The sequence below is a fragment of the Anabrus simplex genome, chromosome 8 (assembly GCF_040414725.1).
Source record: "Anabrus simplex isolate iqAnaSimp1 chromosome 8, ASM4041472v1, whole genome shotgun sequence".
NCBI classification, from domain to species: Eukaryota; Metazoa; Arthropoda; class Insecta; order Orthoptera; family Tettigoniidae; genus Anabrus; species Anabrus simplex.
The window spans coordinates 84,003,438-84,075,526 of NC_090272.1; positions in this window are offsets into that span (position 1 = coordinate 84,003,438).

Sequence of the window (72,089 nt, forward strand, 5' to 3'; positions counted from 1 at the left end):
TGCTGCGAACATTTCTTTTTGCTACTCGCAATGGGTTGCATTTTTTGGCAAATGCCCTGTACCACTGAAGCTGGGCTCCAGGCAAATTCACTTTTTGTCTCGACATATTTATACTATCTATACTAACAATATTAAATATTCTGTTAAACATGCCAAGCGTCAGAATGCAATAACTGTGCTGTGACAATACGCAGTACGGTTTCTCTCGTTTACAGCAGAGCGAGGTTATTATTATTGTTATTATTATTATTATTATTATTTTACAATTGGCTTTATATTGCACCGACACAGACAGGTCTTATGGCGACGATGGGATCGGAAAGGGCTATGAGTGGGAAAGAAGCGGCCGTGGCCCTAATTAAGGTACAGTCCGAGCTTTTGCCTGGTGAGAAAATGGGAAACCACGGAAAACCATCTTCAAGGCTGTCAACAGTGGAGTTCGAAGCCACTATCTCCCGAATGCAAGTTCACAGCTGCGCGCCCCTAACTGCACAGTCAACTCCCTTGGTTTGAGAGAGTATACGAGACCCCAACTGAATCCGAGGAAGAGGTCGGATGCTCGCAGCTGCGTACTCTCTAGTCTAGGAGTCCGCAAACCACTCGGTTCATTCGCACTCGCTCAGTCTACCCTCATACGGCTTACCGTATGTCGGTCGACCTTGAGTGGTTTTGCTAGCAGCATGTAGTCTGAGGAAAGGACGCTGACGCGCCTACGGGCAGTATCAAAAAAGCTACGACGAGAAAACTTGAAATGAGCTAGAAAAGGCGAGTTGCTACCTATAAAATGGTGGACACGTGTGAATGTTATAATGAAATACGCACTGAGCTTTACGCTGGAAGTAATTTAATAACAAACTTAAATTACGGTCAACACTGTGAGATCAACTACAGTAGTTACGTTAGTGGACATGGAACATAACTCTGTACAGTCTATCACATAATCACCACCAACTTTCACCAATATCTTTTACGTTTTCTTTTTCTTTTTTCTTTTTCTTTTCTTTTTTGCCAGACAGAATGAATCAAGAGAGCGTCGTTTACTCTCCTGGGTTAAGCGAGCTACTTTTGTCACTAATTAGGATAGGGGCTGAACTGAGATTTCTTTCACTTGCAGGCTGGAGGCTGAAATAGACAATATTTTCTTCGCTAGCAGAGCACGTATTGGATATTCTGTGTTGTTACTTCTCCACCATGCAAGAGGGGCGTCGTCAGAAAGGTGATCTTTTAACAAATAAACCATTATTATTCGAAGATCCCATACGCAATGCCATACCGAAACAAAAAAACCCACTTCATCTTCATTGTCGGCGAATATACAAGTAAAGGCTTACACTGTCCGTAACCTCGGCACTTGATGGTGTAGAATGGTTAGCTGAACGCCCGGTCGCCTTTGTCCCCAGGAATTAACCTGGTAGTCATTTCTGGTGTAGGCTGTGTAAACCTCACGGCCATGTGCACCTTCGGAAGTAGAAATCTCGTTTTTAATATTTTATGACTTCCTGATGGGGATTCGAACCCACATCCTTCCGGGCGAACCGAGCACGCCTTTACCGCCTCGGACAGGCAGCCCCTACAAGTGTAGTAGTAGATGAGTATTCAGAACTCAGGCATCCCAGAGTAGAGAATACTTCCTCTCTTCCTTCTGGACTCAAAAGTTTAAGTTTCCGAAACGCGGGCTACTGGAAGGTACCGGAACTGATATTGTGCACCTCGGTAATCCGTATCTTTCCTGCCAGGAAATCGAGAGAACGTTCTTCAAGCGTCAGAATCTCATCGGTATCTTAATTTGTTGGCCTACAATGCGAGTTCAATTTGTGGAAGAAGCACGAGGTTTTATGTTAGATATTTTGCGAACTTCAGTAGTTGCACATTGGTGGTAACATTCAGTACGCCTGGACATACTTCGTAGATAGTATGTTAGCTACTCAATCGAATTGAACCTAGAACGAATTTAGCACAACGTAGAGGCTGTTCCAAGTTGTTTCAACCTCCTGTTTCAATGTGACCTCTAAAAAGTCCATATAGCCCGTTTTCTTCATGGAGCGTGATACGCGTTTGGTAGCGTCGGTGGTCGTCATTAATTTCTCTTGGAAACATGCTTAAACACTACGTTTAAAGAGTGAGCGACGAACGCATAATGGTGGCATAGCGCAAAAAGCCCTTTGGTCGTTTATCAGTCACGAAGCTTATTTTATTCCTATGTTCAAGATTTATTCCCAGCTCCGACAGCTTCTCTTCTGTCTCCTCGCGTATGTGTTTTTGTCTTGTCAGGAAACATAGTAGTAACAAGAACGCAATTTTTAGGCTTCCCGTCTTCATCAGTAAAGTGAACAGTAATAGTAAGGTAAGGGCGTATTCTGCCCGAAGGCAGGTACGACCCTCCGCAGAGGTGTGCCTGAGCCGGAGTTTACGTACGGTAGGGTGGCCAGCTCCTTTTCGCCCCTCCATTCCCTTACCTCCCACCAACAGCGCGTGGCAATCCATCCAAATCTTGACCAAACCAAATGTTGCTTCACTTCGGAGATCTCACGGGTCCCGGTGTTTCAACACGGCTACGGCCGTACAGATCTGTCCACATGTCTCATAGCTCATATGTCCGCGGCTTGCACTTATGTTTCGTGAAACTGTTGTAGGGTGGGCAAGAATATCGCCCGACGTTATTCGTTCAAAGTCTGCAACAACATGAACAAGTTCTACACGGAGATCTCGGGTCCCGAGACCATCGTAAAGGGGCGAAGAACTGTTACTCACACTGCACTCCAGTGTGATGTTTTCCTTGGTATCATCAGATACATAATTCGATAGCTCCCTGTGAAAAAGTGGTAGAGAGGTGTCTGTCTCCGGATCCCAAGATAGCGGGTTCAAACCGGCGGAGGTTGTCGGATTTCTGAAGAGCGTAAAAAAAGTCCATTCGACAATCCATGTCGTACGATGTCGACATGTAAACGATCTCTGCTAACGGTGTTTACCGGACAAAATTCATTAAAATCTCATCCAGAGACGCCCAAGACGGCTCACTCTGCCATTTATAGGCCTAGAGCAGGGCCTCTCAAACGCCCAAAATCTCACGCGTGCAAACAGCGGTGCAGAGTTCCTGTGCACAGTGCATCGGTCCCGCTCGGCTCGGCTCGGACCAACGCTCCGTCTCTGGGCTACTCGGCTAAACTCAGCTCGGATTTGGAGCGCTACGGAGCAAGTGAGGAAGAGGGAGACAGGGGGAGCGAGCAAGACAGCCGTGTGGAAAGAGAGAGACAGCGGTATTGCTCCAAATCGAGGAGTTGGGGTCTGCATTCTGGTCAACCACGCGAAGTCGTCTTTTGCACTGTGCACAGTGCATGCACCAGGCGCATGCCTCTTTAGAGGCCCTGGCCTAGAGTAAAACGCAATGTCGGAACTGACGAACAAACAGCCAGATGGCGTCAAATTAAAATGCTTACAAGCGGTAGCTGCGGCCATATATTCGAATGACGCGCTGTTAGGTTGCATATTTTTCTTTGTTATGATCTTCGTCCATAGGACATTCGGCCATCAATAATGTGCAATGATAAACATTGTTACAGAAAATAGAAAGAAAAAGGGACAACAAGTTAAAAGACACATAAAATAACAGAAATGACCTACAACAGAGTAAAAAAGGAAGCAAAACACACTTGAAATAAAGACACTTGTTCTTTAGATTTTAACACCAGTTTTTGCCAAGTATATTGCATTTGCACTGTGCACACATAAGTCTCCAGTAGGTTGCCTTTTACACACGTTTGTTTTCGTATGCGAGGCAGTCAGTAAGGAAGCGCAGCGTATCCCACATGTTGACCATTCGTAGCAGTTACTAAGAAGAAGCTTTCACACACTTCACTCTTCATCCCTTCTTTCTTTTGTAATTCATATTCCTTCCTCTTAAGTGTTTCTTTCATCGTGTCTTTCGATTCCCGTTCCATGTTTGCAACTAATGTCACTGTGAATGTGAATCAGTCAGACCGAATGTAGTGCGTTCACACTCAGAATGTCTAGTACCATGCTGTCGGGCAGTTCACATAAGCTAGCGGGGTGGGGGGCGTGTTACATAACTACCTTCTCTCGACTAACAGCAAACGGGAAATGCACTTCATTCCTGACCTATTGGTTAATTAAAATATCTTTATTTTCTCTTGTATCATTCCTAGAAGTTCAACTTTTGATATACCACGTAGATAACCCGTCGTTCAAATAGCGCATGGCTACAATGGCCGGAGCAACCGAACATAACCACAGCAACGATAGGAGAATTCCTGCTTCTAACTTAAAGTGTGTTTTCTATGCTTTAATTCATAGCCATCTACATTACACTAATGTTGTATAGAGTTGCTGCACTCAAGTTCAAATAGCAGAGTTTCAAATTCTTCAAAATAAAGCACTCAGAGCCCCTTATAGTTTTCCAATCTTAATGTCTAGAAAAATAACATACTCAACAGGCATTCCTCCGGTTAGGTTGTCTATTGCATACTCTTTGGTAACACTTGCCTTCAAAATTAAACATAGTTTGGCTCAGGGAAAAATAAAACTCAAATTCATCAGTAATTTGTCTATTCATGATCATGCAACACGGCAATCTGGAAACTTGCATCTCCCTAGAATGAATACAGAGAAGTATGGAACTAGTGGTGTACGGTATAGGGCTATAATAGCATTTAATTCCATTCCAGACTCTATGAACGCTTGTCAGAATTTCAATATTGAAAAGAAATATTAAGAAACATTTGTGGACAAAATGTAATGTTCTTGGATTTAGTCTGTTTAAATGACCTTATTAACAGGTCTCATTTCGAGCTATATGGTTCTGTTTATATAAACTTTTAAACAATAACTGCATCCTTGAAATATGTTGTATTTTAGATTTAAATTATTATCAGCTCCGTATTATAAATAATTCAATTTATCTTTAATATTGTAACTGTGCCAGTTCTTCAATGTACTGCCCCAATACGAGCATTAGCTCATGGGAACTTTGAAACAAACAAACAAACAAACAAACAAACAAACAAACAAACAAACAAACAAACAAACAAACAAATGTACTCATTAGTAATGAGGGGGGGAGGTTCACAACGTGATTCCATGTCTTTATTTGGTAGAAGGCTTATTGTGAAAATAGCTTAAGTGGAACGAAACAGCGACACCTTCGAATCGTATGGCCTAGTGGTGACATTCTAAACTACACTGTGAGAGAATGACCCTTATTGAGAATAATGTCGCGATTGTCGTTTCTTCGCTTACAGACTATTAGATAAGATTTGTCTAGGGCACTTCAAATCAAATCAAAATCTCTTTACTTGCAAATGAGGTGTCTACCTCGGTGGCAAATGGTACACTAAAATACATTATTGTCAAGCACTAAATTTCAAATTAACAGGAGACGAATAAAATTTTCCTAGAATACAATATTATACAATTTACGCTAATAATGTTTTCTATTAAACACACACATCATCCTTAATAAATTTATATTGTTTACAAAATTCTACTTATAATATCTTACAAACATAGTCAACTCATATACAGTACGGTATGTGAAATTACTTCTAATAATACTATACAACTGGTATAAGATTAAAATTTACATAGCATTTATTTACATATTTATATTTTACCCATTTTGGAACCTAAGTAGCATAACGACCTGCTGCGTCTTAACCAGAGCCCCTTTTGCCACCACTTTTCAGAGTTCCTGAAGGGCCTTCACAGCTACCGTAGCGGTCCCAGGGCCCTCGAAGTCCCCACTGTACTTCACCCCTACAGGCAGTCCCCTACTTGGGCTGTCCAAACTCCTTAGACCAGGGGATGGAATTAATTTAATCACACACATTTATTATTTACAATATCCTGCACTGGTCGAATGCCCTCTAACATTTAATTTATTATCTCTGTTGTTGTTTATTCTCTTCTTGAATATCTGTACAGATTTTGGAAAAGGATCAAACACTACCCCTGGTAAACTGTTCCACTCCTTCACGCCCTTCCCAATGAAAGAAAATTTACCCCAATCGCTTCTGCTAAAATTCCTTCTAATTTTGTACTTGTGGTCAGTTCTACCAATATAATTATTTTCCAACCGAAGCCTCTCACGGATATCTCCCCATGCTTCTTCTCCTGTATAGGCTCTATATAATCCTATAAGTCTACTTTTCTCCCTTCTCTTACTTAAAGTTTCCCACCCAAGTTCCTTTAACATTTCTGATACACTACTCTTTCTCCTGAAATCCCCTGTTACAAACCTTGCTGCTTTCCTCTGCACACCATCTAGTTCTTTTATTAGGTATTCTTGGTGAGGATCCCAAACACTGTTTGCATATTCCAATAATGGACGAACCATACTTAAGTAACATTTTTCTTTTAATTCTTTGTTGCATCCTTTAAGTAGCCTCATTATGACATGTAACGATCTGTATGCTTTCCCAACAACGTCATCAACATGACCCTTCCAGTGCAAATTACTTTCAAATCTCACACCTAAGTATTTGCACTTGCCATCTTTTGGGATAACTACCTCATCCAAAGTATATTCAAATTCAGTTTTAAAGCTTCTGTTTGTAAAAGTTGTAACAGTTGATTTGGCTCCATTAATCTTCATATTATTTTCTTCAACCCATTCCTGGATACTGTCAAGGTCCCTTTGTAATTCTGAACAATCCTCAATGTTATTTATTTCCCTATAAACAATTATGTCATCTGCATACAATCTTATTTTCGATGTTATATTGTTCCCTAAGTCATTTGCGTATATTAAGAAAAGTAACGGACCGATTATACTACCCTGTGCAATTCCCTTCCAGACTTTCTCTTCCTGTGATATATTATTTCCTACTTTGACTTTCTGAACCCTTGAATTTAGAAATGTTCTTATCCAATGTATAACCCTTACGTCCAATCCTATTCCCTCCAATTTCTTTAATAATATTCCAATGCTCCACTCTATCAAAGGCTTTGGAAAGATCTATGGCTATGCAATCTAACTGGCCTCCTGAATCTAACTGATCTGATATGTCCTGCTGAAATCCCACCAGTTGTGCCTCGCAAGAAAATTTCTTTCTAAATCCATACTGGCTCCTCATGAACCAATTTTTATCATCACATATCCCTCTGATGTACTTTGCTATTAAACTCTCCAGTATTTTACAAACTATACTGGTCAGGCTGATTGGTCTGTAGTTCTCTGGTTTCCTTTTATCACCCTTTCCTTTATAAATTGGTATTATTATAGATTCCTTCCATTCCTTTGGTATCACACTATTATACTTAAGCTGTACGTAAGTTCACAAGCTGCAAATCAGATCCTCGTCAGGCGGAGGAACCAGATTTTGAAATACAAAGTGTGTGTCCACTTAAGTAAAATTGAGACTGCGCTGGGGCATGAGAACGAGCATCAGAAACTCATCAAAGTGCACTTTACGAAGCGCGCGTGACTAAGTTGTGGATTATCACACACACTGCGCTGGTCTTTTACACATAAAAATAAACAGATACTCACGAACATTACATTTACAAGTAGTCATTCTGCAACTAAGAAAATATAACGGAAACACGGCCTCAAATGACTTCAGAAATCAGGGAAAACGCAAACCCTACCCAAGATGAAGATTTAAAAACTGTATTAACATGACAAAGAATATCCAAAATCTTCTCACGCATTCCTGCAAGCAACTATCACCTTATCACATAATTAAATCTTTGGTACAGAAAACTGGTCAACTATGTTCCCATCAGCCAGTAAAGCGTGGTGAATGTTAACTTTTGGGGAAATTTACAATCGCAGGCATTTTAAATAACCTCTCATCCATTTACGTTCTAAAGGCTAAGCCTTATCTACGCAACATATTCCTATATCTGCTGCTCGTTTCAACTTCGTGTAACTTCCACAACCCATTCTGTTCTTAATGTCCATCAAATACGTTTTCTTAGTTCGACGTGTCCCTTAGTGGTGAGGCAATTGTGTTTAATGTGTCAAATAAATGTAATTTTCCTGCTTTTCAGTTTCTTTTAACAGCCTCTTCTAAATTTGTTTCTCTTTCAGTACAGTCCGTTGTCATTTTGCGCTGTGTGACGGGTGTTCAACATACAGCACGTAGGACGTCCAGAGACTAGAGCTGTGCAAAGAGACGGGCACCGCACAATATTTCGAAGTTCAGACCCGTTCAAAGCTTCCTACTCGAACACTCTGGTCAATGAGGGTTTGGAAGAATCAAACACGAAAAGACGCCTAACTTCACTGCACAAGTAAGTCTAATGAACTGTCTATACTGTCTAATCACAAGGAGCAGAATCGAGCAGGTCGCAAACTCAGTTCAAGTGACAACATATTTGTTGTACACCTTTCTTCCTTGCGTCGTTACTGCGTATAACACTCGTATCGCTCACACGCGAAGCGTAGCCAACGAGTCTGGTTCGAGTCTGACCAGACTCGTTCATTTATAAGTCTCTCCCCGTACAAACTAGCAGTGTATTAGAAGTGGAGAGGGATAATCCGAAGGAATGAGCTCACGAGGGGAACCCGCCGCCAAGTGTAACAATATGATTTCCCAGAAACTTCGCTCAGCGAAAGAGGGGCGAACACATGATTCGGCTTATCCGCAGAGATTCGACCGTTTGCGAGAAAATGACGGTAGAAGTTTCCGACGAAGACCGGTTTGAGAGCAGCAGTCGAAGAAAAAAAAACTCTTCGCCAGGGGAGAGATTTGAACACGGACCTCCGAACTGGTAGGATCTCCTCCATGACAAGTACGCTGTGGTATTCTGTGTTTGATGCTGATTTTTCGAGATGGCTCCCACGCCAGTCTTAACAAGCAGATTTAGCAACACACCTCGCTAAGCCCATTTGAATTCACCCGCGAAACGATTTGATTGGCTAACTTCAGCAGCTCATAAAATGACAACGGCACGAAATTTCGAATTATATTGTTTCAAATTATTTATCAGTATGACCAATTCCCTAACGCTCAAATACTCGGTTAACGTTGATTCCGACCACCTTGTATAGATTGTTATACTGTGAGTGATTTTATGGCCAGTAAAAATAGAAACATTTTGAAACAACGCTTGAACGTTACTCTCCTAGTTTCATAAGTGAAAAGGACAGGACTCACCCCCATCTACTCGCCCAACTTAGAAACAGCACAAGAACATCATCTTACCTGCAAAGAAAAAAAACAGACATTCAATTACTATCTCGTTGTTTCAAGATGATATACAAATTATCAAGTAATATCATGGATGCTACAGTACAGACTGAGATGAGGATACAACTTTCAATCAGCACGACGAAGGAATGACACGATCTGCGTGCGGCTGCTTCCCACGAAACACACTATTCTCGTGCAGCTCGCTTCATATGCAATATGTATTTTCTTTGAGAGGTAGGCCTATTGTACAAAGAATTTACAGTACGAAAGACTCCTTGAATGTAAACCTCATGTTAAGGGGATCGGGAAATAAGCATCAGTAAAAGAACGCAGTGAAGGATTAGAAATAATTTGTGACATTTCGTCCAAAACATATTTCACTGGTGGTTGTAGACTAAAGCTCATTCCACGTTAAGAAAACAGTATTGCTCTTATGACAATAAGATTGCCATATCGAACGGCTCTGCTCAACAGCATCACGGGAATAACCGTGGCATATATATGGGTGAAACTCAGTACTAAAGTTCAAAATAATAGAAGAAAGTAAACTGCAATTTTTTTTTTTTTTTTTTGAAATCTAAGGTACAGGGGTTGTAGGGCGGAGGGAGGGGGAGCTTATTTAGGTTTCTACAGCAACATGGGTGTACTGCACATACAACACCTCAGTATTGAAGTTCAAAGCAAACTGGGAGAAAATAGGTAATAGATAAATTTTATAGGCTCGGGGCGGGGGATGCAGTTAATTGCAGTTAATAAATTTGCCCAGGCAATGCCAGGTACTACTGTGCCGTCATATCGCTCCACGAAAAGAATGGTAAGAATTAAATGCGCTTGCGAACAAGTGATAAAAATGTGGCAAAAATAAAATGCGCTTAAGAAACAAAAGCTAAGTAACAAAACAAAACACAGATAAAAAGTATAGCGAATTTCTGTATCAGTACAAGTCATGCCGTGATGTATCGCTGCACACCACAGCATCAAAATCTTCAGCAACAACTGCTGTACAGGACAAGAATACACATACAAATAAATAGATCACTTCTCTTCAACAGTGACAAGCTGCCGGCGATTCACAGCGTAACGGGTTATGTCTTGCACGTACCACAGCAAATCGGAAGTAAAATGAAGGAAGGCAACAAAGCGATGGCTGTTCCCGCCATTGTGCTTCCTCCCTGAGAATGTATTTATGAAAGAGAGAATGTTAAGTAGTTATTTTAACAACTCACGAGCAAAAACATGCCCAACACATTTTATTTCTTTCATAATACAATATAAAGCACAGTATAATATTCCTTAATCACGAGAAATTGTGATTGCTTAAGAGGGGGTGTGTTCACTTCTTGTAGGTCCGTAAGAGCAAAACTGTTTTCTTAACATGGAATGAGCTAAGACGCTGAGACGATATGCTTGTATTATTACAAAATGGAATACTTTCACAATTCCCGGTTTTCTCCGTCAGTTTCAACTCTGGTTACCGTTAAAAAAAGAGAATTCGTTTTAAAAGTGTTGTGGTCGAGTTAGTGTGTGCTAATAGTAGCCCCCCGTGTGAGCCGGTCACAGTACATCCATCAAGTCAATGTCGCTAAGTTGCCCAGCTCATAATTACCGAGGTGCGCAGGAATCCTGTCCTGTCCTTAATAAATTCTCCCGGAATGGGATCAGGTCCGTGTTAATCACAGCTTCCAAGGTGACTAATGTTTTGCCAATACTTGGGATGGAGAAATTATGCAGCCGTGTCCAACAGCTCAGAGACAGCCATATATCTGACTTACCCTTCACAGCTAATGAACCACAGGATGCTGTCCCTGATTGTCGTCAGCAAGACAATTAACAACATTTTATTTATGTAAAGGCGCTTTCCTGAAATACCAATGGCAAAGCATGCGATGAAGCCTAACACAAATGTAATAGACTAATATAACTTGGAAACAATATTCATTAACCATGGGTAAATAATACAAATATCGAGCTCGAATTATTATTATTATTATTATTATTAATTGTAAGGTGTGGCTATGAAGTTACTTACATCCATTAGTATTAGTGTCATTATTATTTACGCAGTTGTGTACGAACTTTATTTGGTATAATCATGATCGCATTATTTGCGAGGTTATGTAATGAAACATCTGCTGTATATATATTAAATAATAGTTTATTTAATGTAAGAACACGTAACAGTATTGGCTATGATTTATTATTACCTTATATATGAGGTATAATTCAATGCAACATTGTGCAACACACCGTAGTAAGTCCAGAACTACGCAATGTGCGAATAGAATTGTGCAGGAAATTCCTTACATTGTAAATAGGCTACTGGAGACTCTCGAATTTACAAGAAAACATGTTATGTCATATTTTTATAGAAGCCTCGCCAGGCAACGTATGATAAAGAGGCAGTCTTGGGAGCAGAGTTGAGTTGTTTTAATGAGACTTGTGTGGAAGTCATGAACTCGTTTTGTGACATGCTAATGAGTAGTCTTCTTCTTATTCTTCGTAGTAGTGTTTTGTTTATGATGGCAGTTTATTAGTTTGTGTGTGTATAATGTGTAAGTAACTTGTAAATAAAACAGTGTATACAATTGACAACATTTTGTGTGCGTCTTTGTGGATACATCAAGCCTTCCAACAATAACGACAACTATTCAGAATGATGCAGATCAGATAAAGAAGGAGATAAATTAACACTGTCATCAGAAATATCCTCTCTCTGACTTTTTAATTTCATAAGTATTGGATGTTTTTTCAGAAACCTCAATCAATATAATTTCTTAATTTCACATATCACTAAGTTTTACAAAAGTTACAATATGTCTATTCCATTACATTATTTTAATTTATTATGCAGGCTGATTCTAAAGGTACCAGGAACTGAAGTAGCCCACAGAAGCGTCGAAATTCAACAACTTTCTGATACGAACGTACAGTCTAGGATGAAACATTTCTTTTTTTGCTACTCGTTTAACGTCGCACTAACACATCGAACGTTTTCGGTGACGTAAATATGGGATAGGGCAAGGATTGGGATGCTAGCGGCCGTGGACTTAGTTACGGTACAGCCCCAGCTAAACTCCATGTCAGGGTAAGTCTGGGAATGTCAGGAACGACAGAAAAGACAATTTATTTTGTAAACATTCAGTGCCCACTCTCTAACTTCACTCTGTGCACAAACGACTATCAAGTCATTCATTGATTGTCATCAGTTCTGAATTGTTTAGGAACGTAGAGCACTTTGGAAATTAATTAATTAATTAATCAATCGATTAAGTTACAAGATAGTGAAAGGAAGGCTGAAAGTGCTGAAATTGTCCGAAAATGTCAGGGAAACAGGGATCAAATTGAACTGTTGCGTGAAAAGAATGGACCAGGAATATGTAGGAAGGAGAATGCTGGAAATGCTGCCAACGAGAAAAAAGGAGAAGAGGGCGTCCCAGAAGACGATGGACAAGACATCAACCTGCGCGGACTTGTGTGGAGATGTTACACGACAGATCCACATACAAGGAGAAAATCTTCATCAGCAACCCTCTCACCGGGGCTAATTATGTTGAAAAGAAGAAGACTAATTTAAAAGTTTTATTGTTGAATCCCTTGATATAAGATTTACGTCTACATGGCAATACAGGGTAGGAGAAAATTAAAATAATATATAACCCATGTTTCTACAAAGGCTGTTTTGCCCTATATTCATAACACTACAAATGTAGATTTTCCTCCCTCAAAACAGAGACACCACGAGGCAAGCAAGCAAGCACCGGACTTGTTGGAATTGATTTCTATATTTGGTAGTGAATATGGCAACATGGCGTGGTCCAGGCAGTCAGGCAGGCAGATGTAGCAGCAGCAGCATTGTGTGGGAGTAAGGTGAGATCGTGAGCCACTAGCCAAGTACTGGCCATATTGTTCGTGTTATGTGGAGTCACGCTCCCTAATTCCAGCCGCCAGGGCTTCAGCAGACTGCATTCCGACCACTACGACACCCTCCTCAACTGTCTGCCTGCCTGCCAACACTCACTTGACCCAATATTCAGGTGAACAAATTAGATCGTATTCCTGAAATAGTACCGTTGCCACTTGCTTCATAAAGAATCTCGATGTTTCAATTCACGACGTTCTGTATTAAGAAATGTTTTTTTTTTTTAATTCCAGCAAAGACATTCTGTTGCTCATTGATTGCGATACGGGTTTCCTCGACAATATAGTTTGAATTTCTATACAGCAGGAAAGTACAAGGGCAGGGAAAGAGCTGTTACCACTTACCGTTCATGCAACTCCCCTACACCGGCGTTAATAAAACTGTAATCTCAACCAGAATATCTTGACAATGTCCCTGATATATTATTTGTATACGATAATAGCTGTTTCAATCCAGTCGAACCATGTGAAAAGCTAACTAACCCCATGGCACTACAGCCCTGAAGGGCCTTGGCCTAACAAGCGACCGCTGCTCAGCTCGAAGGTCTGCAGACTACGACGTGTCGTGTGGTCAGCACGACAAATCTCTCGGCTGTTATTCTTGGCTTTCTAGACCGGATGTGAAAAATTAAGACTTCAAATTCAATTTCGTTGAGTTCGCATAACATAAGATCTTGCAAGACACTTGGTTAAGAGAGCATAACAATTATAGGCACCTTTTGAGGCGATCACGAAATTTAAAATAATTCAGATTCTGCTTCGCTCTTTTTACCTAGAGAAAGCCGAAATACTGTATATTTGAAAGGTCACTGGATTTCGTTAGCATACTGTTAAGCCTTTCAGCGTTCAGTCTGCAAGCCTCTGTGAATTTACAAAACGTCGCCACAGTCCTCCATTTGCAACTAGTGCTGTGGCCTCGTTTAGCTGTATACCTCGTATCTTGAAATAGTTAGAAACCGAATCTAACCATCGTCCTCTTGGTCACCCTCTAGTCATCTTACCCTCCACAACTGAGTCTATTATTCTCCTCACATGAACCCACCACTGAAGCCCGTTTATGCGTACAGCTTCATCCATCGAGGTTATTCCTAAAGTTAGCCGTATCTCCTCATTCCGAGTACCCTCCTACCACTGTTCCCACTTATTTGTAACAGTAATCATTTTCGCTACTTGCGTGTCTGTTACTTCTAACTTATGAATAAGATATCCTGAGTTCACCCAGCTTTCACTTCCGTACAGCAAAGTTGGTATAAAAACAGACCGATGTAAGGATAGTTTCGTCCGGGAGCTGACTTCCTTCTTACAGAATACTGTTGATCGCAACTACGAGCTAACTGCATTATCTTTACTGCACCTTGATTCAATCTCACAATACTACCATCATGGGAGAACACACATCCTAAATACTTGAAATTATCTACCTGTTGCACTTGTGTATCCCCAATTTAACATTCAATTCTCTTGGATTTCTTACCAACTGAAATCAATTTAATCTTAGAAAGGCTAATTTTCATACCACACTCATTGCACCTCTTTTCAGGTTCCAAGATATTAGGCTGCAAGCTTTCGACACAATCTGCCATTAATTAGACTGCAAGCTTTCGACACAATCTGTCATTAAGACCAAGTCGTCAGCGTAGACAGACTGTTTACTACATTTCCACCTAACTGAATGTCTCCTGTCACTTTTCAGCAGATGATCCATGTAAACTATGAACAACACAAGTGAAATATTACAGCCTGGTCTAACGCCTGTAAGTACCTTGAACCAAGAACTCATCCTACCATAAGTTCTCAATGCAGCAATATGGACACCCCCCCCACACACACACACATACAAAATTGCGTCATAATGCATTCTCCTCATTTGTAGTTTCCTTGATGCAAAGCTTACTGTGCCCGTCATCCACAAAATAGAGAATATAATGGAAGATGTTCTGTGACCTATTTTTTACCCATTTAGAATCCTTTTACTGTCCGTTTGTTTGCAAAGAACCTCTAAACTCCGTGTCGTATAGAAATGAAGGTCACGTGCAACTACTGACCCCAAGATGAAAGAAACCGACAGTGAATGTTTGTTTATACTTGTTATCTCTCTAGATAGTAGACATGTTCAATAAAAAATCCGAAGTGACAATAGTTAGTTACAAAAGGAGTTTACTGGGCTCCTGAACGTTGCTAAGTGAAACTTCGCAGTTGGATCACAGAAATTGGCAGTTACCATTCTAAAAAGGTGTGGAATTAACATTTATGTCAATCACTCAGCAAAGTTTATCACCTGACAATTCAGAAAATGACATAGACACATTACGAAGGACAGGTTAACTCCTGAACAAGCAGAAATAAAGACTTCGTAAGCTGTTATGCTTGAATTTTATAGGTAAACTTTCTTTCAGGGAAGTTCTTAAACGACGAATGCATTAACTTGCATAATCCATGACAGTGATAAACAATGAGCACGTGAATATTATGTCCGTAGACTTCTGGCTAAGATAAAGGTGCACATGTAGTTTAAATAGAGGTACCTCTCACGAGGGGGCTATCTACCCGAGAGGGCAAAGATGTGCTCGGTTCATAAGTAAGGAAATCGAAATATTTAAAAAGGAAAGTTTCACTCCTAGGCTTCACTCAGCGCGCACGAGGAATGAGTACCGGTTTAATTCCTGCAGGCAAGGGGCGGCACAGAGTTAAACATTATTCCTTTCAGTGTCGATTACAGATTTTGGAAACCACCTCAACTCCTACAAAGGCCCTCATGGTCTGGATACGAACATGTTGGAAAATAATCAAGTTTACGTACTTTCAACTACAAGCAGAAATAAGCTATACCGTCAAGAAGTACGATATGCCAACGGAATGGCAAAGAACAGTTACTAAAACGTAACAGCTGAAAAAATAACCACCTCGGGAGTAGAAACTGAATCCCCTGGACTCCAGAAGAGATCGATTCCCACACAATGGTCAACACGAGAGCGATACACACAGCTCCAGAATTCACTATTAGTAATTAGCTCTGTGGACACGTTTAGTTCTACATTAATCTATATATTAAAGAAAATTATGAAAACTAAAGTCAGTCAGTCCGGCCATTCTATCCGGTCGATTTCTTTCATTTTTTTAAAACTGAAAGGTATTCATGCACAGATTTGTCATCAGTTACTATAAATCACTTAACTTCCGCCTTCCTCAAATTAATTGATTTTTCAATTTTTTGTCTCTTTGAAGCAATCTTAGGCTATCTTTGGTTCTAATTGAGATACGGAGTTTGTTTTGCCGCAAGAACACTCAGTGGATCAAGCTCTTTCATTTCAGCTCTTAAAAACCAAACCAAACCCCATGGCACTACAGCTTTTGAAGGGCCTTGGCCTACCAAGCGACCGCTGCTCAGCCCGAAGGCCTGCAGATTACGAGGTGTCGTGTGGTCAGCACGACGAATCCTCTCGGCCGTTATTCTTAGCTTTCTACGCCGGCATTTCAGCTCTTAACTATTCAAATTGGTTGATTCTGAGGAAAGTTATGAGTGCACATTCAATTTGACGTCTCATTTCTTCAACATTTTTTCTCATTGAAGCAATCATATCTTTCGTTGTAATTGAGGTGCGCAGTTCGTTTTGGTCTAAAAACACTCACTGGATCAAGCGCTGTCTTTTGAGGTAATAACTACTCAAATTGGCAGACTATGAGAAAAGTTATGAGTACATTTGTCTCCATGACGAAGATCTTTGAAGGATTTTTTAACGGTTTGGCGCGTAGTGTTTTCCCAAGGAACGTTTAATTCAATTTCTTTGTGCGGTGTATTTTCAAGTGTTTTGTTGACAAAATATTACATTCGATTACCACAGCAGATCATGAGCTTTATTTCATTAACTCGAAACTTTGTAAATACATCCGTGAGGATAGTAACGAACACCACCAACCATACGTTGTACATTGCGAGCGGAACCAGCGGGAAACTGCTAGTAACATATAAAATTCCACCCTGGAGATAAAAATACACATTGGTAACTATAATGCTTGACAATTTAATAAATAAATAAATAAATAAATAAATAAATAAATAAATAAATAAATAAATAAATAAATAAATAAATAAATAAATAAATAAATAAATAAATAAATAAATCTTTCTTTCTTCTGCTTCCACCACTTTCCCCACACCCTGGTCGGGTAGCGGGTGCGAACTGTGTCGCACAAGTGGACTTGGCCCTGTTATACGGAGAAATGCCTTAACCGACTCCAACCCTATGCGGAGGAATGTACATAAATAAATAAATAAATAAATAAATAAATAAATAAATAAATAAATAAATAAATAAATAAATAAATAAATAAATAAATAAATAAATAAATAAATAACATTTTGCTTATTGCCGTTCAGTTTGCATCATAATCCAAAACTGCTGAATATTTGACACAGGAAGAATATAATCTGCAAAACGACCTCCCAGTGTATGTTCTTTTAGAATGCCCTAATTATTTTGATATATGGTTTCAAGTTTCGAATTCTACGTATATTCTATACATGTGTACGTTTTTGCAGCGTGACCCCCTGTAGGTAAGGGCGGTAGAATAACATCCACGGAATCTCCTGCGTGTCTTAAGAGATGGCTAAAAGAGCCTCAGGGGCTCTTAACTTGGGAGCGTAGGTTGGCGACCACGGGGCTCTCAGCTAAGTCCTGGCATTACTTCCCCTTACTTGTGCCAGGCACCTCACTTTCGACTATCCTATTCGACCTCCCTTGTTCAACTCTTGTTCTTTTCCGACGCCAACGATACTAGAGCACTCGAGGCCAAGGGCGTCTTTCATTTTAACGCCCTTCGTGGCCCTTGTCTTTCTTTGGCAGATACCTTCATTTTTTGAAGTGTTGGATCCCTTTCATTTTACTCTCTGATTAGTGTTATATACACGATGGTTGCCTAGTTGTACTACCTCTTAAAACAATAAATTACCGGGCGAGTTGGCTGTGCGGTTAGGGGCGCGCAGCTGTGAGCTTGCATAGTGGGATAGTGGGTTCGAACCCCACTGCCGGCAGCCCTGAAAATGGTTTTCCGTGGTTTTCCATTTTCACACCAGGCAAATGCTAGAGCTGTACCTTAATTAAGGCCACGACCGCTTCCTTTCCACATCTAGGCCTTTCCTGTCCCATCGTCGCCATAAGATTTATCTGTGTCGGTGCGACGTAAAGCAAACAAAAAAAAACAGTAATCACCATCAACACCATTACCACCATCACTTACGCTGAGTGAAACGATACATAATGTCATACTCGCGGACGTTTCCTAAGGACCTTAGTTCGATCGCGCGTACGTCACAAGAAAATTCGCATAATGAATCAGGGTTTGGACATTCTTTCAAATGTTTTCTATGATTCATGTCTGGCTCCATGGCTAAGTGGTTAGCGTGATGGCCTTTGGTCACAGGGGTCCCGGGTTCGGTTCCCGGCAGGATCGGAAATTTCAACCTTAATTGGTTAATTTCGCTCGCATGGGGGCTGGGTGTATGCTCCGTATTCAGCATCATTTCATCATCACGACGCGCAGGTCGCCTACGGGTGTCAAATCAAAAGACCTGCATCTGGCGAGCCGAACTTGTCCTCGGACACTTCCCCCTGTGGGTGGGGGCGGTAGAATAACACCCACGGTATCCCCTGCCTGTCGTAAGAGGCGACTAAAAGGGGCCCCAGGGGCTCTGAACTTTGGAGCGTGGGTTGGCAACCACGGAGCCCTCAGCTGAGTCCTGGCATTGCTTCCACTTACTTGTGCCAGGCTCCTCACTTTCATCTATCCTATCTGACCTCCCTTGGTCAACTCTTGTTCTTTTCCGACCCCGACGCTATTAGGTTTGCGAGGGCTAGGGTGTCTTATTTTCACGCCCTTCGTGGCCCTTGCCTTTCTTTGGCCGATATCTTCAATTTTCGAAGTGCCGGATCCCTTCCATTTTTTTTCTCTGATTAGTGTTATATAGAGGATGGTTGCCTAGTTGTACTTCCTCTTAAAACAATAATCACCACCACCACCATTCTCTGACACTCCCGGCACTAAAAACCATACGCCATTTCATTTCATTTTTATTGATTCATGTCACTCTTCCATGAGAAACACGTCAACTTCCCTGGCCGGACACAAACTAAGTAGATGAACATGTTTTGGAAGACCGCTTTCAGTTCACGGCTAAACCAGCAGGCAAGTGATGACTAAAATCTGATCCATATCCGTAACGAAACTAGTTTCGTCTCTCCACGCACGCATGGATATTACCTTATGTTATCAGCGTGACTTCAGCATTTTACACACGGAACAAATATGTAAATTTCCAAACGTAGCTATTATCAAAAATATCTGCTCTTCAACACCGGGTCATTAGACTGGTTCCGGCGGGTTCTGAACGGGATTTAAGGCCAAAAAATATAACGACTGTAAAATTCAGACAGCAAATAACTATAATGATAACACCAAAATACCGTTTCTTGCATAGACTGTATAATTAAGTTGGAGTTATATTCACTCCAGATCTCATCAGACAATATCAACCGAGTTTCCGTTCAGTAACCAGATTGCAATATTAGTAACCAATCCTCTACAGGTAGGATATTTCGAGCAATGTGTATTCGACGAATAAAGAGAATTTACCGCAGAGAAAATAGCATATGAAGGAGAAATGTAAGGAAAACTTGACTGCTTCAAAAATATTCACAATTCGAAGTTCGTTTTCTTCTCCATGAGATAATCTTACTCGTTGAAACCATTTGCCAATTTCGAAAGAGAGCAAAGTGGAGGAAATTGATTTTTATAAGAACAAAACGATAGGATTATCAGTCCGTTTCATACTCAACATGGGAGGAGAGAGGACGAGTTCAATCCTTTCGATAACGACAAGAATGAAACTGTGCGAGACTTGAGGGTGCACATTTTGAACACGCGCTGTACCGACTTAGTTAGATACGTGTACCATAATCACTTTGCATGTTCTAATGGCGCATAATGATGCTCAGAGCATGTTTGTGATTTCAGTACTGTTTGTTTTGCCGCATACTACGTAACTTACACCTATTCGGCCTAGAAGTATCAACAACTCTTCTGGATGTGAATATGTTCCCTTTCGTAAAATTTCGACCCTGGATGAGCTCCACAATATTAATGAAAAGCCATTATTTATATCACCAGAATACTCCGACGGCAAACCGAATGACCTACAGCGAGTCACAATGAAACTCATACAACAGTAAACCATTTCTTTAAGCATTTACCAACAAATATATAATTTTTATTTCAAGCTGGTTTTAAACCTGTTCTAACCAATACATAATTTTCTACTCGAGTATTCAAAATTAACGTAAATATATTTCATCTTCAAAGAAAATTAAAAAGCTTTTCTCAAGCGTACACAAAAAGAGATCACAGTGAAACTTATACACCCTGTGGTACGCCCTTGAAGCTCGGAATAAGACACAATCACCTTCAAACTAATTATTTTGTTGGACATCCATTGGCTCGTCTAACATCTCTCAAACGGGCAGGCATGGATCGTAACCATTTTTCGCAGTATGATGGCCTTATTATCTCTGACTATGGAGGTGTTTCCAGCATCTTTGGACAGTTATACAGGAGCCACATTCTTAATTTTTTTTCATTTTTCGCTTAAGCAGATTTCCGGTAATCTTTGTTGGAAATCTTGTTTCCTTATTGCCACTTGTAAGTGTTGCCACAAGTTCTCTCTAACACTCAAATCTGGTGATTGAGGAGGTGTTCTCAGCACCTTTGGACAGTCATACAGGAGCCACATTCTCACTATGTTAGTTTTTTCCTTGAGGTCGTTATCCTGATAATATTTGTATTGGTCATGTATTTCAAGTTTTGAGCAGTATCAGGCAAAATGTTTTACAGTATGTTCAAATATATATTTGTATCCATTATACCATCAATGAAATTCAAATTTCCTACCCCACTAGCTGTCATACGCCCCCAGACATTAACATGTCTTCCACCGTATTTAACACTTCGACGCATATTGGTAGATTTGAGCTCTTCATTCGGTTTCTTCCAGACAGTAACTTTCCCATCTGATCCAAAGAGGTTGAATTTGCTTTCATCAATAAATGTTACCGTTTTCCAGAAGTCAAAATCTTTTCCCATGCGCTCTCTAACAAACTGTATACTCCTCTTCGTGTTCAGTGTGTTGACCAATGTTATTTTCCTACTTACTCTTCCATGCTTATTACTTTCTCTGATACCGGGCGAGTTGGCCGTGCGCGTAGAGGCGCGCGGCTGTGAGCTTGCATCCGGGAGATAGTAGGTTCGAATCCCACTATCGGCAGCCCTGAAGATGGTTTTCCGTGGTTTCCCATTTTCGCACCAGGCAAATGCTGGGGCTGTACCTTAATTAAGGCCACGGCCACTTCCTTCCCATTCCTAGGCCTTTCCTATCCCATCGTCGCCATAAGACCTATCTATGTCGGTGCGACATAAAGCAAAAAAAAAAAAAAACCCCGCCTTTTATACCTGCCTATAACACATTGCAAAGTTGAATGGTATCTGTTTACAATTAATGGTTTTCTTGTTTTATAATGAAAAATCTTCTCTCTCTCTCTCTCTCTCTGCCGGCTCATTTATTACACTACAACGTGTCTTTACTTCGCAACGCTTGACAATAGACTGATCTTATCTCCTGCGTTTCGTATTGCACTTGACAGTCAAAACTACAGCATTTATACCTGTCCATCGAGGCCTCTGAGAGTTTCCTTTTGACCCCGAGCCACAGCACAATACCAAAGAATCAGAGATACTTGTGTTCATTTATGGCTAAGATAACTAACAAGTAGTGACATAATAATTCAATATAATGCACACACACACACACACACATATATATATATATCATTCAAGATATACACGTTACACTACACACAAAAATGTGACAAATAAAGTTACCAACTCTGTTCATAACAAAACAAAATAGATTAGGATCTTGTATGAGTTTCATTGGGACCCACTGTATCCAGGTGCAGGTAACGTATTAAGAGAAGTAAGCTAGGGAAGTTAAGTCCCTTTAAACACCGCATGTCATCATGCAGAGCGAGAGATTAGTAAATTGACCCTCCTTACATCTAGGTTAATTGAACGATGACGTCACGCTCGTAACAAGCGAAATCCTCAAGGACACAATTCACGCTTTTGAAGAACAGAATAATATTAAAAAGAAAGAATATTTATCTACTGTGTGTGTCTATATATATAGGCCTACTGGAGTGTAATGTCGTCAGAATGACGGCTTCGTTAGTTGTATTGCTTGGCTTTCTTGACTCGATCCGCTGTCCTTCATGTAATAATTTCATGTACAACCTCCCTGGTAAACTCCCGTTCCCTTCCGGTCACGACGGTATTATCAGGTTCGCGAGGCCTAAGGAGTCCTCTTTACAAGCCCTTTCCGGCCACACCTTTCTTCTGACTGAAGTTCAATAAATAATAACGAATGTTATTGGCTTTACGTCCCACTAACTACTTTTACGGTTTTTAGAGACGCCGAGGTGCCAGAATTTAGTCTCGCAGGAGTTCTTTTACGTGCCAGTAAATCTACCGACATGACGCTGACGTATTTGAGCACCTTCAAACACCACCGAGCTGAGTCAGGATCGAACCTGCCGAGTTGGAGTCAGAAAGCCAGTGCCTCAACTGTATGAGCCACCCAGCCGGCGATTGAATTCCAGACGGGATACTTATCCGTATGTACTTCCCCTTAAAAGCAATAATTACCAGGACGAACAAAGGATATTTCACTAGAGTATAAATTGTAACAAAACATTTTAGTGCAGTGATTCTCATTGTGCCGTTCGTCATTGGACAGTGAAAAAAAAAAAAGGTGGTGGTGATGGGGGAAGAAGGCCGTGAAGAAGTCATAAGCAATGATATGTAAATTCTAAATTGAACTCCGTGATTTATATAGGCTACAAGATTGAAGCAGAAAGGGCCCGCCAAGACGACTGCTGTCCAGTCTGATGGCTGTCAGATACTGAAGCGATATGTGATCATCACGACTTCGTCAGCTCTATTGTTTGGTTTTCATGACCAGACCCGCAATCGTTCATATCGGACTATACTTCTAAGTTGACATACGAAGCTGAATGAACACCGCTTCAGCCCTCAGTCCAGGGTTAAAATCGAAATCAAGAGCCTCTAGGTATAAGGTAGACAACGGTATCTCTACACCGCCAGCTCGTAATGGACTAAAGAAGTTAAAGAAAATGCAAAATCTGCGGAGAAAGTGAAAATAGAATAAGCACTATTTATACCAGCGTACACGGGCAAGAAGGCAGGAATAAGGAAGGACACGTCAAGAGGACGAAAAGGGGGAAGGAAAAATGTGGATGGGAGACGTTCTAAACCAACAAAAACAATCTTGTGTAATTCACCATGCATAAATTATACTTATCTGTGAATATATATGTAAGCACTGTGTATTAGTTCAGTACTGTGAATGCAAAATCTCATTCACTGTGTGCCGAAAGGCAAGAAATAAAACTACTACTACCACCGAGCGAGTGGCTGTGCGATTTGGGTCACGTAGCTGTCAGTTTGCATTCGTACCCCAGCCCTGAAGATGGTTTTCCGTTGTTTCCCATTTTTACACCAGGCTGTACCTTAATTTAAGGCCACGGTCACTTTCTTCGTACTCCTAGCCCTTTTCTAGCCTATCGACGCCATAAGACCTATCTGTAACGGTGCGATGTAAAGCAAATTAGAAAAACAACTACACCCTGCTACTAATTTAACTATAACCAGTCTTAAGAGAAACTAGATAGCTGGAATTCTGCGCTAAAGGTTCTTTTAACATGCTAGTAAACACATCGACACGTTATTTCTAATTTAAGCACAATTAGTACGAACCGACTCTAGCGGGAATCGAACTCGCAACCTTGATCATACAAAGGTGGGTGTCGAACCAGCTGCGCTAAACTACGTAGCACCGGGCGAGTTGGCCGTGCGATTAGGGGCGCGCAGCTGTGAGCTTGCATCCGGCAGATAGTGGGTTCGAACCCCACTATCGGCAGCCCTGAAGACGGTTTTCCGTGGTTTCCCATTTTCACACCAGGCAAATGCTGGGGCTGTACCTTAATTAAGACCACGACCGCTTCCTTCCCACTCCTAGCCCATCGTCGCCGTAAGACCTATCTGTGTCGCTGCGACGTAAAGCCACTAGCAAAAATAAATAAATAAATAAATAAATAAATAAATAAATAAATAAATAAATAAACTACGCAGCCGATTATAATAGTTCCCTGCTTTCATTAGGTAACTACAATACATAGTATTCAGACCAAATTTTGTGTAACCGGGCGAGTTGGACGTGCGGTTAGGGGCGTGCAGCTGTGAGCTTGCATCCGGGAGATCGTGGGTTCGAACCCCACTGTCGGCAGCCCCGAAGATGGTTTTCCGTGGTTTCCCCATTTTCACACCAGGCAAATGCTGGGGCTGTACCTTAATTAAGGCCACGGCCGCTTCCTTCCCATTCCTAGGCCTCTCCTGTCCCATCGTCGCCATAAGACCTATATGTGTCGGTGCGACGTAAAGCAATTAGAACAAATTTTGTGTAAATCTAGCATTTCTTTTTCCGGCTTATTACGCCTCATTTATTTCCCTTCGGTAACTGCCGGTCAGTGGATTTATACATTTTCTTCTGTTCGTGGCAGCAAGATCTACTCTGCGCTCCTGTCAGTTGTTCGCCATGTACTTTCTCCTGATATTTATGTCCACTTTACTGAGATTTCATACAGTCTAGACAAAGTAGTTCTAATCCAGCTCAATGAACTCTCCAACGAACTTCCAGCGACTCCCACGAATATCTGCTGCAGACATTTTAATTTTAACAAGATAAAACATTTCGACCTACCAGCTAAATTCTGACAATATGAACAGATTGGCGTGGTTTGCAATTGAGCTTTCGACCAGAACAGAATGCTAAAAATAAATCCACGGTCGCTGAAGATGACATGGTCGCAGCGTGATAAAAGCTGCCTGCTATTAATGGGGTGAAAGAATGACTGTCGCTTTGGGAGAGAAGAGAGCACGTGGACGAAGCAAGCTTGACATTACGCAATTGTCACCCGAATATCAAGAACAAGTGTCAGCGATCAGGAATGAAGTGCCTGTTATGAGAGCAACGACATCAATATAAAAAGATCTTCTTACTCAGTGCTGAGGAAGGTGAAGCGCCAGTTGCATGTTTCCGCCATGTTGCTGGACGTATAGCATTAAACGTAACTTGTCAATACAGTACTTACAACGATAATGGCATATTTTACCTAGAATGTAACACTGAGCAATACATCACTTAATACGCTTGTATTGTTTGACAAGTAAATACAATTGAAGGGGTCGGTACAAAAACGGAAAGACTCCGCTTTCTGGTCAAATTCATTTATTGATGGTTTCCTAGAGCAGGGCCTCTCAGGGTGCATGCGCGTGGTGCATGCACTGTGCACGGTGCAAAAGACGACTTCGCTTGGTTGACCAGAGTGCAGACCCCCCACCCCTCTCTCCCTACACCTGTCTCCCCGTTCGGCCTGTCTCCGCGTTCCTCACCTTCACTGCTGTTTCTCCCCCACTGCGAAATGTTTACGTGTGGTGAGCGGAGACGCTCAGTTGTATGGGACAAGGTTACCAGTGTTATTAAAAAAATTAAAAAAGTGAATTAGAAATTCACATACATGTTTGAGAGGAATGTAAACATAATTTTAAAAAAATGCAGAACCCGTAACCAAAATGAAAATGCTACAGTACTGGAACAATACTCATTTGTGGATATAGAATGCTCTTCTTCAAGCTGTTTCAACTTCCTTAATTCTTTCTCTCTGACGTCTCCTATGATTTCACAATAATTTTCCGAATGTAGTCTGCTGTAGTGTCCTTCAATAGATGATTTTCTTACGCACGTAATTATCGTCCCACAGATTAAGCATTTGGCGTCATCGTCACGACAAACAAACAAAAAAAATACGAAAGTTCCCAGTTCGATTGAAATGGACTTTCGGAAGTCTTTGCTTTCTTCGAAACAGGTTGCTCCATTATTATGTTGTTGTCGTGCGCTTGTCTATTTCACTGATAAACACGTCGTCTTCCACCAAACGCTTCGTCGCTCTCGGCACACTACACCATCCGAGTCAAGCCGAGTTGAGGCGAAGCGTACCGATGCACAGTGCACAGAGCCTATGCACCTCGCTCTGCACGCGTGAGAGTTTGGGCGTTTGAGAGGCCCTGTCCTAGAGTGTTAAATCGCCAGATCTTTCGGCAAAGTACGGTGTCGCTCCGACCATTACTTACTGCCTTACCGTGCGGAGGGAGCTCATTCCCTATTTAATTTTGTGCAAACAGAATTTGGCTCCCGGAGCTACCTCGTTTTGTTACAAGCAAAGTTCCAAGTTATCTTGCAAATCTCAGAGATATCCCAAGTTGGCGAACAAATGAAGAGTGAAAATGGAAAAGGGTGAAAATACCACAATGGTGAATTGTCTTGACTTGCTCGCAATTGGCTGAAAGGACACTACGGCGTACCACTGTGAACGCTGGAAGTCTGGAGACGCACAATGTGAAGCACCATTGTGAAGGCTTGAAGTAAAGAGACGCACAATATGATCTTCCAGCCTTCACTATGTTACGCCGTATGGTCCTTTCAGCCAATTCCGAGCGAAAAAAAGAATTCACCAGTGTGGCACGTTAACCCCTTTTTCTAGCTTCACTCTTCAAATATTCGTCGCCAATTGAACTTCCTTTCTACAGTACCCTTAGTTCTAGAAGACAAAAATGATGAGTGTGAGTGAAGAACCATTTTAGGTGCGACTTACCAGTTTTGGTATATTAATAAGCCTTTGACTATTGTATATGATGAGAATTAACTATGCTAAATTCTTACTGTTTCTTTCCCTTTGTTGTAGTTCATAGCGTTAGTAGAATAAACAGTGTATTCAGCGAATATCGACTATAGTCTAGCCCATTTCAGTGCTAAAAACGGGACAGCTCCAACTTTTGTTCACATTCTAACCATACAAATGTGTGACTGAGTTTATATGCAAGTGGAGCCACCCTGTGTTTGCATCGGACACTTCAGCTGACCTTTTCAACGGGTGAACTGTCCATTCGTATATATTACATACATACAACTGCATTATAGGCTATTGTGCCTTTCAGTGGTCATCTGCGAATTTACCAAGCTCCATAAAAAACCTAGGCTATTTGCATCTAGCTCTGTGGCCTTGTTTAGTTCCAAACCCCTTATGATTAGACTAAAAGATTATTTGTTAATCAAGTCTCTTTCAGTTAGATGCTAGTCATGTGTTTCAAAGCCTTCTGGGTAAAAAAAACAGTAAGACATGCGACGCAATATGTCAACATACCATTGGCTTTCTTTTATAATATGACTAATAAAACAAACACTCTCATTTGACAAATGCAAAGACTACCTAAACAGAACTACTGTGTCTAAACTGTGTGTTGTCTAAACCTTATGATACCTGTAGCTAATCTTACACCGGTAACACTGATATAACTTTACTGTTCAATACCATCGTTTTCTACCGGAGTTGTTAACATCCACATGCGACGCAATATTTTAACATATCATTGGATTTATTTTATATTATGACTAACAAAAAAACCCACTTTCATTCGGCAACGGCACAGACTAAGTAGAAATACCGTCTCTCAAACCAAACTAACAGATTTTGGGCGTCGAGATTTTCAAGAAGCAAATGTGTAGTCTGTTCTAAGAACTCTGGCTGAGAGAGCGGCTGCTACGCCTTGGACAAGAAGGCAAGTGGTGATGAATAACAATAAACAGCGTACTGACTCCGGGTAGACTTGTCAGTTTCTTCAAGGAATGGTGGCAGTTGTATTAAGCGACAAAATCAACATGATTATCAAATCCTCTTACCATAAATGGAAGGAGAACGAGAATGAATTCTTAACCCTCGAAGAATGAGGGCACTTGTTAAAGAAATGGCCATGGAGAGATCTGTGACGTTAAAGTTATTTAAAAAATAAAAATCTCGCCTTTAAGGCACAATTCTCACATTAAAAAGTACTTAAAAAGCGACAGCAGCCCAACAGATACTAGATTATCCAATTATCTCAGAATCGGAGCTGCGGCTGGGAGTGACTAAGCTGATATAAATAGCTGCGCAGGAGGAAGGAGACACTTGAGGGGACTATCGGTTCTGGATTTGTCTCGCAACGCAGTTTGTTTCGTGATTCAGTGAAAGCAACACACGTGTGCAAACTGAAGTGAGAATGAATAATAGTAAAATAATAATAATTTCGTATGGCTATTTCTAGCCGAGTGCAGCCCTTGTAAGGCAGACCCTCCGACGACGGTGGGCGGTATCTGCCATTGTAGGTAACTGCGTGTTATTGTGGTGGACGATGGTGTTGTGTGTGATGTGTGTGTTGCAGGGATGCTGGGGACAGCACAAACACCCAGCCCCCGAGCCAATAGAATAAACCAATGAAGGTTAAAATCCCCGACCCCACCGCGAATCGAACCCGGGACCCTTTGGATCAAAGGCCAGCATGCTAACCATTTATCCATGGAGCCGGATAATAATAAATAATAATAATAATAATAATAGGCCTAATTATTATATTCCATAAAGTGTTTGTTTACGATTCGTATGCCCTTACAGTTAGTGTGATTAGCTACCACCCCCGGAGGCCCGGGTTCGATTCCCGGCTCTGCCACAAAATTCACTCAGCCTCGGGAGGTCAAATGAGTAGAGGGGGGTTCGATTCCGTCCTCAGCCATCCTGGAAGTGGTTTTCCGTGGTTTCCCACTTCTCCTCCAGGCAAATGCCGGGATGGTACCTAACTTAAGGCCACGGCCGCTTCCTTCCCTCTTCCTTGTCTATGCGTTCCAATCTTCCCATCCCCTCACAAGGCCCCTGTTCAGCATAGCAGGTGAGGCCGCCTGGGCGAGATACTGGTCATCCTCCCCAGTTGTATCCCCCAACCCAGAGTCTGAAGCTCCAGGACACTGCCCTTGAGGCGGTAGAAGTAGGATCCCTCACTGAGTCCGAGGGAAAAACCGACCCTGGAGAGTAAACAGATGACGACGACGACGTCCTTACAGAACCCGCTGGTGCTGTTAGGAGATTATTTCAAGATAAATTCGCAGGTGTTCAAGTTCCCAGCCGTGGGATGGTTCATTAGATAGATTAGTTTATACATTTCGCGAAACGGGAAATATTAATCATAAGAAGCGAAGGCGACGGACGGACAGTGCTAACAGAAGAAAATCCTGAAGACATTGGACAACGACTGAAAAGTTCTAAGAAATCTCTTACCTGTCTTTCTCAGCAAAAATGAATTCCTTGCGGTTCCGTATAAAGAGCTATGAAGTTGAAACTGTACAAATGTACCGTGGTGTAAGAACTTAAACCGGTTGATCCTGTGGATTATGTATTTTGAATAAAGTGCACGACGGAGAAATTGATCCCTATCTCACTCTCTTCTCACAAGGGGAGGTCACGATGTCCGCATCATCGATTTTGTTCAAACTTTGTAGGTTGGTAGTACTACATCACAAAAATACACTGGCAAAGTAGTAGCGCGCAACTCGCAAAAACTATCGAAAAAAGTGATTTTGAAAATGTCGACAAAAGTTAAGAGAGATAGGCCATCAAGTTAGAGACTGTGACGCGGCGGTCGAGTGGTTAGATGATGATGATGCTTGTGGTTTAAAGGGGCCTATCATCTAGGCCATCGGCCCCTAAAGGTACGAAATGCGGCGAAATGTTATAATAATTTAAAAGTCCAGAATCCTCCACTGATCAGATTCGAAAACGTGAGGACGAAGAATGAATGAATGGATGAATATGAAGTTAAAACAATCAGTGGATCCGACCCGCAATACCCCACATTCCCAGAAACTAGCGTTAAATAATCGTATTACTGAACAAGGGACTGCGTCCAGATTGATAGATTGATGTTTGTTGTTTAAAGGGGCCTAACATTGAGGGCATCGGCCCCTAATGGTACGAAATGAGACGAAATGAAATGACACTTTAAAAGTCCAAAATCCTTCACTGACCAGAATTCAAAGCATGAGGACGAAGAATGAATGGATGGATGGATATGAATTTAAAACGATCAGTGGATCCGACCCACAGTGCCCCACATGCACAAAAGCTAGCACAAAACAATAGTATTACTGACCAAGGGACGGCTTCTATAGCACGATGCTGAATCGATTATGCCTATAGTCGAAACGGGTTCAAAATCCAGGTCATCAGCCCCTCATAATGGTATTTATCGCTAGGAAAGTAGAACCATACTATGTGTAATGTTGCGGTATTAATCAAAAGTAGCAGAGACTCACGGTATTGCACACATTGTGGTACTATTCACGGGCAGTGTAATGCGCACATGTAACACAGACCGATGGTGTTTCGCACATTGCGGCGCTATTTGCAGGTAACGCAAACCTATGGCGTTCCTCACATGAGTGGACTAACTACAGGGACTCGTACTATCCCTGGAAGTCCTCACATAGTGGGAACTAAGCATAGGTAAGGCAGAACCATGGTGTCGCTCATATAGGGGTACGAATCACAGGTACTATAGGACCCACATCCTGATTGACACACTGTCGCTACTAATCACAAACCTATCGCGTACCTAACATAGTGGTACTACGCGCAAGTAAATGCAGCCCATGGTGTTCCCTGCGTAATGGTACTAATTACAAGTAGTTTCATGGTTCTAATTGGATCATCCCTTGGTCGCCTCTTACGACAGGCAGGGGATACCGTGGGTGAATTCTTCGTCTGCCTCCTCCACCCACAGGGAGTGGTCGAGTGGTTAAGGTTCTCCACTTCAGTTAAGAAGATGGCGAGTTCGAGTCACGCTACTACCAGCTTTTTAAACCCCGCTTTTCCCCCTTTTTCATCTATTTCAAATTTATTTCCTTCTATTACTGTCAAAATAGATTTAATTTCTTCCCCCCAATAATTCGGCCTTTTTTGTAATCTCTACAGAGTCGCCGAGATCCAGTAAGCGACTTATACAAAGAAAGTGCTTGACGTAAGTCATGGCCCTTTTCAACTGTTGTTTGTTCTCCCGAAAACTCGTTTGCATTTTGCGTAACTTCACATTCAAAAACACTTCCGTTCGAACATAATTCAACATGCGAGATCTCCATGTCGATCGAACTTATGGTGACCACGTCTGGTTACATCGCACACAACCGTTACACGACACAACGCGGTCAGACAGAGACTAACTGCTGCTCTCATTCGCAACACGAGGAAAAAGGGAACCAGGAATTGTCAGAAAGAAAGTTAAGACGAGCGTGACTCGAACTCGCAATCTTCACAACTGAAGTGGAGACCCTTAACCACTCGATCACCGCTCCACGGCCTATCGCTTGATAGTACCTGGCATGCTAAACTTCTCGTAACTTTTCTCGACATTTTCAAAATCACTTTTTTCGGAAAGTTTTGAGAGTTGCGCGCTATTAATTTGCCGGTGAGCTTTTGTGATGTAGTACTCGCAACCTACAAAGCTTGAACAAAATCGATGATGTGGACATCGTGACGACCTTGTCAGACAAAGCATGGTTTCACTTACGTTGGTTCGTAAATTCTCAAAACAGCCCATACTGGACTGCTGAGAAAAACCTAATCTGCTCCATGAGGAACATTTTCATGACGGGCAATTACGGGTGAGTACTCTTAAAGGTCCATTAGAATTTATCAGACCGTCACTTTTCTACCTTGCTCTCGTAATGCCCGGCCAGCCTCAGTCTCAGCTGCGGTTATGAGTTAAATGGATAACCCTGTATAATAATAATAATAATAATAATAATAATAATAATAATAATAATAATAATAATAATAATAATAACAATAATAATAATAATAATAATAATAATAATAATAATAATAATAATAATAATAATAATAGCGCTACGTGACACATTTAACCCGATTATAAGCAATGTCGAAGGTTCATTATTTTTCAACAGTCGTTTCGTTTTATAAACGATGAAGATGGTTCGTGGAACACTAATAGAAAGCCCTTGTCGTATACATATTCTATATCAAGCGTCCATACATTTTCAAACTCCTATGCCTCACCATCACAAAGCAAACACAGTATTAATCAAGATCAATGGTACTAGTAGGATCGCTCTCATAAACACCATGGAGACAAGATATGGCCAATACCTAACCTAGCATTTGTAGGATCAGAAGCTTGTTATTATTTACGTACAAATGGTGCAGTAAATGGAAGCCAGAGTGATACACTCCTAATTCAAGTGGAGCAGTCAGCTGCATAGGTTAACAGCTTGAGTCAGTGGCACAAGGAATACCAAGTAGCAGAAACCCATTCACAGCCTGCAGCATTCCAGGACCAATCTTTTATTCAGCTTGCTCGAGCTCTGTTTACCGACGACGCGTATACATTCCTAGGGAAATAATACGGAACTGAATTGCGTCTACACCACGTTTTACCCCCACCCCGTACCACTCCCCGTCGATCAACACGCCGACACTCTACAATCCGCATACAATGGAAAGAAAATCACAGACTGAAAATGTTTACGTGGAATATGACAGCAGAACTTGAAGGAATATGAACAGAGAAGATGTGTTCAAACTTACTGTGGTACGTCGATTTGTCTAAAATAGCATCTTTAGACAAGGTGTACAAAAGTCCAGTCTTATATGATCACAGGCCGTGATAAAGGAGGATCACGATAATCAAAACAAGGACAAGAAGAACCAAATCTCGAACTAGCAATTTTTATCGTATTCAACAGAGGGGGAAGTACTCATTCTGGCTATAAAAACAGGAAAGTAATTCGATTGATGTGCGGTGAGTTCTTTTAGTTTAAGCTTTTCAGACCTGATCTTTCTATCCTCAGACAGAAATCTATTTTTGTTTTGGCAAAGTGCAGAGACGTCCTGATAAAAAAATGTTTTTCTTAAAATGTTAATGACATAATAGTATATTCATGTTCACGCATGTGTTTCCCTTAACAGTGTCATTGCCTAATTTGAACCGATTGTAAATACATGTTGTTCGAAAAGTAAATTATATCAAAGATGAGCAGTTATTCTACAATATTACGAATATACTTCTGCTTATATTGCTTTCCCACACCCTGTTGTGGTCTTAGGTGCGAACTGTATACACCGCGTGGATTTTTACGGCCGGATGCCCTTCCTGATATCGAATCTATGCGGAGGGATGTATTCACTACTCCGTGTTTTTATAGTGGTTGGTAGTGCATTGTGTGAATATGAAGAAGAGTGTTTTGGGCAAACACCCAGTCCCCGAGTTAGAGGAATTAACCAGATGCGACTAAAACCCGACTTGGGCGGAAATCGAACTTCGGGCCCTCTGAACCATAGGCCTCAACAATGACCATTCAGTCAAGGAACCGAACATTTCGAAGATATTTATACACCCATAAATTGAAAAGACTGACTTTACATTGGTGCATTTTTCAGCTGTACTTGCAAACTGCTTTTCATTTACTCTTCTTTCACCAGGTCGTGATAGATTGCAATATAGGTAGGTTATAACTAAAATGTCTGGCTTTATGGCTAAATGGTAAGTATGCTGGCCTTTGGTCCTTGGGGTCCCGAGTTCTATTCACGGCCGGGTCGGGGATTTTAATCTTAATTAGTTAATTCCGATGGCTCGGGGGTTGGATGTGTGTGCCATTTTCAGCATTAGAATTCATAACAGCTAAGGTCCCATTCCAACAGACGCGCAGGTCGCCTATAGGCGTCTACTTGAAAGACCTGCAACAGGCCTCCCCGGAGGCCACACGCCATTATTATTATTATTATTATTATTATTATTATTATTATTATTATTAATCACCAAAATAAGAAGCATAGAAGGCCATGAAGCTGTTGAAAAAAGAAGGTAGAAAGATGTGTAGGCCTACACTATAATGGACGCTGTCTGAATTAATAGGCTATAGTGTGGTGTCGGAAATAACGTGAAGCGTGTATACGCTATGAGCGTTGGAAGGGTGGTCATACTGATAAATAGTTTTGAAAAAAGACATCTCTCGCCGCTGATATTTGCTGGAGTAGGTGGAGTTAGCGAATCAGATCGCTTCGCGGGCGAATTCAAATGGGCATTGCGAGGCATTGTTGGTAAATCTGGCCGTGGCTTAAGACCGATTTGAGAGCCATATCAAGAAATCAGCATCAAACTCAAACCCATCGTGGGTTTCAACCGGTGTCACCGTAGCGTATTTGCTATGGCGTGATCCTGTCAATTCGGAGGTCCGTGTTCAGACATTCGCCGGCATAATTATTTTTCTTCGATGGCTGCTCTAAAGCCGATCTTCAGCAAACCTATGGTGTTCATCACCTAAGTGCAGAGATGCCAACTTTCAAGAAAGGTAATTCGTAATGCAGCCGTGAGGGCAAGGGCGGGGGGGGGGGGCGGTCGTAGATTTTTTTCCCCGTAATCTTACTAACTTACATATCATTTAATTTAAAGCTTGTGTTTGGTAAACGTACACTGGTGACATGTTTTTTTTTTCATATCATGTGCATCCTCTGCACTAACAGAGCACTTAACAGTTCGGAGTTCATATTAGCACGAAATTCAGTCTTGTTCTTCTTCATCATGCGCATCCGAAACATCGCGGCTACACACACTACAAAACACGTGTGAATGAGATTTTGAGGAATGCATTAAAGAAGGCCATTCTTCCGAGTATACCTCCCTAAATTTTTCAATTATATTTACTACTAGCGTCACTAATCACGGTAACGTAATCACACGTATTTTCCTGCACAAGAAATCGCTTCATTATTTCAAACCTTTCGCATTTCGTAACACACGATTAGCATATATCCTAGAAGAGCATTATATGTAAATTTGGCAACCAAAATCGCAATAAATACATCTTCAACAGTCACGCACACAGTATTCACAAGTAAACGGAGTTTGTCACCACTTTACCGCCAAAACAAAGACAAAAGAACTCGCATACTTGCATGGAAGTCTGATTATGTGACGAACAAAGACAACAACTCCGCAAGATATACCACTTCACAGGTGCCTATATTTCCGGAACTGGAAGCACACACTGCGTTCCGCGCGTGAAAACTCGAAATATTCTTAAACGAGGGACATGAAAGGGGTATAAATTATTACTGAGAAATCGGAAAATAATATTCAGAGAATTCAAGCCGCCTTGTGTATCCTTTTGAACACTTCATAAACTTAGATTTAAAAATCAACAAAAAATCGTAATTTGTGGTGTGTGATTCGTAAAGGCGTAATTATGATGGGTAATTCGTAATTATTTCGACTAAATCGTAATAGTTGGCATCTCTGTAAGTGTACTAACCACAGGGACTCGTACTATCCCGTGGTGTTCCTCATAGAGTGGTTACTAATCATAGGCAAGCCAGAACCATGGGTTCCGTCATCCCATGGTGTCACTCATATAGTGCTACTAATCATAGGTACTGTAAAAGCCGTCGCGCTCTCGTTTGTTACTAATCACAAACCTATTTGGTACCTTGGTTCCTTATCTCAAATTGATCCAATTCCCGTCCTCCGTCATCCCTGCAAGTTCGTAACTTCATCACGGATACATCCCGTATAGGATCAGGCGTTCAACATCAACCAACTTCACTGAACACAGTGTGAGAGATGTAACTCGTATCCTCACGTTCATGCATGTTCTCGAACAATACAGCCTCTCGCCCACATCTCCATACAGGATGAGTCGGTGTACTGGGAAGAGCGGAAGAGTTCGGGCACGCCGCCAGACTGCGAACTGCTTCAGCCATCGAGACGTGAATGAGTCCTTCAACATGATCATAAAGCATCGCCAGACGATAAGTCTCGGTACGATTAGACGGGTTTATATTGGATGTGAATGCATGCTTATCCACTGAGGTACATCGTAAAATTTACGATAGCCTGTTAATGCATAAAGAATAAGCAGGTAAGCTATCTCGTCGCTATACAATCGAATCGGAGACAGCGTGAACAGTTTATGTATCATCTTCATAACTGTGATGTGCTCGCTTACCTAGTGGAAAACTGAATCAAGTTTATTCTACTCAGTTATAACAAAGGAGACCCCTACCCTGAACCCGCGATCTTGAGCTTAGAAAATCAACAGAAATGGGCTGTATTACCTCCATTTACTATTTTTTTTTCACTGTGACAGAAATAGTCTTCTTTGAGCAAAACTGATGAATAATCACAACAAAAATCTCAGCATTTATTGCGACAACATTACTTTTTTTAAACGCTACTGAACTGTCATCCCACAACACAAGGGATCGAAGGATAAATGAACAAGCGTTAACAATAACTAGACGGTGATAAGGACGCCGATATAGGGCAAGCAGAGAAGCAGCACGTTTGGCAGTCCCAACTCGTCACCAAGCTCATAATTGCCTCCTTTGAGTTCCTCCAGAGGTGTAATTTAGTCCCGACCAACAACCTTAACTAATTAACACAAAGTGACATACACAGACACACGAGGGGAAGAGGAAGCAAATCTGCAACTCAAAAATGTTCCACTCGCGCCCCGCGGAGTTAATTCGGATCTTGAAGATGCTGTGGTTACACAAGACAGAATACGTCTCTCGAATAATACGAGTTTGAGGATTCATTACATTCCCACCTTGAGTGGTTTTAATAATAATGACTGCATTATTAAGTTAATCAGATCACGATAAGCTTTTACTTAACTCAGAAATACCCAAGAAACATGGAAATATACGAAGTTGATTATGTTCATTATTTTTATATTGTACAATTTGTTTTACGTCACACCGACACAGATAGGTTTTATGGTGACGATGGGATAGGAAAGGTCTAGGAGTTGGAAGGAAGCGGCCGTGGCCTTAATTAAGGTACAGCCCCAGCATTTGCCTGGTGTGAAAATGGGAAACCACGGAAAACCATTTTCAGGGCTGCCGATAGTGGGATTCGAACCTACTATCTCCCGGATGCAAGCTCACAGCCGCACGCCTCTACGCGCACGGCCAACTCGCCCGGTCACAACAGTTTTAAGAATTTGTGTCAGTTCAAGTATTATTCAATGATGATAAAAGAACACGACATTCTATGTTTGTATGAAAGTTTACAAACACTAGGTATTATCCTCAATATGAAAGAATACACATTGAAGACTAGAGATAGGAAGTTTATATTCACAGAACATGCGCATTAGTAAGTTCTGAAGATATTATTAGCATCTGAACCATGTCGTCCCTCAAGGTCCACATTGATATCTCGACGCACAGTCCACTGATGTTAAAATGTGCCTGCGGCTATCGTTGTCGCCATAAACCGAAAGTTATGGATCAGTGTGACTTGAGCAGACGTGCAGGATGCCTCGCAGACGTATGCGAGAACCGCACCGTCAAATGATTTAGTTTGAAAAAGGGCGCATTATTGGCACGAGAGAACGTGATGCATCCATCCAGAAAATTGCTGCTCGTGTGGGACGAAGAGTGTCGGCAGTGCAACAGCTGTGTACAGACTGGTTCACAGAAGGCCGTAGAACACGACGAGATGGTTCTGGTCACACCACCCAGACAACCTCCCGAAAAGATCGACACCTCACCCGAATGGTATTGCAGGACAGATCTGCGTCCTCGGCTCTGGCGCAATAGTGGAACAGTGTAACACAGGGCCTCTCAGGGTGCATGCGCGTGGTGCATGCACTGTGCACGGTGCAAAAGACGACTTGGCTTGGTTGACCAGAGTGCAGACCCCCCCACTCCTTGATTTGGAGCAATAGCGCTGTCTCTCTCTTTCCCCGCGCCTGTCTCGCTCGCTCCGCCTGTCTCCCTCTCCCCCACTTGCGCCGTAGCGCTCCAAATCCTGGCTGAGTTGAGCCGAGTAGAGCCGAGTAGAGCCGAGCATAGCCGAGTAGCCCAGACACGAAGCGTTGATCCGAGCCATACCGAGCGGCACCGAGCGGCACCGATGCACAGTGCACGGAGCTCTTGCGCCTCGCTCTGCACGCGTGAGATTTTGGGCGTTTGAGAGGCCCTGGTGTAACACATCGTACATTATCGGGAGTGACAGTCCGTCGTCTTTTATTACGGTCTGGGTTATCGGCGCGTCGTCCACTTCTCCGTCTACTTTTCACTAATGTGCATAAACATGCTAGACTGCAATGGTGAACATGAAGGCCGCAATTTGGTTCGCCGCAGACATGGTGAGAGGCATTACACTGACTGCATTCGCACAAGACATACAGCGCCAACTCGAGGCCTTAGGGAGTGGGGTGCTATTGGGTACAACCACAAATCACAGTTGGTGCGTGTCCAGGGCACTGTGACCAGTCTGACCTACGTGACTGACATCCTGCGACCCGTAGCCATACCCTTTCTGCACGACACCCCAGACGCCACATTTCAGCAGGACAATGCGCGACCACATGTTGCTGCACGAACACGTGCCTTCTTGTTGTCACAGGATATCAGCCTGTTGCCCTGGCCCACCCAATCACCGGACTTGTCGCTAATCGAAAACGTATCTGATATGATGAAACGACGGGTGCGGCGCTGTGACCCAGTGCCAACCACCAAAGATCAACTGTGGAACCAGGTGAATGCAGCATGGATGGCTATGCCTCAGGACGCCATTCGCGCCTTATACGCGTCGATGCCATCACGCATGGAACAAGTTATCAGCGCCCATGGAGGAGCCAGTGACTACTAAGCAACAGGACACATGCTGAACCTAGGTGACTGAAATGCTAATCGTTTCTGCAGAACATACTAATGAACATGTCCTGTGAATATGAGCTTCCTATCTCTAGTCTTTCAAGGTGATCTATTTTTATGAACATGAGTGTAACTAAGACTGAATAGTTTTAATAATTTCTGAGGTCACAGATTATGAATCATAAATTTTCAATGAGAAGTGTGCATCTACACAGCTTGACGCAGTTGAGTGATATCTGGTTGCCCAGGTGAAATTTTCAAAGGGAGGTTCGACTCCAGATTTAGCTTATTGTGATTTTTGCAACCTCGAAATGCCACGGCCACCTTAAACACTTGATACGTTGATAACTGTCGTCCAATGTCACGGTGGTGAACGAATTATGTAGGCTGTGAATCGAATCGAGAACAGTAAAATTAAAACTTCGCCAACGGGATTGCTTGAACGATGTTACAGAATCATAGATAATAAATTCAAAGAACGGCGTCTTGGAAACTAATAAAAATATTCTGTAGCATAAGGTAACATAGGGTCAAGTCTTTTTCAGTTAGTCCTCAAGTATTCCATGGCTGAGTACACAATCCCATGAACGTAAGTTGAAGTCGAATAAATATTAAGACACAAGGCCTTTAGTTCCAGTCACAGAAAGATATGCTGAAGCTCCGAATTAATATGTTCCCAGTCTACCAACAACATTACATCACCTTGCATCTAACTCTATATTGAAAGCAAGCCTGTTGATGTAAGTGAACTTTCTTCGATGATGATTATTGCTATTTTAAGGAATTCTTTATAGTGTCAATATTCATCTCAAGAGCACTGAAGCCCACTGACAAAAATATTGACCAAAGCGTTCAATTATGCAAAGTACGATTTGTGGCTGACATGCAACTTCTTTAACGTTTCTACAAACACAAACAAAGGTGTTACTTGTACTATGATCATAGCAGCAAAACAAATTCAGCACGTATCAATAATTTCAGCATGATTTCTTTTTCTAGATAGCTCCAGTCGCTTAAGTGCGGCCAGTATCCAGTATTCGGAAGGTAGTAGGTTCGAACCCCACTGTTGGAAGCCCTGAAAATGGTTTTCCCTGGTTTCCCATTTTCACAAATGGTGGGGCTATACCTTAATTAAGGCCACGGCCGCTTCCTTCCCAATCCTAGCCCTTTCCAGTCCCATCGTCGCCATAAGACGTATCTGTGTCGGTGCGACGTAAAGCAACTAGCAAAATATATATAGATATTGTAAAATATCTGTAAAACTCGTTTGCAAATTTATAAAATCTAAGTCCAGATACATGTCCGGTGAGATACAGTATACTGTGTATTCTAGAAAGAGCTAGAATACGAATGCTACTTTCTCAACCTGTCTAAGCAAGCAAACATATCAGAAAAGGATCCCCACAACAACAAAAAGTGAATATTTTCATCGTTCAAGATATGTGGCGATCAAAAGATCTTAAAGAGTTAGGGAAATATTTCAACTTATTTAAACCAACTCCTCCTCTTGAGAAAACTGTTGTTCTCTTTCCATGCCCGAAGGCAGGTCCGAACCTACACAGAGGTGTGCCTGAGCCGGAGTTTTCGTACGGTAGGGTGGCCAGTTCCTTTCCGCTCCTCCATTCACTTATCCCCCACCAACAGCGCGTGGCAATCTATCCGAATCTTGACCACGCCCAATGTTGCTTAACTTCGGAGATCACAAGGAATCCGGTGTTTTAACACGGCTACGGCCGTTGGCGGTTTAGTTAGGGGACCATGATATTTTTTCTTCAATTTCCCGCTTATACCATCATATCATTCTTTCAAAGAAGAAAAGCAATATGCCAGCCTCGTGTCGGTAGATTTACTGGCACGTAAAAGAATTCATGCGGGAAAAATATCAGGCACCTCGGCGTCTCCGAAAACCGTAAAAAAGTAGTTAATGGGACGTAAAATAAATAACATTAATTATTAAGAAAAGCAAGCCCTCTCCGTGCAAGCCATGGAGGGCCTTAAGAGTGGGAGATAACCTCGGCACCAAATGAGATAAAGAGGTTTGCTCGATGTCCAACCATCTATGGTCCCCGATATTAACCTGGTACTCACTTTTGGTGTAGGCTGAGTGTATCTCAGGTCCATTTGCCTCTGCAGAAGTAGAAACTACTTTCTAAATGTTCGACTTTCTGACGGGGAATCGAACCCACGTCCTTCCGGGTGAACCGAGCACCTCTTTACTGTCTTGGCTAGGCAACCCCGGCGTATTAGATAAACCGCCCCTATTTTCCCATAGAAGAAGGGAGTAAAATGAAGAACTCTAAGTTTGACAAACCTAAGCAATAGATAAATAAAGAGTCATGTAATAAAATGGTTCATGACAGCAGTACCCTCGTTGGAAACCAGGCACAGGGAGTATTCCAGCACACAGACTGTTCAGGAGACAGTAAGGGGAAAGGAATTCTCTGTATAAATATACGATCACATCCGGTTTGTATATCAGCGATGATGTTTACAGAGCACATAAATATCTCCTCCTCCCCGTGTCACTTCACGACAGCAGAGGTACGTGAAGCGCACCACACGGGTAGCAGAAGGGAACACAAGTGTAGTAGCTACAATGTACACTATCTACAAACATACTCAAAATGGTAATCGGCTAAGTTGTGAAAGGATTTTTTCTCTCGGCAATTGTGTTTAAAATCATAAAAGAACAGTTCGGTTAAATATGTCATACACTGTTGCGTCATTCACATACAAGAAAATCAAGATTAGTCACATTTAATTTTCCTGCTCCTCGAATGCATGGTCCAAGTAGTAACCTTCGATTCTGAGGGCTCCGCCTTGGGATATTAGCCATTTATCTATCCATCCTTCTTGTAGGATTACCTCTACTCAGAACTTATTTACAGTACTTCCAACCGTGCTGCGTAATGGATTTGTCAAGTCGAACGAACTTTTCCGTCTTCCCACCTTCCATGAGCCTTCCTTGGAGTTACTAGACTAGTTACAGTCGTTCTTCAGATGGTTGGACCAGTCTCCCTTCTTTATCAAACATGGGGCTCAGATCTCGATATTAATGTACTTTTATAAAAAAATAAAAATAAATAAATAAATAAATAAATAAATAAATAAATAAATAAATAAAAGTAATTGATTAATTAACGATTAAATAACACAGTCACCGTTGATTTGTTAATACAAAACAGAATATGGCTTCACTTGTTAGAAAAATCACATCTTGCATTAGCCTAATGTTCTAGATAATGGCCCCTAATGGTACGAGGTGGAACGAAATGGCATGATAATTAAAATTTGAAAATCCATCCATTGATTAGAATTTAAAACGAATAATGATGAAAACATGATTACGAATTTCAAATAATCAGTGGATCTAATTCGCAAAGCCTTATTTTCTGATAAAATGATAGAAAATATAGATTACAGTAGAATAAGGTATTGTTTTGACGTGCAGTCATATAATTAATTATATTAATCAAATATGAAATTAAAGTATCACATTAATATACACAAACACAAACTAAAAGAGAGTCAACATAGTTAACAATACAACAAAAACGAATAGAAAATACACTTTATACACGATAAAACAGGCCAATATCACTCATAAAACGGATGATGAGGTCTGCTGACTGCTCGTCATCTCGTCTATTGTTCTGGATTTAATGGTTACTTTACTGTACCTTGGTTGACCAAACCTGCTTTAGGAATTACCACTAGATTATAAAATGACCTCAATAATTTAATTGAGTTGAATTATATACCTGTATATATATATTTGGACATTCTTCTCCTCCAAGAACGATTGGTGCTAACGGGTTTGAGTTATTTAAAAAGTCCTACGATTGTTGTAGCTGAAAGTATCACCGGCACACTTTTTCACGGTAGAATTGTGTACGGGATTGAGGAGAAAAGAGGGAGCTCTCCCGATTCCGGTAGTGCTGCCAAATGAATGAAAATGAAATCTGAACTGAATTGAGAATATGATCGATCGATATGAAGTGTCTAAACCGTTATTATTTTAAGTCAACAACCGTGTCACACACACATAATATAACATTTCTCGATGCGAATCTTGTTCCTAGCATGAATTATATAGTTTGGCTTGCTGTGTAAACAACAACAGTACTAGTACGTAAAGTGTACGCCAGATGTTGCACAGCGATGCATAAGCGATTCATAGTTTGTGTTTCAAAGGTTGCCAGTACGAATCTCGAAGATTGCCGAAGTCGACCGATTCAGCACTAGCGTGTAAATCTATCCAGAAAAAGTGTGCCGATAATAATTTATCACCGAGCGAGTTGGCCGTGCGGTTAGGGGCGCGCAGCTGTGAGGTTGCATTCGGGAGATAGTGGGTTCGAACCCCACTGTTGGCAGCCCTGAGTATGATTTTCCGTGGTGTCCCATTTTCACACCAGGCAAATGCTGGGGCTGTACCTTAATTAAGGCTACGGTCACTCATAGCCCATTCCCATCCCATCGTCGCCATAAGACCTTTCTGTGTCGGTGCGACGTACAGCCAATTGAAATAAACCTAATTTATCGATACAAATGATCGCAATTTCAACAGCAAAATCCATCTCAACGACTGGCAGGACAGCTAGTTTAATTGTATAATTCAGCCACACTCATGAAACAGCTTGAGTATTTGGATAGAAAGGAAAAATAAAGAGTTAACCAATTCGTGATGTGTAATTATTAAAAATTAAAAACTTTTCCCGCGAGTACTGCTGAGCACACTTCGCTCCGATCAAGATACGGTCGTGAGGACAGGCACGAGAAGAGTGTGCAGTCGGGTCCTCTTCCACAAGACTTGGCAACACAGCGCGAAGGAAGTAAGCAAGGAAGAAGTGAGCCCCTTACCTCCTCTCATCAGACGTGTTCGTTCGCTCGCACTCTGTTCGCACCCCAACAAGAACTTGGCAAGGACATAGCCCTAATAAATCTTCTAACAAATTATGGGGCTTGATGAGGCCCCAGACGTAATGACATGCCCTAAGATCCGATTACTCAAATTAAAAGGCAGCGGGGAAGGAAGTATGTACGGAAGGAAGAAAGGAGGCTGGGTGCTATGGGCGTGGTTTCTTCATCATCTTGATTTGCTACACCCACTTCACGCAGTCAACACACATAGAAAACTTGGAACTTGCACACTAACTAGCCTCTCGCCTGAGGCTATGTTGACAAAGGAAATGACTTTATAACTACAAAATGTGCTTCTATTGTCTTCTCACTCATAATTATGAAATGAGTGTCTTTCTCCCATAGTATGCTTAACTTCAGTCTCGTGGTATTAAACCTTAAAGGTCAATGTTCTCTACTCAGAACCATGCATTTTTCTCCAACACACTACGGGCACGATGATCCCTGGTTTCAACTGAAACAAACGTTGTAGTGTTGTATCTATTTGTGCAAGACATCTTAAAACTTGAAGAGAGCAGCACGAACAAGATGACACTTTGCCCTGTAGTTCCGTAAAATTTACATTTAAAAAAAGAGCCACGTGCTTTATCGAGAAGAAAGAATATCATCAACCTAACTACAGCAAATAGTTAATAATAGAAGCTAAACACACAACTGAAAGACTTCAAACAATTGAATTGTAAACCTGAAATGAGCATTCTACTGATAATTAAATGCATGTAATTTGCCGCCAATGTTCATCTACCAATATAGATATCCTCACCGCAAAGTAACAATTTTTGTACAACAAAATATGATATGCCAAGATATGAATATATATATGTATATTACAATTTGTTTTAGGTCGCACCGATACACATGAGTCTTATGGCAACGATGGGATAGGAAAGGCCTAGGAGTTGAAAAAACCGGCCGTGGTCTTAATTAAGGTACAGTCCCAGCATTTGGCGTGAAAATAGGGTGGCGTGAACATGGGGAAACCACGGAAAACCATCTTCAGGGCTGCCGTCAGCGGGGTTCGAACCCAATATCTCCTGGATTCAAGCTCCTAACCGCACGGCCAACTCGCCCGGTATATATATGGGGCTTTAATGTATCCTCCATTCTTCGTCACTGAGGGGTGCAACCTGTGTAGTACATGCGCAACAGGCCCAGTTTTAGGACCTGATGCCCTTTTAGACGTCACCTCTGCATGGAAGAATGTATTCAACTAGTTAGCAGTGTGTAATGAAGATGTGTGTAATGAGACAAACAAACAAGCACAACCACTCCCTGCCCCATACGAATTAACAAGACATGTTAAAATCCACAGCACGTCAGGAAATCGAACCCCAGATCCCCTGAACCGAAGCCGCTACGCTGACCTGTCAAGTGGTGTCTGGCTCATAATCCCCCTTGAATTTATGGGTCGATTTATAAATGGCACTCTGAGTTACGATAGGCGTGACAAAGACCTTTGGCAGTGCACTCCATATCAGTCCGACAAAATTAACTCAGAGATAGGAAGCATCCCTTAAGTGATGATGATCTCTTGTTTAAAGGGTCCTAACATCTAGGTCATCGGCCCCTGACCGTCCATTAAAGTTACGCTTCGTTGGTAAACGTACAGTCGGAACGTCGATATTCGTGCGTAGCAGACCACCTATATGGGACCAGTAGTTGATCCTGTAGCTGAAGACAGGATTATATTTAAAACCGCTTACCAGCAGTTCCTCCTTTCGTACTTCCAGCAAAGTACCTGTATGAGTGGAACGAGTGATTGTGTGTGAAAATGATACGAGATTATTGTACAATACAATAAAATATTGGATTAATATGATAATTTAATTAAATTAAAAACATCCGTTCTGTATTTACCAAGTAGAAGTAAACATAGCTAGCAGTAACTACAGTATCTAACTTAGACCTAGTATTGCAAGGATACAATTAGTTAAATTTCATTTAATATTTTTATTAAGTGTACTAATATTTTTACGTTCGTATTTCTTTCGTTGTGTATTGAAATGAGTATTTTTTTTAAAAATCTGTATTATGTAGTCAGTTTCTTTTCTTTTTTCTTCTTTGTGTGTGTAATATTCATTTTTTGTCTTAAACATTAGTGCTATTTGTAGTTCTTAGTATTTTAAATTAATCAGTGTTATTGTATTAACAAATAATAATATGCGTGTGGTTAAGTGTACGAAAGGGCCAAGAGTCCTAACTTCGCCACAGAAAATAAAGGCTTTTATGTATCTATTATTATTATTATTATTACTGTCCTTACACCGGTCTGTTTCAGACGAATTTTGCTGTACGTACGGGAGTGACAGCTGGGTGGACTTAGGATATCTTATTCGTAACAGACATGAAAGTAGCGAGAACGATCTTTGGTACAAACAGGCGCGAACAATGACAGGAGAGTACTCGGAATAAGGAGATAAAGGTCAAGTAAGAAATGAACTCGACTGATGAAGCTGTATGCCTCGGTGGTGGGGCCATGTGATGCGAGTGGAGGAGGATAGGTTACCTAGGAGAATAATGGACTCGGTCATGGAGGGTAAGAGAAGTGTGTGTGCTAGGGGCTTTACGTCGCACCGACACAGATAGGTCTTATGGCGACGATGGGATAGGAACGGCCTAGGAGTTGGAAGGAAGCGGCCGTGGCCTTAATTAAGGTACAGCCCCAGCATTTGCCTGGTGTGAAAATGGGAAACCACGGAAAACCATTTTCAGGGCTGCCGATAGTGGGATTCGAACCTACTATCTCCCGGATGCAAGGTCACAGCCGCGCGCCTCTACGCGCACGGCCAACTCGCCCGGTGGTAAGAGAAGTAGAGAGAACCAAGACGACGATGGTTAGACTCAGTTTCTAATGATTTAGAGAGACGTACAGAACTAAACCAGGCCACAGACCCAGTTACAAATAGAGGATTGTGGCGGTGCTTTTTTAAAAATGACATTTTCTTTTCGTGGCGACGACCTCTGCAGATCTTTTCCCACTACTTTCACCATTTGAGAGAGTCCGGCTCCATGGCTAAATGGTTAGCGTGCTGGCCTTTGGTCCAGAGGGTCCCAGGTTCGATTCCCGGCCGGGTCGGAGATTTTAACCTTAAATGGTTCATTCCTTTGGCTCGGGGACTGGGTGTCTGTGCTGTTGTATGTCCGGCGCTCCCTTCTCGCTCCGCCAGCCAGCTACACGCGCGCCAGTGTGTCATTCTTCTAGCCTCGACGCGCAGCTCTCAGTGCGCGTGCCTGAACTGTCGTGTGTGTACTATAAAGAGGAACTCCCAGCCTGTCCAGAGGCCCACTTGCCCCGGTGTCCAGCTCCAGAATACACCCTACGCCGAGCACGGAGGCTACTCCTCTTGAAAATGTGCTTCGGCCAGGTGGACTGAATTTCTGGCAGTACGAGGTCTCACCTCTGGTCACCGCTCCTCTTATTCCGCTGCCCATATCCAGTCATACTATTACATACCGTTATATTTCCCTAATTAATGCAAACTCCCTCGGTTTCGCCGAGTAAGAATTCTTCCTACATTGAACTTGCTTTTATGAACTCAGCAAGGAAGGACTTTCCAAAACATTTATGTCAGTACTTCTGATAGTTTTCGACTATCGACTTTTCATATATCAAGGACTATCTTTTCAAGATAGAAGTGGATGTAAATACTGCAAACTTGTATATAGTGTACAAAAGATAGACTCTTTCTCAAGATTCCTAATTCATTTTGCTTCAAGTTAAATTTCAGTTTATTTGTGTAAATAGTGTATTTTGCATTTGAAGTGAATAATAAAGTTGTGTTTTGTAAATCTCAACCTTGGTTACAACATGTGCTGTCCCCAAGATCCCTGCATCCACGCATAACAATATCCTCCACCACAATAACACGCAGTTACCATTTGAGAGGAACCTGAGATTAAGTGGAATTGCGGAAGTGTAGAGCGTTGAATGTGAGGAAAGGAACGTTAAGGACGTCACAAACACCCAGTCCCCAGGCCAGGGATATTAATCATTTACAATTAAAAACCCCTGACCCAGGCGGGGATCGAACCCGGCGAAGCCAGGTGACAGGCGGACACGATTGCCCCCTACACCGCGGGACCGGACTTGGCGGTGCTTAGTAAGTTCACAAACACTTGCAGACATTATTATTATTATTATTATTATTATTATTATTATTATTATTATTATTATTATTATTATTTCGTTTCGGCCAACTAAGGACCACGTCATTTCAACTGTTTCCCTTGAGCTTTAATGTTGGTCCAGTACTCCTTCATTCGTATACGGTGTTGCTCCTTTCGTTCTTCCGTCCATGCCTTTCCAGTTTTCATCTTCGGCTTTGGTAGGAAACTCTGATGTTCTTGGAGTTTTTTCTTAAGTGGGACACGCTCCTGGATATCTTCAAATGAGATCCCAATCTCCTGCAGATCTTTCTGTACCTCACTGAACCATGCCCCCTTTAGCCTTTTTCTCTTGGAGGAAAGTGAAAATGCGGTTGGTTAACCGTGTTGAATTCATTCGGGCCATGTGTCCATAAAAAGTAATCCTCCTTTTTCGCATCACATCAGTTATTTTCTCCACATGCGAGTACAACTCCTGGTTGTACCGTCTCCTAAACGCGCCGTTGTCTTTGACTGGACCTAAGATTTTTCTAAAAATCTTTCTTTCCAATTTCTCCATCATGCCTTTTTTGTTCATGGTGAGACATTCCGCAGCATATAGAGCCTCTGGCCGGATAACAGTGCAATAGTGTTTGATTTTTACATTCAGAGATATAGACCTTTTGTTATAGACATTTTTAGTCAGATGGTAAGCCATTTCCATTTTATTCATGCGTGAAGAAAAGGCTTCTTTTTCGGACAAGTTAGGTTCTATCCATTCACCAAGATACTTAAATTTTTCAACTCGCTTGACTTTTCCGTGAGTCCCTTCTAGCTCATTTGGCGCCAGTTTGATGTTGTAATGAATTTCGTTTTCTCAAAGGAGATTTGGAGGCCCGCCTTTGCAGCTTGTGTTTGAAGCTGGTTGATCTGCTTCGTGGCCACATCCAAGGAATCAGCGAAAACCGCGAGATCATCTGCAAATGCTAGACAGTCAATTGAAAGGTTCTTGTTCTTGTGGCTTAGTCTGACTCCGCTTTCGACTCCTTCATAACTCATTTCTCTGCGCCATTCACGGATCACTTTCTCAAGAACGCAGTTGAACAACAGAGACGAGAGACCATCTCCTTGCCTAACTCCTGTCCGTATTTCAAAGGCCTCTGAAATCTCTCCTCTAAACTTCACTTTTGAGATGGTGTTGGTGAGAGTCTGTTGGATGATCACTCTTGTTTTACCGTCCAAGCCAAATTCCTTTAAGATCTGAAGTAGGGTATTTCTATCAATTGAATCATAGGCCTTTTTAAAGTCGATGAACGTTACTACAAAAGGCTTGCTCCTTAGTTTAAGATATGAAAGGACAGATTTCAGATTCATAATCTGCTCCACACGTGACCGTCCTTTCCTGAAACCTCCTTGGTAATCACCCAGCTCTGGATCTAGCTGTTCTTCTGCCCTGATTTGAAGCGCTTTCGAGAGAATTTTGTAGGTTATAAGTAGGAAGGAGATGCCGCGATAGTTGTTAACATCCGACTTGTCGCCTTTCTTATGAAGTGGGTGGATTAGGGCAGATGTCCAGTCACTTGGAAGTCTTTCAGTGTTCCAGATTTCATGTATGATGTCCGTTAATTATTATTATTATTATTATTATTATTATTATTATTTAGGCCTAACTATATTTTTTAAAAATATCCGATGGTAGTAGCACAGTCGGTTAGCTGTTTACTTTCTGTTTCCACGATATGGAGTTCGACTGTGACTGCGGTCGATGTTATTTGAGAATGTTCAAATGCGATAAGCAGAACAAAATTCCGACAGTGTATAGTCTCTTAAAATCTATAGGAATCCAAAGGTCGTTCAATATATTATACCATAAATACATTAGATGTTTACTTCACTTTTAAGAAGGAATTAAATATAAATGCCATTTTACTGAAATGTAAATAGTACTTTTAACAATAACACCTGAAAAACGCATACCTCATTTTAACTGATCACATACATCCATTTCGAAACTTAAATGTTCCGAACTGCGAGTATATTTTCTCACAAAGTAGGCCTGCGTAACAGGTACGACTGTCGCTGTGTCCTTAAATTAACGAATTGTTAATGTACCTTTCCACTCGAGCCAGGTCAGGTCAGGTCAGCAAGGTCTCGCTCGCGTGGTGTGGGTGACAGACTTAAGGTAAGAAGCCCCACAATAGTGATTTAAGTCAAACAGAGGTCAAGCCGTAGGGAAGTGCTTCTGCTGTTAGCCGTACTCATTTCAGCTACAGACTGAAGACAGATCCCCAACGTGCATTTTCATGTGGGCCTACCGTTTATTGTATTATATATATATATTTGTCGGAGGCGAGTAAATTGAGAGTCTCAGAGCGAAAACTATGCCCTATTACTCTTCTGTTTCCTAGCGTTACCCGATGAGTCGAAAAATCTCTATTTTACTGCAATGGCATGGGAAAAAGAATCTGACCTGGAGGCGGTATTTTCCTCGAAGCAAGAGCTGAAACCCCCTCTTCGCTGGGTGAATTTGGAAAAATGTGAATACAAATTTAGTAAATGTGAGGAGAAACCAAGCTGCCGAAGTAACGGGTCATTTCAGGGTCAATTTTGGTGTAAATTACTGAGTTAGGGTGTAAATTTGGAATAGGCCGAAAAGTAACTTAGACCAGGTCATAAGCGAGCCAAGGGCCGGGGTGTGTGAACCGTGTCTTCGGAATAGAAACATTGGATCTCATCCTTCTGTTAGATCTTGGGCGAAAGGCTTTCGTTATTCTTCTGAGTAGTTTCTTTTGAAAAGTTTCTAATTTTCTTGGGACTATATAACGAGAGCCTGGATTTTGATGACATGCAATCTTTTAATTGGTGCACATTGCTAAATTACAAATAAATAAATGCTTAGCACACGGCCGCCTCATTACACAAATGCATATTTATTAATATTTTCATCATATTTTGCCCTTTTTTTACTGTTAGGTCATTTACTTACCTTTGCCTCATTATTTCGTCATTTTTAACAATTCAATATATTATTTTTCTTCTTCTCCTTCCTCACGATAATCCCTGCTAGGGACCACATATAAATTTCAATTACCTATCCTTGTTTTCTCCCCTTCCGCTCTTTCCAGTATTCCTTCATCATTGCACTATGCTTTATTCTTCTTTCCTCAGACCACATTGGACCGGGTTTACTTTTCATTCTTCCTTGCAATCCTTCCATTCTTACAACCTTCCTTTCTAAATCTATCTTTCCATAGTTTTTCTCTTATTTTATTTATTTCTAAATCCTCCTTGATCTCTTGTACTCAGCATGTTGTTTGATTTTTTTCTCCCAAAGGTAGTACTTGAATATCTGTTTTGTCAATCTGTTATCATCCATTCCATTTCTGGGTGATTTCCGAGAAAGGAGTAGTGTTATGAAAATGTTGTAAAGTTTGGGAGTAAGGAGACGAGATGCTCGACAAAGTGGTATGTTTCGAGCTCCCAGTGGACAGATGGCGTGGAAAGACATCACATTAGTAGACGAAGAAGCTTGAGCAGAGCTTTTAAAAGTAGGAAAGATCATGATATGAAAATAAAGTTGGAATTCAAGGGGACAAATTGGGGCAAATATTAATTTATACGACGGAGAGTAAGGGATTGGAATAATTTATCACGGGAAATGTTCGATAAATTTCCCAGTTCTTTGAAAATATTTATCAAAAGGCTAGGTAAACACTCGATAGGGAATTTGCCATCTGGGTGAAAGCCCTAAATACAGATCATTGATGATTGAAAATCTGACAAAAAACAGCAATCTCCTTTTTTTTTTATTCTTTCGCTTAATATTTTCTATGTTCTCGTATATTTCCTTATTACTTCTTAATTTCCACAGTTCTGTTATTTTCATTGGACATAAGATTTTTTAATATTTTTGAATTTTTAAGTATTTTTCTTTGTTCTGCGTTATTTAGTAATTTTTATGCATTTACGTTGGGTAAATCAACATATTATCTCGATAATTATCCGAGCTTTCAATAAACGAGAATACTGAATCATTATAAGGTTCAGTACTCAGTTCTAAAACGTGTCTTTTGCATTTGTTTTACGTCGAACCGACACAGACAGGTCTTATGGAGACGACGGGATAGGCATGACCTAGGAGTGGAAGAAGCGGCCGTGGCCTTATTTAAGGTACAGCCCCAGCATTTGCCTGGTGTGAAAATGGGCAAACATGAAGAACCATCTTTAGGACTGCCGACAGTACGGTTCGAACCCACTATCTCCCGGGTAATTGTAAAACTGTAAAATAAAGTAACCTTCTACAACTCTTATCGTTATTTTCTGGAAATCTACATACCTAGACTGTGATGAGACATTGCTTGTAATCTGGGAGGGCCTGCGATGACAGAGGATGGTATTATCACTGCAGTAGATATAGTAGGTATCAATTCACATTTCACTAAGGTGTTGAAGTGCCTGAGCAGTAAAATACATATAAGTCCTTTTAGTTTCATTTTACGCAGTGCGAGTGTTACTTATTCGTGTGTGATTCACTTCAAGTGTTAGAATGCCAAAGATAAAGCCATTTAAAGTTGTTCATTCAAGGAAAATAATTTCACAATCCGGCGAGGATTTTTTTTTTTTTTTTTCTGCTGGTGGTCAAAACTCAAAAATCGGGAGAAACTTTTACGACGTATCACGACGTGTTACGATTCGCCACTTACGACATAAGCTGCATCAGTTCAAGACTATTACACAAATTATACTACTCCAATGCATATTTTTATAAATACTAAAATACTCCACACATGTGAACATATGACCCCTCATCCTTCAACTTGCCGATGCCAACAGCTGATCGTTGTTCAACACCGTAGCTGACTTACCCCTCTTCAGAAATTTTGGCAGTTTAAATATTTGCCTTGCTGAACAGATTTTGAGCTTAAAAGTTTTCCCAAACAATTTCCATAAAGCATTGATCTAAACGATCTCTGTAAGTAGGCAAAAATAAAATCGTCCCATATTTTGGATTTCAATGTGTAATTGAAAAAAACGGAAAGCATAGCCATAAGAGCTGTGTTATTTTAGGAACACCCTACCAATGCCCATATAATATCAATTCGCTCTTGCTGTAGAACGAGGTAAAGCGCGGACGTTTTTAAATAATACACGAATAAAATATCTCAAAATCGGGAGATCGGTACCAGTGGTTAGGAATCAGAGGAAGGATGAATTATTGGGAGTCTTCAGCTTAAATCGAAGGAGTTAGCACGTCTGTAATCGTATGCCAATGGGTTAATTCAAAGAAAAGACTGTCAGAAAGATGCGATAATAATGGCAACAACAAAGGATGGAAAATTAAAATAACGTTGTTTTTTTTTTAATTCGAGTCTTAAAATCATACCATCAGACACTTCAACTACAGGACAACACCCAACAACGCTCTAGGGCGAGAAGTTTAGAATATATATATATATATATTCAAAGGTCTGATACACATCAGTTATGGTTTAAGTACAACGGGTGACGAATTTTACATTGAATGGAGACTGTTCCAGACATTCCATTTGATGAAGACTGGATGGAATGGAACATTGGAATTTTTCAACTCGAACATTTGGTTGATGAGGTAAAGAGGAAGGTATTTGGTAAGCAGGTAGTCAGTCAGTCAGTCAGTCAGTCTCACTTCCGTTGTGGGACTAACTCCCTCGTGAAGCTGGCCGCTACTCCTGCTGCATACGGAGAAGCGACTGGACGGCTGCAATATAATATGCACGCAGACAACACTGACCTCTCTCAACAGATTGCATGTTACTTGGCTACTGCATTGCAAGTCTTTTGCCAAGATGCGGACAGTAAGAAGTATAGCCGTCCACATACACACAGACATCCTCAGAAGCCACTTAGTCTTAGAAGTGCATCGACTTAGAGGAATACTCTGAAGGAGGCTCTTACAGACATCAATGGCAGAAACTAAGTGAAGTCACTCTGTTATTATTTATTTATGTCTCCAATGAACTCATCTAGATCTGAAGGAACACAGAAGAGTAAAATCAAAGCAATTCTACTGCAAACAATAACCCCACATGCGTTTTCTACGAGTGTTTTCTTCTCATCGCACTTTAAATAGACTGAAGGATGTTTTCCCAGAGAAATTGGAGAGAAGCATGCTTGAACAGCTAGTAATGCCCCACTTCAATTACCGTGACAATGCATACAAGTACGTAGGAACAGGTCTACAAAACTGCCCGCAACGAGGGCAGTATGCGCAATAAGTTCGTGTGTGATACATCTGTAACTTAAGGTACAGTACAGTATTTTGACCATGTATCGCCATCGTCTACTCGACTGTCATAGCCTCGGCTTGGCGTGCGACGCACTTATCACGCACTGAACACCAATCACAAAATACTACACACTACACTACACTACACAACTCACCTACGTAATAATTTTTCTTAAAGCACCTTTCCTAACATCATCATGGCAGAAATACTCGAACTTTCCATACCAACCCCATAAGCCTCCCACATGTTTAAACCATTATGAGTCATATAGCTGTTTATCCAAATTTTATTTCACGTATATTATAAAGTACAGACACCTATACACAACTCCCTCTGTTCCGCTGTCACGAAAGAATACAATTTATACTCATCTTTATAACTCAAATTACTTAATAATAATAATAATAATAATAATAATAATAATAATAATAATAATAATGTTATTAGCTTTACGTCCCACTAACTACTACTGAAGATCTTCGGAGACGCCGAGGTGGTGGAATTTTGTCCCGTAGGAGATATTTTACGTGCCAGTAAATCCACAGACACGAGGCTGACGTATTTGACCATCTTCAAATACCACCGAACTGAGCCAGGATCGAATCTGCCAAGTTGGGGTCAGAAGGCCAGCGCCTTAACCGTCTGAACCACTGAGCCCGGCTATAACTAAAATTATAATTTTGAATATACACTTCAAATTCCCTGAAGGGCCTCGGCCTACCAAGCGACCGCTACCCTGCCCGAAGGCTGCAGATTACGAGGTGTCGTGTGGTTAGCACGACGAATCCTCTCGGCCGTTATTCTTGGCTTTCTAAACCGGGGATGCTATCTCACTGTCAATAGCTCCTCAATTCTTATCACGCAGGTTGAGTGGAGCTCGAACCAATCCTCAGATCCAGGTAAAAATCCCTGACCTGGCCGGGAATCGAACCCGGGGCCTCTGGGTAAGAGGCACGTACGCTACCCCTACACCGGCACAAGGCTATATATTATTTGATTATATAGTATAGCGGTGTAGCAATATTAAGTGTCCCAAAACAGGAAATGTCAAATTTCTCCGTTAATAGCAGCTATATCGAAAAATCGTATATAATAAAAACATGTGTAAAATATAATTTCCGATCCTTAATGTTCCATGCGTTACTGCTATGCGAGGAAAATAACAGAACTAATCACATTTATCATACTTTACACAAACGTCCAATTATCCACGTAAGTATCAGTTCAATCTAATACCGTATATAACAAGTTGTAGAAAATGCAATTTCTTGTATGTCTCGTACATGTTTACCTTATACGTTAGGAGCTATGATGACGGAGATATTTAAGCAACATAAACTGTTACTGCTAAGTCCATCAATGGCAAGTATCACTGACATGGAGACAGACCCTTGATTTTTTAGGCTGTATGCTAATAGGTTAGAACGCAAACTAATTTCGTTAGTAGTGACTTCTAGTCGGTTCTTCCGTAATGTAGCGAGAGTAACATAATTCTAGGGGTTCTGATGGGCCTTACCCCAAATGTCTATGCTAAACTCACAGCACAACCGTTGTGCAGGCTACGTAAATATGCATTCTAACCTATTACCGCCTAAATGGTTAGCGTGCTGGCCTTTGGTCCAAGGGGGTGCCGGGTTTAGTTCATGGCCAGGTTGGAGATTTTACCCTTCATTGGTTAATTTCCATGGCTCGGGGACTGGGTATATGTCGTCTTCAGCATTAGAATATCATCATAGATAGGACCACATTCTCAGAGACGTGCAGGTCGCATCTTAGGCGTCAACTTGAAAGACCTGCATCAGGCCTCTCCGGAGGCAACACACCATTAGTATTACCGCCTAAAAATACGGGCGCTAACAATAATCCTTCAGCACAGCTGTTACAAAAGAATCTTCATCCTTCAGCATCAGCCACACTCAGTTCCAATTTCAGCGAAGTAACTTAATAGTAAAGTATTTCATACTAAAATGTCGTATGTTATACGTACTTCAAAACAATGCGAAAAGTGGAACTTCACGATATTGTAGTTACTTACCGAATTCAATAACTACGGGCGAAAACGTTTCACTCATATCTAAAACCTCACTTTCAGCCCTTGTAACGTTATGTATGTATGTAGGCTGGCGTATTTAGGCACCTTCAAATATCACCGGATTGGTCCGGAATCGAACCCGCCACTATGAGCTTACGAGGCCAGTACTCTACCGCCTGAGCTGCTCTGTCCGGCAATATCTTCCAAGAATCAATCGACAGATGAATTGACTCGCCCACAAGTAGTCGTGCGCCATCTGGTACCAAGGTACTCTTTTAGATTCAATGAAAAACATTTCTGATAACATCTTTTTATTGACGGTAAAAGTTAAGAGGGATAAGTAACTACACGACGTGCTTCGTATGTGTGAAGCTGGTTAAAATTAACATGTAATTATTACGTATCGCTGACAGGTGTTTCAACAAAATTAGTTCAATATGTAATGAAAGAGGTTACTGTATTACATTTTCCACCGAGGTTCCATCTGAACCCGAAAGTGTACAGGAGATCAAGAAGAAATTGTGCTTAGCTACCATGTTATTCTACGAATCAAACCCTTATTTTTAAGATAAGTTCCCGAGAGAATATATCACAAAAATGAAGATCCTAGGATATGGAGCAGATACAAATTTGATAAACAACCAACTGACCTGCAATGCAATGGTAACTGGTGTGCTATTGCGTGAGGAAGATTTTACATCCTGGGAGGTCAAGTTGCTCAAACACGCAATACTAACGTCAATCCATCTTACACCGCCACGAACAGCAAAAGCAGATGGATGGGCTTTACGAAATATCTGTCGATTATGACGGTTCTCAACCTTACGAATATCTCTGAAAATATTCACACTACTACTTCATTCTCTGCAATACCGTCATTGTGTACCTGAATTTTAACAGAATTCACACATTAGCAATAAAATAGCTATTTATGAAACCAGTTTTCTTTTTTTGGTCGCAATGCATACAAGATCATTCAGAAAGTCGAATTATAACAGTTCAGCAAAGAAACGTTATTATAACATTTTATTCAGATGTTATTACAAGTAGTGACGTTTCCAATGAAAACTAATTGCTATGGACCAGTTCTGAGTAGATCACCGTATTCAACGTGATTACCAATGGTTAACTGTAGCCAAAGAAAGTGGGGAAACCATCTCCGAAGAAAAAGGTATTTATAGAACAATGACAAATACCCTTAGCTATAGCCAACCTCGATTAAAGAGGACGTCAAACAAACAAGATGGGTTTAATCAAACGTATTCTATTAAACTTAATACCGTGCCTACATATTTACACCAAACAGGTTTTTCTTAATACAGTAGCCCTTTTACATTCAATTACTTTAATGCCACCCGTCTCATTAACCTGTGTAATATTGTGGATTCTTGAACACGTCTCGAAATTCATTAAATTTGTCAATTTGAATTCTAAAATGTAATTATCGTAACTTTCTTTCCTCACACAGTAATAAATATTCATTAAGTTAAGTACAGTAATGAGGACTTCTTGCGCTCATTAAAAAGAGTTGCCGCCCACGAAATGAGCACTGTGAACAGGAAATGAGTACTTCTTCAGCGAAATGCTTACCATACGACCCCAAAGTTACTCGAAAAATTCTACATGGACTGACTGTATAATCGCCACGCACGCTGGTGCAATCACATATCGTAGTACACGATCAACATTCACGGATGGATTCAATTTAAATTGGATGTTCATATAATCACCGTGCGTGTTTAAGTGTATTTCGCAGTCTATGTTATTAAAGTGAACACCACTTAAATCAGTATAGTCAAAACAACAACAACAACAACAACAATTCTTCTTCTTCTTCTTCTTCTTCTTCTTCTTCTTCTTTTCTAGCCTATTTCAATCCACTGCAGGATATAGGCCTCTTCCATGTGCTTCCATCGTCTTCGGTCTTGAGCCACTTGGAACCAGCGTGTTCCAGCCAACAGCTTTATGTCGTCGAGCCATCTCTTCAGGGGTCTTCCAATGCCTCTCTTGTGTCCCCATGGTTCTCCAGTGAACAATCCTAGAGGTCCACCTGTTGCAGTCTTGTCGAGCTACGTGTCCTACCCATTGCCATTTTAGTCTTGCTACTATCTCTAGGATGTCTGTTACATTAGTTCTTCTCCTGATGTCCTCTGAACGGATCTTATCCCTAAGGCTGATCCCTAGCATCTGTCGCTCCATGGCTCGTTGTGTTCGCTGAAGCTTGCGAGCACTTTCCTTCGTCAGAGTCATCGTTTCCAGACCGTAAGTTGTAACTGGCAGCACGCACGTATTATAAACCTTGGTCTTCAGGTTAATTGGAACATCCTTGTTGGTGAGGATGAATCTTAGTTTTCGGAATGCAGTCCAATTCATACCTATTCTGCGAGGAATTTCTGCACGTTGGTTGTCTTTTCCAAGTTTTATCTTGTGTCCAAGATAGGTGTACTCATCGACAGCTTCTATATATTGATTTCCCATTTTAAGTGGTCGACTCTCTGGGCTTAGTATTTTCGTTTTATTAATGTTCATTTCCAAACCAATCTTAGCAGAAGCAGTTTCTAATTCTTGGATCATGCTTTCTAGCTCATCTAGATTTTCACTTATGAGCAAAATGTCATCGGCAAAACGCAGGTGGTTCAAATATAACCCGTTTATTTTTATTCCTTTATTATCCCAATGAAGGGTTTTGAATACATCTTCCAAGGCAAGGGTAAACAGCTTTGGAGAGAGTGCGTCACCTTGTCGAACTCCTTTGCCAACTGGGATTTTATTGGTGATGAAGTCTTCGTCCACTCTGACTACCATTGTTGCTTGATCATAAATGTTTTCCAGAAGCTTTATATACCTTGAGTTTATCATGGCATTTTGAAGTGCCTTCATGATTGCCCAGATCTCCACTGAGTCAAAAGCTTTTTTATAATCAATGAAGGCCAGATGAATCTTGATGTTGTACTCAGTGGTTTTCTCAAGAAGAAGACAACAACAACACTGCCACAATAATACTTGCATAGCCACACTTCTCTTCCGAAGAATCCCAGCCAATTTCTTTTTCTTTCCAGCTGGCCGTTATTCTGATGAGAATGTATAAGTAGAGAAAAAGGAGCAAATATTACGTACTTTTGTTGTTTTAAACATTATGCGTATCATTAATATATGCTTCAATAATGTACATAATATTAGAGGTTCTTCATACAATTTATAATTAAAAATTAAGGAAGCAATATAGCAAACGCAGTATTTTGCTGTCCTTGCCTATTCTTATCAAGAAAGGAAATCGTGGATATCTTCGCGATGACACTCTTTCGAAAGAAAGAGATACAATAATAGCACCAGCACTCTTCCATGTATACAAAACTCCACGGAAAAAAATTTGTGTCCCTCACCACCATCCGCAGAGGCACTAGCAGCCACTTGGAGAAATATTCTTGGCATTTAGGGAGAAGAAAGGTCATCTTATGCCTGGCCGCCTCTGTCCCCAGGAATTAACCTCGTATTTATTTTCTGGTGTAGAATGAGTGAACCTAAGGGCAATGTGCCTTAGAGAAGTGGAATGTTTCAAATTCCTGACAAGGAATCAAACTTAAATACTATCAGGTAAACCCAGCACGCCTTTACCGCCCCGGAGCAAATTTTCCGTTTTATTACTATTTTTCTCATGAGTAACTCTAATGCAAACACAGTATGTAGACCTACATTCTCATTTAGCTTCTGTTTAGCCCGAAAACAATTACAATATTACATTATCTGTAACTAGAGTAGTGACTGTATGCTGATGACTAGTAAATATAACTTAATATAATTACATTCGTAGTTCAAATATTTAACCCGCCATGTGTTCACTGAGGTCGAGGGAGGTTCAAAATGCAGCGACTGTTAATAAACAGTGTTACATTAATTCAAGCAGCCCAGAATAGTAGAGTGTGAGTGTGGTGATACAGTTGAATAGCATCCCTATCTTTATCGTACAAGTTAGATGTCAAAACCAGGGCCGGCGACATGGAGAGAGAGAGAGAGAGAGAGAGAGAGAGAAGGGGGGGGGGGGGGGGCAAATGGCTGGGACCAAAAATATGAAGTCCGCAAATGCACCCAAGTCCTTGGTGTAACTTTGGAGCATTTTTGAAGCAAATTTGGTTCAACATTGGTGTTGAAAATAAAGGATGTTGAAAGAAAAACTTGGGTGTATTTTTGGCGCGAACTTAGTATAGAACTTGTCTGGTTAATGTACTTTATTTTTGTTGTAACTATGGTGTAAAATGTCACATCTCTAAAGATGGTGTAGGCCTAAATGAATGTAAAAAATATATGGTGTAATTACTTTTGGGGCATTTTTCATTGGTGTTAAATTGGTGCTTTTGCACCAGATTAACACCACAAATACACCAGGTTTGCACCCATAAAATTTTTTGCAACAATTTTACACCATTATTTCAACAATTTTTGGTGCAAACTCCGCTGCCAGGGGCAGATAATCAGGTAAGTCCTGGTTATTAAAAAACTGCAAGTTCGCAGTTCTGGACTAAATTAAGTGAGGGAGATGGGGAACCGGGATTTAGGGGCCCGAGAATCCTGTCACCGGGCCTGGCCAAAACACACGTTTTTCAATTTACGACATGAATTGAAGGAAGCCTCCAGGTTTGTATAACTAGATAACTATGAAGATCACAGCCAGCCACGGAACTTACAGTTGTACGGAATCTGAACCACAGGAACGTGACTGCTTTGACTCAAAAAGACCACATGCATTTGCCGGGATTCGAGCTGCGGCAAAATTGGTGTGAAAGCCGTCATTATATCATTTAGCTACTACGCCCTCGGGATGAATAGAAAATAATTTCTGTACAGAGTGTCTTCGTTAAAACAGCCAACAGCTTTATGTCGTCGAGCCATCTCTTCAGGGGTCTTCCAATGCCTCTCTTGTGTCCCCATGGTTCTCCAGTGAACAATCCTAGAGGTCCACCTGTTGCAGTCTTGTCGAGCTACGTGTCCTACCCATTGCCATTTTAGTCTTGCTACTATCTCTAGGATGTCTGTTACATTAGTTCTTCTCCTGATGTCCTCTGAACGGATCTTATCCCTAAGGCTGATCCCTAGCATCTGTCGCTCCATGGCTCGTTGTGTTCGCTGAAGCTTGCGAGCACTTTCCTTCGTCAATATTTTAAACTAAATCTAAATCTTTATAGTTTATTCTTCCCTTGAATATGGATTTTTGAATTTTCGACCAACAGCATCATCTGCATGGATCTTTTCTCTTTATTCCTGACCTTTCTCCCAATTTATTAGGGTTGGCCCCTAGCGTGGATTTGGCCCATTTTTACAGCCGGACGCCCTTCCTGACGCCAACCCTTGCGGAGGGACGTATTCACTACTGTGTGTTTCTGTGGTGGTTGGCAGTGTGATGTGCTGTTTGAAGATGATGAGAAGTATATTAAGACGAACACAACAACCAGTTCCCGAGCCAGAGTAATTAACTATACGAAGTTAACATCCACATCCCGGCCGGCAATCGAACCCGAAGCCCTCTGAACCGAAGGCCAGTACGCTGACCATTCAGCCAAGGAGCCATGATGAACATAGTTCTTTATTGCAAACATAAAAAAAACCAAACCAAACCCCATGGCACCACAGCCCTTGAAGGGCCTTGGCCTACCAAGCGACCGCTGCTCAGCCCGAAGGCCTGCAGGTTATGAGGCGTCGTGTGGTCAGCACGACGAATCCTCTCGGCCGTTATTCTTGGCTTTCTAGACCGGGGCCGCTATCTCACCGTCAGATAGCTCCTCAATTCTAATCACGTAGGCTGAGTGGACCTCGAACCAGCCCTCAGGTCCAGGTAAAAATCCCTGACCTGGCCGGGAATCGAACCCGGGGCCTCCGGGTAAGAGGCAGGCACGCTACTCCTACACCACGGGGGCCGGCCTTATTGCAAACATATAAACCCAATTAGTTCTCCGAATTTATTAATATAACTGGAAAATGGAAATAAACCGGCAGTATTTCTTTTGTTTTTTCTTTTTTTTCAATTTGTTTTACGTCGCACCAACACAGGCAGGTCTTAAGGCTAGTACACACCAAGCGACAAAATCGCGAAACACGTGTATCGCGACAAGTCCCAGGGATGTCCTGCGACATTTTTTCCGTGTTTGGGACTGTCGCGATACAAAAGTTGCATGTCGCAGGTCTCCCATTCGAAATGGGATACATGATACATATGTTGCGCAACATGTGTAATCTGGACGACACCGGTACACGAGTGTGCAGATATAGCCACGTGTTGGTGTTTTGTTATGTTCCGTGTTCTGTTGTTTTGCAATGGAAACTACTCTAAGAAATATTGAGGATTTATACACCCTCCCTTCTCTTTGGGATATTGTATCTACCGAGTACAAAAAGAGAGACAAAAGGAGGTAAGCAATGGAGTCTCTGACTAAAAAGTTCACTATGTCCATTCACGAGATGGAGAAAAAGATTCACAACATTAAATCACAATTTAAGCGGGAGCACAAAAAAACTTACGAAATCCAAAGAAAACGTGGCTCTTCTTCCAAGAGGTCAAACTGGTTGGTTACCAGCCTTTAATGTTTTTACTGCAAGGAAGCAGAAGCACTGACAACGGTGAAGGCGTGGAAAGTCAGACAAGTAATAAACTAACTAAATTTTATTTTCTTAAAACAATTACACATTATTACTTACTACACGTTCACATTTAGTCATCATCATCATCTGTTTACCCTCCAGGTTCGGTTTTTCCCTCGGACATAGCGAGGGATCCCACCTCTACCGCCTCAAGGGCAGTGTCCTGGAGCTTCAGACTCTTGGTCGGGGGATACAACTGGGGAGTATGACCAGTACCTCGCCCAGGCGGCCGCACCTGCTATACTGAACAGGGGCCTTGTGGAGGGATGGGAAGATTGGAAGGGATAGGCAAGGAAGAGGGAAGGAAGCGGCCGTGGCCTTAAGTTAGGTACCATCCCGGCATTCGCCTGGAGGAGAAGTGGGAAACCACGGAAAACCACTTCCAGGATGGCTGAGGTGGGAATCGAACCCACCTCTACTCAGTTGACCTCCCGAGGCTGAGTGGACCCCGTTCCAGCCCTCGTACCACTTTTCAAATTTCGTGGCAGAGCCGGGAATCGAACCCGGACCTCCGGGGGTGGCAGCTAATCACGCTAACCACTACACCACAGAGGCGGCGTTCACATTTAGTAACACTTATTATTCATCTCTAATGTTATGCACTTGGGTGAGTGCACGAAGAGGCATGTATTGTAAAGTTATTAAACCACTTTCTAATTCAGATCTCCATTGTTCCTGTACTAAATTTCCATCTGCATCTTCCAGATCAAATGATCCTGGAGGATTATAAAAGCTTGTTGATTCAGAAGATCTTCTTAAAAATATGTGTATGCAAATTATAGTTAAAACCACTGCTTCCAGTTTATCAGGGTGAAGAGCAACAGGAAGAGTACTCTAAATTTGTAACTTATAATACCAAATATATTTTTAATAATTCGTCGCGCTCTAGATAACCTGTAATTAATCGACCTGGATGAGGTTTCATTACATGTGTTGTTAATGCAAAAGCATCATCTGCGACAAATACATACGGGACAGTGGTCGACCTACTTGGCAAAGATTTTTCTGAGGGGGGGGGGGATATTTAATTTATTCTCCACCATTTTCTTATAAAGAATTTAGATTTTAAAACACCATTTCACGCCGATTCCTGTGGTGCAACTGGCTCTATAGATATGGACGCGGGACACTGTCTCGCAACTGTCCTCATACAATGTCCCGCGACTTTGTCGCTAGGTGTGTACTAGCCTTTATGGCGACGATGGGACAGGGAAGGGCTATGAGTGGGAAGGAAGCGGCCGTGGCCTTAATTAAGGTACAGCCCCACCAGCACTTGCCTGGCGTGAAAATGGAAAACCATCTTCAGGGTTGCCGGCAATGAGGTTCGAACCCACTGTCTCCCTAATGCAAGCTCACAGCTGCGCGCCCCTAGTAATTTCCTTTGTAGTTGCCAGTATCTAAATTTCATTTGCCACGTTATCTTGGTAATTGTTTTGAACCATTGCAGATTGCATCCAGTATAAACCCTACACAGGGGATTGTCGCCTACTTGTAGTTCCCCTTAAAAAATAATCACGACAATCGACAAACGCTATTATCTTGGTGGTAAATTGCAATGGATACATTTAAATTTTAAAAAAAAATGTTTTTAAGGTTCTGTCTGGGGGAGGCGGTAAAGGGGAGCTCGGCTCACCCTTAAGGACGTGGGTTCGATTCCCCGTCAGGAAGTCGGAATTTTTAAGAAAAGAGCTTTCCACTTCCGGAGATGTACATGTCACTCGGCCTACACCATAAATGAACACCAGGAATTCCTGGGGGCAAAGGCGGCGGGGCGTAGAGCTAACCAATCCTTTACGCTACACCACTCCAAGGGCCTTCATAACCTGTACGGAGTACTTATACTTCATCTTTCACTGTCTGTTCCACAGAGATTCATGAATGAACAACTCGAATGTGGGCCAGCACCAAGAGCTATAAGAAGCAGTAAGCTCCCCGACATATGCACATCACAATTTCCAGGCGCGTACCAGTGTCTTCACCTGGGCCGCATGACAAGGAGCTGCACATCCCGTTCCCACGACTCACTGACACAGGACCTTACCCTTATCTCACCTTTAACATATAGCCTTGGAAGTCCAATTAATCCAATTGATCATCTCAATGCATACATCTGCCTTGTCGAGATAGGAGGACGGAGGGAGGGATGAAACTGACACAAGTTTCCTATTCTTAACTAAATAATGGGATGAACTGTATAAATTATCGGCTATATTAAATAAGAAGAAGAAGAAGAAGAAGAAGAAAAGTTGACAAAGAAAATCTTTAACTAAATCATCACATTAAAAACTACTACTAAATGGGTAGAAGAAACAAGAAAAAACATGAAGGAAGTTCGCATCAATCCAAAAGAAATCTATAATAGACATGTTTCGAGAAAAAAATGATAAATTCAAGGGATTTCAGGAATAGCAAAATGAAAAGTCCAAGAATATGTGGTCAGAGGAAAGTAAGAGGAACCCCAGCGAAACGATAAAGAAGTCCTGGGAGAAGGAAAAAGAACTAACCAACAAGTCAATTGTGTGATAGTACATATATCACACCCCCGAATTATATGTAGAAATTAGAGATATTATTGTCAGTATTCGATTTATTATTATTATCATTATTATTATCAGTATTTCATTTGTATATTTTGCCATTTATATTGGTAAGCTGGAAGATATCCACATATGTAGGTATGAGTAATTTGTTTTGCATGAGTGGGAAAACATTGCTTTAATAACTCTGGTAATTTGAATGAGTCATATGGCTGCCCCAGTGTTTGTTGTGATGTACTTGTGTCGGGAAATTCATGAATCATGAATATATCCCAGCCTGATGAGATGAGCTTGTTGTTGTATTAGGAAAGTTTGGTGATTCATGGAATATACCCCAGAGTTTGTTATTGTCTTGGGAGGAAGTAGTTCAGGGCTTGGGCTTGAGAAGAGGACCACCCATGATTGGCTGGCAAGCACCAATCCAGACGTATCATCTGAGAGGAGGGGGATGTTGATGTCTATAAAGGTTGATCATACGGCGGCAACCTGGAACATTGTAAGGGTGATTGTGAGAGTGATTGTAAAGGAACGAGAAGGAACTACTACAACTACAAGCAGTAACACTGTATGAAGGAACGACAACTGACGCACTGTACGGGAAGGAAGTGGTGCTGATACACGGTACTGGAGTGACACGGCTGCAATGGACTGGACTTCAAACGTTCGTGGAGCGTAGTCTTGTTATGTTCGTGGATGATTGTGGAGAGTGCTTGCGCATTAAGTATTGTAGCACTTGTGGAGGCCTAGCATTATATGTTGGTGAAAGCTATCTCAGACTTTCCATAAATTTATATGTTGAGGATCGACAGACGTGTGTATATATCTTTACAACAAGTGTTAAAATATGTGAACACAGTAGTACAAGGTACAGTATCTGTGTGATGTGATAACTGCCGATTATGAGAATCGGTAAGTCGAATTGATATAGAGACAGTGAAGGGTATTTATCTTCATACATGTACATTGTTCATCGGACTATCTACAAATGGTAGCTTAGTTCTCGCTTTCGTTTTCCCACTGTTTTCATTATTATTATTACTGTTGTTGTAAATATGGAGTCTTCCAGCAATATTTTATGTGTGTATTATATGTATAATGTTGTATGTTGATGAGGTGCTCATGCACGGAATTTGTTAAGAATATAGTTAGCTATTTTAGAATCAGTGTTATTGATGAACCTAGGTGCAGTTCCTACCTAATTAGTCGTTTTCAGGAGGTTAGGTAAGGCCTGCAGCAGATGTACCAGTACGCAGCATTATGTACACGCCCTGGGATATAAAGTTTATCATGCTCTTATCAAAACTCGAGGGATCCATTATGGTGAACTCTGGCGCCCATATTACGGATATTTCGGTTAGTTATGATTATTAATTTTATTAAGTTATTGAGTAATTTTTTTATATATATTTTTATTCGTGATTTTATTTAGTATTTATCATAAAAGTTACAATTGGCTTCCCAACGTGTTGCTGAATGGTTGGTACATCTGTTAGGCTTATAAGCGTAGGTGCACTTGTCAGGTGTGGTTGGAATTCTGCAAACTATGTCAGTGAAGTGTTTTATATGTACGTGATATGTATGTTGGAGTATGAAGAAATGTTGTAGCGAGTCGAGTATTATAAAATTGAGAAGTAGAGAGGTTGTTAAAGTTGTGGGTACTATGAATCAGGATAAGAGAAATCAAAAGAATTCCACCACATCGAGTTTATCTAATTTAAGTGAGAATAGCGAAATGGCTGATAGTAGGAAAGATCAATCGGTAACGATAAGTGAGGAACCGAGTAACCCGTCTCAAACTCAGAATGTAGGGGATCAAGGGGCGACCTTAACTCTTAGTATGCTTCAATCACTATTTAATCAGTTCAGTAAAGAGTTGAAGGGTGAATTTAACAGTAAGAGTGATGTATTGTCCAGTAAAATCGATAATAATAATGTTGAATTGTCCAGTAAAATCGATAATAATAATAATGTTGAATTGTCGAGTAAAATCGATAATAATAATGTTGAATTGTCGAGTAAAATCGATAATCAGAGTGTTGAATTAAATTCAGTGAGTGTTGAACTGTCCAGTAAGATTGATAGTCAGAGTAAAGAGTTGAAGAGTGAATTGAGATTTTTAAGTAATGAAATATACAGTATTAATAGTGAATTAAATTCAGTTAGTACGGAATTGTCCAGTAAGATTGAGAATCAAAATAAGGAGTTAAATTTAGTGAGTGTTGAATTGTCTAGTAAAATTGATAGTTTAAGTAGTGCTGTGAATGGTAGAATAGATTAACTGAACCAGAAGTTTGACCATCAAAGCAGGGAAATTCAGGAAGTCAATAATAAGGTAGAAGCTCAACGCTTGGAATTGACTGAGAAAATCGAATGCCGATTTAATGTTGTTAGGAAGGAATTTGTTGAAAACAGCAAGGAATGTGATAAGAGAATAAAAATAGTGGAAGATAAAGTCGAAGAAATAGATAGAATTAAAACCAGTCAGAATGTTTTAGCGAAACGAATAGATGAAAAGACTGAGAAATTGGAGAAAGACCTCAAGTCAGTAGAAGGAAATGCCAGAATGGTAGTGGAAGAAGGAATTAAATCATGTCACGTGAAATTAAGGCAGGAGATCAGTCAAATCCAAGTAGGTAGCAGTATATGTAATAGGTACGTATCTTGTACGAAGGACTCTGAATTACCCAAGTTTAATGGTCGGCAGTTTAATCCGATGGAATTCTTGAAAACGGTGGAGAAACGGTTTTCTAAGAATCTTGACGATGGTTTGATTGAGTGGAGTATGGTTGATGAGCTGTTGGATGTTGCATTTGTTGGAGAAGCGAGATCTTGGTTTCAAGTTTATAGACAGGGTATTTCGAGTTTGGAGGAATTTAGGGAGAAATTTAGTTCTAAATTTTGGAGTGATGCTATTCAGGGAAGGGAAAGAGATCGCGTGCTATTTGGCAAATATAGACCTCAGGAAGGTGTGTCTATGACGGAATATTTCTTGGCGCATGTTCTGATCAGCCAGAATATTGAAGGTCTAGCATCGGAGAGAGATACAGTCCGCCAGATGTTGAGGCATTTTCCTGAGAAGGTCGGATTAGCTGCATGTATGCAGAATATTGTTACGATTAAGGAATTAGAGCAGCTGTTAGAGAAGTTTGATGCTTTGGAAGGGCAGGGGAGGACTAGGCAAAGTGAAGGTAGAAATTACGGGGATAATGGGAGACAAGGTAATCAGGTAGCGGGAGATAGGAATAATCAGAATTTCAGTCATTCTAGGCAAGGGAATCAGGGTGGTAATTCCGGAAGGGGAAACAGACAGTCTAATCAGGGAGTTAATCACCAGGAATATTTTGGCAGAAGACCTAATCAAGGGGAATCAGAAAGTAGGGGGCGTACGGATCAAAGACCTCCAGATCAAGTGCCGAGACATGATAACATTGAACAAGCTACGTCAAGTAATTTAAACCGGAATCGGTTTTCTTAGTTGGGTCAGATAGGCAGTCCGATACCGAAATTCCTATTCACGTGATGAAACAGGTAAGTTACGAGGTAGACGTGAAAGAGGAATTATTGTATGACCATGTATTTTGTGATCAGGGAGAGTTTGTGTATAGGGGGCGTGATGAAGGTAAGGAAGATGTGTCGGATGTCTTACTTTGTGCTAGTGGTGATGGTAATACCGGTGTTGCGATCGATAATCTTGTGGAAGTTTCTAAAATTGAAAGTAAAGTTTTTTGTGAAGTTGATGAAGGTTGTTTTGTGAGTGAAAAGTGTTCACGGAGTATACATCATGAGGATGTTTTTGTTGATTTAAGTGTACGTGAGGAGAGTAAAGTTAGGTCCATTATGTGTGAAAATGGTGACTTTGAGATTAATGAAACTTCTGATAAGAGAGTCGAAAGTAGCAGTGTTGTTGGCATGAAAGTGGTGCAAGTAGGAGCTGATATGGAAGGTGGTGAAGATGGATTAATTGTTGAGTCATTAAGTGGTAATGATAGCAACATTATAGTGTATTACGGTAAGAATTTCAGTAATAGAGTGAGCGTGTGTGAGAATGGAAGTGTGCGTGAGATGAAAGAAAGACTGTTAAAGCGAGTGTGTAATGTTTTATTTAATTCTGAGAGTTGTGTGAATGACGTGCTGAGTGATATCGAGGTGGAATGTGTGAAAAAGTATGTGATCTGTTTGCTTGCATTAATTATGGTTTTGTGGAAGAGTAAACGTAGTGAGATTCCCGCGCATTTCAGAAATAGGGATTTCTTTGTTATGAATGTTCTGAATGAAAGCTTGTATGATTCTTGTGTGACCGAATGGGATGAATGTTTGTGTGTGAGATAGTGGATTCCAGACGTAGTTAGTTTTATTACGGTACGCATTCCTCGCTTATCGATGCCAATGTTAAGTTTATGTATAGTTTTTTTCATTTCTATCAGGGTCCGTATACTGTGGACAGTAGAATAGGCAAGTGTGTTTATAGGCTCCTAACCGCTGAAAATAAGGTCCTTGGGATATTTAATATCTATAGCCTTCGCAGATATAAGAGATAGGATCTGCACCTTGGATGTATATATTATCAATTTTGAGTTAAGTGTTATGTAGTAAGAAGGGATTGTATTCAATGGTATATGAAACAATCAGAGTTGTGTGTGTATATAGCCACATTATTATTATTATTATTATTATTATTATTATTATTATTATTGTTTGGACAAATTGTATTTCGTGTGTGCGAATACAATGCAGTAGACGCAATGTATATATCATTATTACTATAAATTATGTGTTCAGTTATGCCATTATAAGGTTATGTATGAAGATCTGTTTTATGGTGAATCATAATATATGATATCATCGATTCACCAAGGGGGCGTTATGTGATAGTACATATATCACACCCCCGAATTATATGTAGAAATTAGAGATATTATTGTCAGTATTCGATTTATTATTATTATTATCATTATTATCAGTATTTCATTTGTATATTTTGCCATTTATATTGGTAAGCTGGAAGATATCCACATATGTAGGTATGAGTAATTTGTTTTGCATGAGTGGGAAAACATTGCTTTAATAACTCTGGTAATTTGAATGAGTCATATGGCTGCCCCAGTGTTTGTTGTGATGTACTTGTGTCGGGAAATTCATGAATCATGTATATATCCCAGCCTGATGAGATGAGCTTGTTGTTGTATTAGGAAAGTTTGGTGATTCATGGAATATACCCCAGAGTTTGTTATTGTCTTGGGAGGAAGAAGTAGTTCAGGGCTTGGGCTTGAGAAGAGGACCACCCATGATTGGCTGGCAAGCACCAATCCAGACGTATCATCTGAGAGGAGGGGGATGTTGATGTCTATAGAGGTTGATCATACGGCGGCAACCTGGAACATTGTAAGGGTGATTGTGAGAGTGATTGTAAAGGAACGAGAAGGAACTACTACAACTACAAGCAGTGACACTGTATGAAGGAACGACAACTGACGCACTGTACGGGAAGGAAGTGGTGCTGATACACGGTACTGGAGTGACACGGCTGCAATGGACTGTGGTGTCTCTATGAGTGTGTGTGTGGTATGACGTGGAGGTATGGGTAGGTCTGTGTCGTATTTTTAGGTAAAGTATGTACGCTCAGAATATGATCTCGCCATGCACCAGAATGGGAATGGTAAGACAATGCACCAAGAAAAACACAAGGCATAAAACAGGATACTAATCCAACTGACGCAGTACCAATCAAAGCACGTAATGGCGTAGCAAAAGGGATGTAACAACACTCCAAAAAAAATATATATATGTCCGTCCGCGCACAAGTTCTCAGGTAGTTTTCAATTTTCAAGGTGAAAGGTTTTCAGCAGAGCGCATAATGGAAGCATTTTCACTGAGTCCATATATTCAGAGGAACCGAGGTAGGTACAAAATTTTTGAGGGCAAGGAAAGGCGTACGACAACAAAAAAAAAGGGCAAAGAAAAAATAGTTTTTTCATAATAACAATATATTAGCAAAAAACACCCAGAAGAAACATTTACAAAACAAAGAAAACAACAATCTTCCAAAGGTCAGTTAGTTCTGACTTCCAAAAAAGAAAAAACAGATGGGACGACCATATTAATATTCTGATTGTTTTTCAAAGAGAACAGCTAGACTCGAAACCTTCAATAATAATACAACCTCTTTTTTATGAGGAGTGTCCTACACAAGGAAAACAGAAATTTACTTATGAACACGAAAAAACATTAAAATTTGAAAGACATATGGGCCACTGTACAATAATACATGTAGAAAAAAAAGCGCGGATGGGATGCGGAATAGGAAGGTGGGGAAAGGGGAGGGACGTGAAATAAAACAGTACCGATGGCTGCCAACAGGGATTTGGAAAAATAGGATCAGTCAGTATCGATGAAATTCCAAAATAGCAAACAGAAGCTAGGTGATAGTTCAATTGGTTCTATTCATGCGTTTGCTCGGGAAAACAGTTGAATTTCAATGGTTCATATCGCAGGAATCACTTGACGTATCACAAAGTCCAACTTCGGAGTGAGATGGTAATGTAATTCCAAAGTAAGGTACCGCTATCAATAGCTGCAGTTAGGTTATTATCAACATGAACTGTCATTGGTAGCCAGTAACGGCAATTTGAAAATTAAGGAAGTGCAGCATTAAAAGAAAGTTCAAAGAACAACATGGAAATGAAATAAATTAAAGTTTTCGCTCACCCGTCCAGCCGTCGTAGCTTTTCAATGGTATACAAAAGCACATTTTAAAAGAAAGATTGCACACAGTCCAGCTGGTAGCAAAATAAAACCAAGTCCTCCCTCCACACAAATCGTCGTGTTCA